This window comes from Strongylocentrotus purpuratus, unplaced genomic scaffold, assembly GCF_000002235.5.
Source record: "Strongylocentrotus purpuratus isolate Spur 01 unplaced genomic scaffold, Spur_5.0 spur5_contig_861, whole genome shotgun sequence".
In the NCBI taxonomy this organism is placed as follows: Eukaryota; Metazoa; Echinodermata; class Echinoidea; order Camarodonta; family Strongylocentrotidae; genus Strongylocentrotus; species Strongylocentrotus purpuratus.
Window position 1 is genome coordinate 4,605,649 of NW_022145570.1, and position 71,690 is coordinate 4,677,338.

Below are 71,690 nucleotides of genomic sequence, written 5' to 3' on the forward strand. Positions count from 1 at the left end.
AAAAGGTCAAGTGTGTGGCAAATATGGGGTACTGCACAGAGAAGGCAGCCACCTCTTCATATGAGTCATCAATGAATCTTGCTTTGTTTTAAAGGGAAATCCAACCCAAATAGACATCTACTCTAAGCGAAAGCAGAAAAATCAGAGAAGCAAACTGATGAAAGTTTCAATTACATCTGACTAAATATAAGAAAGTTATGAACTTTTCAAAGCTTATCTGCCATAGTTTACAGGAGGGGTTAGACTGCCCTGCAAGGTCACTGGACAGGTGGTTATCTCATCAACTCAGCTCTCAGTTAACATAAGAAAAAGAGGATCATGGGGGACCAATGGTCACCAATTAGGCATTGTTTGTTATATAGAGGGCGCAAGTAGCTACAAGTAGTGCAGTGGGCCTTTAAAGTTGTAATCACTACACGTATGGGCACTACAAATTGGCTGAAGCGGTAATGTTAATGTAATGTAGTGCCGGACTACTTTCTTGTCTGTTCCAACATATAAAATGACTAAACTTTAAATTTGTCAAAAATTCATTGCTCAGGAGGGTCTATTCTTCTTTGAGGACCTATAATAATATGCTATATATAATATATTTTGAGTAGTGCCCCAAGGGAGAAGAAACTTATACGAGAAAAACAGATATTAGTGATATTTTTGTACACAGCAAATAGGAGAGTTATATGTCACAATCCACTAACCAAACTACCAATTGGAGATTCGCATAGACTTAGTGATCTCATATTTCAAACATTCATAACTTCCTTACTATTGGTCCGATTCATTTCAAACTTTTGCCATTCTGTTTCTGTTATTTTCTGCTTTCATGCAAATCTACTTATTACAAGGGTTGGATTGGCCTTTAATGCATGTGCAACCTTTAAATCAGTCTCTTCGTCTGGCCAACAGAAGAGTGCCAATGGATGCATAGGCAAAGGATAAAGTTTTAGACATGATAAAGTATTCTAAAGGCCTGAGTGTTCTCAACTACATCTATGCAACACATTTCATGTAGTACATCATCAGAATTCAACAGTAATAGCTTGTTAATTATAAAAATTATAACAAATTGGAACTAACAAAGTTTCTAAATTATTCTGAATGTTGCTGCCTGTACATACAATTTATTTATGGGAATACCATGTTCGTATTTTTAACTTTATTGAGAGCAAGAGAGGAAAATGGGAAATGTATTGAATACATTTGAGAAAAGACAACAAAAAGACAAAGATACAATGTAAGAATAGCAAGTGGGTTTTAGGTAAGGTTTAGGGTGAAGGGTCATTGTTTGATCCAGGGTTGGAAATTCAGTTCATGTAGAAATATTACCGTAGGAAATGTCGCTGAAGCATGTTTTTGTGCACCCCAGTTTTGAGCTATGCTGCTCATGAATCGATCTTTCTGATTGTTTATGTTTTGTACAATTGTAGCATGTACATGTATTTAACTCGTGTTTGCTCACATAGGTGATTCAGTACTACGTTCATCCATTGATGATGATTGCAGATTACAGAAAATGAATAGAGAGGTGTCAAGATCATATAATAATAATAATAATGATAATAATAATGGTGGCTTCTTATAAAGTGCACCAGGTCCGTCAGGCATGACGCTCATGGTGCTATGTTGTTTGTTTTATGGGAATTTTGCTGGTATCTTATCATATCAAGCATGATTTATTTCAATCATGAATGTTTCTGTCTGCTAGAAACATATGATGTAATTGCCTACTCTTGGTGGTTCCTTCATATATTTCTTATTGAGCTACCAGCAGTTTTACTTCCTTCTTATTTTTTATATTGATAATTGAAATGTGCATATTTTCCAGTGTGATATCATCTTTTTTAAATGTTCTGAATATTCTTGGCAAGAGTGAAGATGGGGAAACAGGGCTGGTCCCTTCTTACTTTTGTTTTACAGTTGGAGTCATGTATGTGGCCTTGAAAATGGTTTTGAAATGTTTTTGGTTACCGGTAATGATTAAAGATCTTGGTTCATTATTTTTTTAGGGGGGGGGGGGCAGAGGTAATATTTTTTGTTTTTTTAAATCTTAAAAAAGAACTATAAAGGCAGAGAAAATTACCCAGGGATGATAACTTGTTCATGTCTATTTGGAGTATGCACAACTTTGGTTTTAAAGCTGGCACAGGCAAGTTGTACCCCCCCCCCCCCCATATCCTACCATTTAATACATGTGCATATGTAACACTTTCTTTTTGTATTGTTGCTATTGTAGAGTATATATCTCTAGTAAAATATTTACATGTAATCTTATAAGTTTTCTGTATTTTCTTTGCTCTTTCATATGATATTATGAATCTGATTTATTTAGGGACCCCTGGTTGTTACTAATTTCTTGCTCTTAAAGAGTATGAGTAATTTTTTATCATACAGTTATTCTGTAAGGTTTTTTTCCTTTCAATGAGTATTGTGCTCCAAGATTTTAACAAATGAGGATAATCCTGTAAGTATTTATAATATCTGTATTTCCTCTGTATATATTGCTTTCTCATATATGGAAAAGAGACTGATGTAGAAGTGTTGTAGTCGAGTGGTTAAAGCACTTGACTTGAAATTCAAAGGTCATGGTTTGATCCTCGACATGGCACTAATGTCCTTTGGCAAGGCATTAATCTACATTTGCCACTCAATACCCAAAAGAGAAATGGGGACCCAATAGGATGACAAAAGCATTTGTGTTACCCGGTAATAATTACCTATGCCCTCACGGTGACCATATGGTAAAAATACTCCCCAGGGAGTGGAGAGGGTGCACATTGAGCGTGAAGGAATCCATTGAGTGGGGTAATAATATCTGTAAAGCGCTTAGAGACAGTATTCCGTATTAAGCGCTATATAAATCTGGGTTATTATTATTATTATTGATTTCCTTCTAATCGGGTGAGAGAGTGAAACTACTATCGAGCAAGGGAAATGATGATCATGTGACTCAGAATAATTTGTTTAGTATTATACATGTCAGAACCTTGAGCATTACGTCCAGATCGAAATGGGAGCCAAATAATAATAATAACAAAGACATTGAAATATTACATGCTTGGTACCTCATAAACAATTACACATCAGTTGAATGCCAGGCACTGAAAAATGTCGACAAAGATATTTTATGGTTAATCAAAATATTGTTTTTGAAAATGAAATGTTATGTTATGGAGACTGGTATGAAAGAAGTATTATATATTTAAAGGATATCCTTAAAATCGAAGTTTTGTTTCAGTAAGTGAGTTATATATCTGTCTTAAAACTACTGATACGAAGTAAACAACTTTAGATTTTTGACTATACTAAGCTGCTACAAAAATCAATTCCAAAAATGGATAAATGATAAGCATATGATACCTTTAGGATTCAAAAATCATAATTTCATTTCCCCCCACATTGTATTTGGGAAAGCAGTTAAGCCTGTTAGCTATTTGAGTATTAAACAGTGCTATAAAATTATAATTTTTAAACAAATTAAAATTGATAAATGTTGTTTGTATTGGGAAAATATTGTGCAGAAAGACGTGAACTGGTCCTCTGATTGATTGGGATTAAAGAATTTAATTTACGTGAATTTAATTTAAAGCTTTTATATGATATGCTACCAGTTCGGAAAAATCTGTTCAAGTGGGGTCTTCTATACAACGACCTTTGTTTAAAATGCAAAGTAACTGAAGATATTTGTCATGCTTTTATTTCATGTAAGGCACACAAAACCTCCTTTGAGAGTATTTGAAGGACTCAGTTTTACATGCTTTTAATCTTGAAATAAAGATAGATATCATTGTCTTACTCAAAATGAATTTGCAAACCAAAATTGATTAAATAATGACGATTGTAATTTGGTCTATTATAATATGATTATTTTTCCTAGTATGGGTATAATGAAAGGTATTCGAATTTGATATATTTATTTAGGAAAGAAATGACTCACAGACTAAACATAAATGAACATCTGACAGTACAAAATATAAATTTTCCTGCAAATTTGCTTCATTCATTGCTTCTGGAAAAAAAATGTGCATTATTGATGTTCCATTAGTGTTTTTGCTAAATTGATTGTGAAATTATGTTATTGATGAATATTTAATAAATGCCTCATTAGAGGTGAAGACAGAAACAAACATGACAATGAACATTTTTTGAATCATCATAAGACTAGAAAATCACACCAAAATAATACATGTACTATGGTGATAAGGTACACTGTAAATCGTAGAACCCCAAACTTACAGAATAACATTATTTTGGTGGCTTGTAACCCCTGTTCAGACCAGGGAGTTCCTGCTCCCATAGGCAGTCATTAACATGCATTATATTACATTTTAGTTTTTTGTCTCGCCTGCGTAGCAAAAAGCGAGACATAGGCGCCGCTTTTCCGGTGACGGTGACGGCGACGGCGGCGTCAACATCAAAAACTTAACCTAAGGTTAAGTTTTTGAATTTTTGATATAATTTTTAAAGTATAAGTTCTTAGTCAATGAAACTTTCACTATATGGTAATCAAGTATCCCCAATCATGTGAGTAGAATTTCAGATCACAAAGTCCAGGTCAAAGGTCATTTTAGGTCAACAGACTTGGACTATGTTGTAGCATCATCGAAAACTTAACCTAAGGTTAAGTTTTGAATTTTTGATATAATTTTTAAAGTATAAGTTCTTAGTCAATGAAACTTGGACTAAAGGGTAATCAAGTCTCCCCAATCATGTGAGTAGAATTTCAGGTCACTAAGTTCAGGTCAAATGTCATTTAAGGTCAACAAACTTAGGCTTTGCATCAACATCAAGATTTTCAAAATGCTTCTTCGTTATTTTTCAACCGATTTCGATTCTGATTGTTTCATATGATAGGGCTAGGAGGGGGATTTAAAATTTCTACACAGAATCGTGAAATTCATTTTTGACCAGTTCAAAAGTGTACCACATAAAATTTACGATATTTGTTGTTGCGAGATGCAGATGAGCGCTACGTCATTGACGTTTTGGTTTATCATATTGAATTGCGTTATGCAGGCGAGACCGCCGAGAGCATTTCCCTTGTTTAAGTGTTTTGATGATATGGGTGTATGGAATTTCTATGGTGTCAGGTGACCCTAATTTTCTATATTTTGAAAACCTTTCATTAATTACATGACTGGAAATTTTGGTCGGCCTGTATTCTACTTTATTTAAGCCTACCGTCGCTGGGTCGAAAGTATTTCCGTGGTTTAATGGACATTAAACATGGATAAACATATTTAACTCATCTTAACAAGCCCTTTGATCTCGAAGTTACTCATGCAAGGTATAACATCGAGAAAAGGGGATTTATTCACCAACTATATTTGATAAATTATGATGATTTTATTTCATCATAATTATTTAATGACTGTTTTTCTGTAAATGCAAGAAAGATGGACCAATTAAAAATTAAATAATTTGAACAACTGGTTAATGATGAATAGTTTTTTTAGGTAAACGTGTCAGCTCATGCATGTCGTTAGGCCCACTTTAAACATCGTGAAAGAAAAAGGTCAATTGTTTGTTTCAAACTAAAGCCACACATCCTTCTAAATTTCCTGAGGCCCAATGTCTAGCTGTGTAAATTATTGTAATAATTTTGTTTTTCGGAGAGAAAAAGACAATTAAGATATGGCACCCAATGTGACTATATTTTGTTGTTATCAAGAATACAATTATTTATTGGGTCTGACGGCAGGAAAACGCTATTCATCAGCAATTAGCGTACACATATAGATATTGCCTAACTTTGTGAACAGAAAGTACACGCTGCCATAACAAAAATCATATAAACCGTCAATAAAGTATAATGAATAAAAAATATATATCAAATTAAAGAAAAATGTTATACTCTATTAGGATTGGGAGTCGGTCCAATTACCGATGAGCTTCGTCAAAGCACCCAAAATGTTAAATAAGCAAATAAAGATCGAGTTAGATGTATGATGAAAATGACTAGAGAAGGGAATAGAGGATTGAAAACCAATACAAGAGAATATGCATAAGATTACGAAAAGACCGGATTAATATTATTGTAGATTCGATGATAGGATCGTGTATGTTTTTTTTTTTTTTAAGCTTTTTTGCCTTTATTCAGATCTTCATAATTATACAAAATGATGGATAGGAACACAATTGTTCTTATAGTATAAACATACTAGTACATTGTCTCATATATACATTATAAACACAGACATATTAAAAAAAATATTTTCCATAGGTATCCAAACTAATATAGTACACATTCAACCAAGTGTACAGAATGTGCTCCAATTCCTTTAAAAAGGGAAAAGGTGGCGGTAATACTTCATATTAGTATTTTTGGATACAACATTATAAAAAGGAACAATTTTTACAACATAATATCAAATTAATTAGTTTAATATAAATTAAGCAATCTGAACAAAGATTTTCTCATATAAACAAAAAGTAAAAGGTGAAGGTGCTGCTTCATAACCCATGATAACAAAATTTGTTATATTTACATATGGTGCATTTTTCATTATAACTATATGAGGGTCTTGTATCAGTGGAGGTCTGTAACTAAACTATTATTTAAAAAAATACATATATAACATATAAAAAAAACAAGCAAACACGATAGCAGATAAGTGTCCGAATCGATGAGAAAGTGAGGGAGTGAACAGGAATTACAATATATATATACAATCAGTTCCCCTGCCTTATATAAGGGATAAAATTTTCCCATTTTTGGTAATGTATTGGCAGTTTGTCCTTTAATTTTGCTTTTTCATGTTCAAAGTTTTTTTAGTTCTCTACAGTCTTTCATATTTCTTTACTAGTTGGGACATTTCCATTTTTACGATTACTGTAAATCATATATTTAACCAAAATCAATACATGATTTAACAATATATTATCTTTCATATTTTTTCTGAAACCAAGCAACACATCAATCCATTGCATATTAAAAAACTGAAACATCTTTAAACTGTTTCCCATCTCATTCCATATTCCGGACCCTTCAGAACATTCAAAGAAGATATGACGATAGGTTTCTACTTCTTTTCTACAAAAGGAACATAAATTTGACTGTGTTAATCCAAAAAGATACAATTTATCATTACAAAATATGATGTTATGTAAAAGTTTATACTGAAATTCCTTTAACTTCCCATCTAGAGAAGAAATATGGGGATTGAGAAACATGTTTCCGACTTATCTAGATTTAAAGCTATTACCTCTGGATGTTTAAAAGCAAATGCATGTTGTATTATAGCAATACAAATGTTATAGAGCATTTCAGGCGCGGATCCAGGATTTCTTAGGGGGGGGGGGCCCAAATTTGAAATTATGCGAGCCAAATATTGGTACGTTATGGTGATCAACAGTGACGTAATGCGGGGGGGGGGGATCGGTGCAGGGGGGGGGGGCGAGTTTTCCCCTCCCAGGCTTTGACGTTTCATTATATTATTAGAGAAAGAAGACGATTCGTTGTACCGTTCTCGAAAATAATTCTCGTATGAATTTAGTTTTCCCCTCCCGCGCGAAGCGCGGAAAGTTTTACGACTTATTAAATTATTAGAGAAAGAAGACGATTCGTTGTACAGTTCTCGACTCTTAATCCTTGTCTAAATTCAGTCCCCCCCCCCTCTCCCCCTCCTGCGCGAAGCGCGGAAGCTTTGACGTTTTATTAAACTATTGAAGAAAGAAGACGATTCGTTGTACCGTTCTCGAAAATAATTCTCGTCTGAATTTAGTTTTTCCCCTCCCGCGCGAAGCGCGGAAAATTTTACGATTTATTAAATTATTAGAGAAAGAAGACGATTCGTTGTACAGTTCTCGACTCTTAATCCTCGTCTGAATTCAGGTTCCCCCCTCCCGCGCAAAGCGCGGAAGCTTTTAATCTTCATTTAATCATTAGAGAAGAAGACGATTCATTGTACCGTTCTCGAAAATAATCCTCATCGGAATTTAGTTCCCCCTCCATCCCGCGCGAAGCGCATAAGCTTTTACGTTTCATTAAATAATTAAAGATTCGTATTACCGTTCTCGCCTCTGAATCCTCGTCTCAATTCAGTCCCCCCCCCCCCCCCCCCCCTCCTCCCCTCCTGCGCGAGGCTTTGACGTTTTATTATTAGAGAAAGAAAACGATGCGTTGTACCGTTCTCTATACTCTTAATCCTTGTCTGAATTTCAAAGAGGTGGGGTCGAGGCGGCGGAGCCGGCCCCGGAAGCTCAGGGGTTTTAGGCGTTTAATTAAGATCAGATGAGCATATTTTTGTGTATACCTTATTATTTTGTGACACTGGCAAGTCACTATTTGACGTGGGGTCCAGGGGGCGGAGCCCCAAAAAATCAGGGGTTTTAGGCATTAAATTACCGTCAGATGATCATCTAAGGGCCCGCCGTAGGGCCCTAGATGGAATCCAGGGGCAAAACCCCCGGAAGCTTAGGGGTTTTAGGCATTTAATCACGGTCAGATGAGCATATTTTGATGCCTCGAGGCTCTTGATCCCCGCCGTACCTCGGGCCCTGACATGTAGGAATCTCAAGAATCATATTTTTTGCCTGGTTGTAAATTTAGGAATTTTTTTATTTTCCAACAAACACATACAAACGTATAATTTACTAAAAAGTGAGGAAAAATTTCGGAAATTATGTCATTTCAGCATTATTTGTAATACACCGTTGTGGAATCAGAAATAAACCACGTTTGAATTTGATTTCCCCCAAGCCCCCCCCCCCCCCCCTCTATCAGTACGCCAGTATCTCCTCTTTTCCTTTTTTTTTTCTTTCCCTTTCCTTCCTTCTCTCTTATTTTTTTTTGATTGGGGGGGGGGGGGGGGTTAACAGCCTGGGAGGCAAGGCCCTTTCGGCCCCCCTTCTTCTTCCCCCTTTACTTTTCTTCTTCCTCTTCTTTCTTTCCCTTTTTCTCCTTTTTCCCTTTCTCCCTTCTTTTCCTTCTTCTCTCTTTTTTTTTTTTTTTTTTTTGCGGGGGGGGGGCCAAGGCCCGCTCGGCCCCCCCCCCCCCTGGATCCGCGCCTGGAGCATTTTGGAAGAGACAGACTCAAAAGAATACACTGTTTTGTTAGTGATAAAGTTAATGTTGGAAAGATCAACAGTGTCATTTAGAGTATCATCTCTCCCTCTGCAAATTCTCTTAATCTTCCAGGCAACTGGCAATTTGGTGTATAGATCATTAAGAAAAAACAGATCGTCTACATTAAGACCTTTCTTTATGAAATAGTCCCCTGATCTCATATCACCTTCTGCGTCCGTCAAAATGTTTAACTTGAAAAATGTTCACATGAAATAATTTTGCATTAAAAGGAATTATCGTACCTTCAATAAAAGTATTGTTAAAGATAATTTGATTTTCATTATGTGTTTCTTTTACAATATATTCCTTCTCCTTTAGATAATTCCAGATAGTATAGATTGGGTGCCTAAATATTGATTGTTTTGGGATTATTGCAAAGAAATATTAACTTTCCTCCTACCGTTCTGAATATATATTCGAAAAATTGTTTCCATTTCATGTCATTACTGCCACCAAGCAGTTTCTTAATCCACATTACATGCTGTGCATAGATCATGTACTTGAAATTCAACATTTTCAAACCCCCTTTATCATAGTTCAAAAATAAAATATTCCTTTTTATCTTATCATGTTGGCTATATGGATTAAACATAGAGATAGTGTTTAGTAGTATATATCTCTATGGGATTAAACTTATTGCGCCCTCTCTCAGTGATCCATGACACGGTTCATTCAAATCACGTGACCTTTGCTGATTTCACGTTCATTTTTTGGTACACAAAATTGCCCATGCTCGGTACGTGAATGCGATTTCTCGAATCACTTACGTGCGTTATGAATGAGGCGCAGTTTACAACGCACGGTTTACAATCCCATTGAATGGAAATTACGTCCTCACTATTTTTGTCGTGTCAACTTGGCCAAAAATTAGATGTTTTAGGTTACTACTTGATGTATGCGTTTTTTGATAACTTTCAGTTACCGAAACTAGATTACTAGCTGCATTTCGGCCATTTAACCTTTACATTTTGGGTAAGTATTTTCATATTTTTAGTCTTTTTTTTGTTTTTGTTTTTGTCATCATCATGCATGTCTCTCATCCATCAATCATGTTCATTGTGTTTATTTCACTTCGCTTGAAGTTGATGATTGTTTTGTTGATTTTCGGTTTACTCGGTTGTGATAGTGACCATTTATTTATTAAGGTAAGAAATACCTCTTCTGATTTTATTATAATCAAATGCAAAATTGTTTGTGAAGGACATGATTTCAATAAAAATGAATAAAATAAATTATTGACAGGCAATATACAAATAACGCACGTCCCAGAGTGCAATAGCGGTGAATGCAGTACGCGCGAGGTTTCTTTAGATTGGTGCCGCTCTGTGCAACGAGCCGCTTGCGGCGAGTTGACAGTGCGAACCATCTGAAGAAACCGAGCGTTTACTGCATTTACGTTTTGCACAATGCAGGGTCAAGTGCGTTATTTGTTTTATAAAATAGCGACACAAATAGCAAAAACGAAACTTTAGATCTAATAAGTTAGAGTCTACGAGAGTTCGATCTAGATCTAGATCTAGAGTTATGTTGGTTCTACTTCTAATTAGACTAAGACCTTGCAGGCTTACCAAAAAGTCAATGGGATTCATTGCCTTGATTAAAAATAAAATCCATACCGTGGGTCTAGAGACGAGTCTACATCAGACAGCTGAAATTCCTGGCTTCATTATAAAATCCAAAAGTCAAAACAGGCCTAAATCCAAGGCAAAAGTAAAATAAAAATTTGCTTTTTAATAATACCCCGCTGGCCGCTCTAGTTAGCTAGCTAGAGCTAGCTAACTAGAGCGGCCAGCTAGAGCTAGCTACGCGTACGTTGCGCTGGGGATCATGGTGGAGCGTACAATATTAGCTACGCGAAGCCTACAATAATTGCAATGCAACTCGAGGGAGCGCGTACTACACGTACGCGCGCGCACTGGATCTCCATGGTCACGCGTACGCACCGTGCAATATAACTTTTTACTGCGCTTTTTCTGCACTCATTTCTGCAAAATCGTGCTTGCATCAAAATTTGTTCAATGCCATGTGACGCGTATTGACCAATCACGATGCTTAAAATACTAGAGCCATTTTATAACAATGAATAACAACTGACTCGGTGACTGTCATGTCTCATGCACGACTGTCAAAATTTTAAGGGCTAGATCTATGCAAAGGCTTAAGTTTAACTTATTTAGATAGAGCGAACCGTGCAGATGGATCACCGGTGGAAGTATGGGGCGCTGCATGGTCCGAGAATAAGGATCGTCCCCATAAAACGAGGATATCCTTGTAAACGCGGACAAATTGCGTCTGAACAAAATGACGATCGTCTGCATTTTTGCGAATCATCTCTATCAACGATCCGTGCATTGGCGATGCAAAACACATATTCCGCGATGATGCTTCATCCATGATGCATTTCTCAGTGACGCAGCTCAGTGCAGAGACTTTCACTTTATGAACAATAAAATAATAAATCCTCGGGAAGACAGAAGTAGACTGTGAATTGGGGGTATCTTATTACACGGAATCTTTTTTTTCGCATTAACAGCGCGCGGATCGGGAACCCTACACCCGCAGAGCGCACCCTAAAAAACGACCGCATACGATTCTTATTTTTTAGGAATCCAATCCAATCCAATCCAAAAGATATTTGATATACTGTAGCGCCTTTTCCTTGCAGCTACAAAGTGATGTGTCCAGGTGTACTACAAGGAAATCCTCGTTTGTGCGGGCGATCCATATTCTCGGAACAGAGCCCCAACTGATCACCATCTGATTGTGACGTTTGCGACGACAAAGAATCATTGCACACTGGCTTCGTAGTTCACTAGACACTAGAACTTGGAAGAAAAAATAGTATTACGGTAGTATTAGAAGTGATACTGATAATACTAGACAGTGCCAGTGGACTCTTGTTCTTTCTCCCACAAAGTCTTTTAAGTTTTAACCAGAACTGAAGTGTGAGATTATGAGATTGATTCGGATCAATCGCAACTCTTTATAATTATAAGAGAGAGCCCAGACCAGTCAACCAGATTGTGAAACCATTGAAGTTTGATTTTTCTTCACTTATTTTTTTTGTTTCTCCTAGTCAGTCATAGCTGTTACAGAGAAGTGGGAGAGCCAGAAAAGAAGACTACAGAAGATTATAAATCAGCAACATGTCGGGTATCGCGATCACACGACTTTCTGAGGAGCGAAAAGCATGGAGAAAAGACCATCCTTTTGTAAGTATAGCAAGGAAATGGGTTTATGGTTGTCACTTTCTTAAGTTCTCACTTGTAGCGGTGCTGCACTAAACATACAAAGGTAGTGTAAAAATGTAAGAGGAACACAAAATCAATGAAAGCAGGATTTAATTTACTTACATGTACAATGTACATTGCTAGATTATCTGATTAAATGACTCCTTTAATCTATTACTCTGCTACAACTTTTAAGTTTCCAAGATGGAAATGAAGCATTAAAATAATTAATTCCCCATTTGGTAATGGGAAACAAAACAAATGAGAAAGTTCTCTTTATTGTGATTCATGACTGCTATTCCAATAGTAGATTTTTATGCCTCCGCCACCGAAGGTGGTGCCGGAGGCATCATGTTTTCGGGTTGTCCGTCCGTACGTCCGTACGTCCGTACGTCCGTACGTCCGTCCGTACGTCCGTACGTCCGTCCCATTTGACCGTTATCACAATATCTCAAGAACCATTTAAGATATAAACTTAAGACTCGGGAATAGTATTTATCACCATAGGAAGACGATCTGATTAGATTTTGGAGTACGTAGGTCAAAGGTCACAGGTCACAGAGGTCAACTTATGAAATTCTTTGTATTGAGTTTGTTAGCGCGATATCTCAAGAACCATTTGAGATTTAAACTTCAAACTTAAGGATAGTATGTATCACCATAGGAAGACGATCTGATTAGATTTTGGAGCACGTATGTCAAAGGTCAAGGGTCACAGAGGTCAACTTATGAAATTCCATACATTGAGATTGTTATCATGATATCTCAAGAACCACTGGAGATTTAAACTTCAAACTTAGTGATAGTGTGTATCACTATAGGAAAAAAATCTGATTACATTTTGGAGCACGTAGGTCAAAGGTCAAGGGTCATAGAGGTCAACTTATGAAATTCCATACATTGAGATTGTTATCATGATATCTCAAGAACCACTGGAGATGTAAAAACTTCAAACTTAAGGATAGTATGTATCACCATAGGAAGACGATCTGATTAGATTTTGGAGCACGTAGGTCAAAGGTCAAGGGTCACAGAGGTCAACTTATGAAATTCCATACATTGAGATTGTTATCATAATATCTCAAGAACCACTGGAGATTTAAACTTCAAACTTAATGATAGTGTGTATCACCATAGGAAGACAATCTGATTAGATTTTGGAGCACGTAGGTCAAAGGTCAAGGGTCACAGAGGTCAACTTATGAAATTCCATACATTGAGATCGTTATCGCGATATCTCAAGAACCACTGGAGAATTTTCACTTCAAACTTAATGATAGTATGTATCACCATATCATAATATCTCAAGAACCACTGGAGATTTAAACTTCAAACTTAATGATAGTGTGTATCACCATAGGAAGACAATCTGATTAGATTTTGGAGCACGTAGGTCAAAGTTCAAGGGTCACAGAGGTCAACTTATGAAATTCCATACATTGAGATTGTTATCATGATATCTCAAGAGCCACTGGAGATTTAAACTCCAAACTTGTTTAAATTGCTCTATGGCGGAGGCATCATTTTCGACTGCGCGCAGTCAAAATTCCATCTAGTTCCTTTATATGTTAATAGTAATCTTGACTTTCAATGATTCATAATGTTTGTTTTTCTTCAAAATATAGCCAAATAGCTACATTCAAGTACATTGTATGTCAATTTATTACAACCAATATGGAATTGCCCACAGGAGAGGTAATGATGATGGCACAGATTTACATTCCATTATATTTGTGTGATTTATTTCCACAGGGTTTTGTAGCAAAGCCAACTAAGAATGCTGATGGTACATTAAACCTCATGAACTGGGAGTGTGGTAAGTAATGGGTGTTTCTATGTGAGATCCGTACTACGCTCTCAAGTAGCTCGGTCACACTGATGACTGAGGTGTTGTGCCTCAGTCACACCTGTGCGTATTTGGCTTGCGTATTGCTGCATATTTATGGCAAGCCGTTATAACATTTATTCCTATTTCTTGATATGTAGAAATGATTTCTTGATATCAAGAATTGAAATTTTGATATCAAGGATTCAATTTCTTGATATCAAGAAATAGGAATAAAAATGTTTTAAAAGCAATGGTAATTCTTGATATCAAGAAATAGTAATAAATGTTAAAACGGCTTGCCATATATACGCAGCAATACGCAAGCCAAATACGCCAAGGTGTGACTGACGCATAGGATTAATACTCTAGATAGGGGCCTACAGTCTGTACTGATGAGGTATGCTTGTACTCAGGCGCGTACGCAGGGGGGGGGTTTGGGGGGTTAAACCCCCCCCCTTTGGAAATTTTTTGTGTGTAAACCCCCCTAAAAAAAACCTAAAACCCCCCCCTTTTGGATTTTTTTTTTTTTTTTTTTTTTTTTTTTTTAATTATTAAAAAAAAAAAAAAAAAAAAAAAAATTATTCCCATGGCCGACCTAAAAAAGGTGACCTTACCCCCCCCCCCAACGGAGCAAAATGTCAAATTTCCAAATTTCGAGACCAAAAAAAAAAAAAAAAAGTGTCCTCTTACCCCCCCCCCCCCCGCTTATTCAGCGGTCGGCTGAGTCGTTGCGATTTTTTTGGGACCAAAAAAAAAAAAAATGTGTCCTCTTACCCCCCCCCCCCCCCCCCCCCGCTTATTCAGCGGTCGGCTGAGCCGTTGCGATTTTTTTGGGACCAAAAAAAAAAAAAATGTGTCCTCTTACCCCCCCCCCCCCCCCCCCCCCCCCCCCCCCCGCTTATTCAGCAGCTGGCTGAGTCGTTGCGAAATTTTCGGACCGATTTATAAATGTTAAAACCCCCCCCTTGAAAAAATCCTGCGTACGCGCCTGCTTGTACTGCTATGTAAAGCTCGAATCCCAAAGTACAGTAAGAGTTTTAAGTATTAAACATTTAATTGAGCAGTGGCTCTCACCAGTTTTGGGCTCATGTCCCAATCAGTGTACTAGTTTGTACTTTGAGTATCAAAATTGAATTGTTTACCGGTAAGCAGCATGATTTTTGGAAATGTTATCACTCGATATGTACACAATCAGTTTAGAATTATAAATATGAATCTGAAAAAGATTTTGACGTTTCATGACCCTGAAAAAACCTGCAAATGACCAGCAAGGGAGATTGGTTAGAAACCTCTTGGCAGACTTGGCTTATAGAGCAATTGTATCAGATGGTCACATGACTCCTAGCGAGTCCTAGGCTATAATTAGAAAACCATATATATCGGATATGATATTACAAATCATAGGTTAGAAAGAGATACAGGTTGAACTATGCAAGGCAAGGCTTTGTTTAAATAAAGATCACATCGTTTGTCAAAATTTTGATCCGGCTTTAGCTCTGTGATCTTAAATCTGGTGAAATAACAAAGGAAAATTATCTGTAACTTCTTTGCTGGTAATTGATCTAATTTTCCTTATTCTCTTTTTCTTCCACCCTTTTCACCCCTCCCCCCCCCCCCCCTTCACGTTCAAACACACATCCGTCAACTAACAGCAATTCCAGGGAAGCACTCCGTAAGTATCAATTATCAAGTATCAATTTAAAAATGATTTATGATATTAAAGGGCAATCCAACCTTTGCAATTGGTACATTTTTAGGAAAGAAAAAAAAACTGAAACAAGAATTGCGAAACCTTGAAGTTAAAATCAAAACAATTCTAAGAGAGTTTGAATATTTAAAATATGAGGTCCCAAAATATTAATTTTCAAATTGGTAATTTGGTCAGTGGATTGCGAAGTACATGTAGTCACACACACACAAAAAAACTCTCCTGTTGTGTAAATAAATATCATCAATTAATGTTTTAGTGATTAGAACTTTCAAATATTCATTAAGCTTTTTGTCTGATTAAAGGTATTACAAAGTTTTGGTATGGGGTCATGAATTTGGTTCAAATTAATATATTGAGAGCGTATGCGTTCCTACAATATTCATTGATCGTTGTCGCGGTTGAAATCGCGTCTAAAATTATGAAATTGTAAATAATAAAGTTCTTATGTCGTATAGCTCCCTCTCAAGGTCAAGATATTAATTAAGCTATAAAACAATGTTTTTTAACTAAAATCGACCAATTAGCTATTCCCATTTGGAAATTATATATCACAACTACATATTCTGAGATTTTCATGGTCGCAGCTACCATTGTACAGCCATAGGCGCTATTTGAAATTTATCAAAATTTCCTGGGAGCACTGGTAAATTTTTATATTCAATTTTTCTCGAAAACAGAAGTGTTGTAGGGGCTAATTTTTTTAGTGCTTATAATACATCCACAGGGGCACCCAAGTATATAAAAATGGTAAAGATTCACTATCCACCCAATTTTCAAAATTTCCCGAAACTTTGTATTACCTTTAAGTTCAAACGTTCACCAGTCTGTAACTATGATCTTTCTAATTTCTCTCAGTAATTTGCTATTAAGGTTGGATTACCCTTTTTAATGTACTATTGATAGGTGATAAAAAAAATACTATTGGTGAAATGAAATATGGTCAAACAGGATGTCTACCATAGAACGACCCTCTACATGGAATATTCTACTTATACATTTATAAATAGCTATGAATATGTGGCTTTCATGGTGAAAGGAAAGGATACATAGAGTTGCTATTTCCAAAGAAATAGATACCAAGAAATAATCAGGTGGATGATATATTCAATGAAGAGTTATTAAAAAAAATAGTTTTGGAAGAGCATGGGAAACAAATGTAATCCACAGCTTCACACGTAAATTTGTTTGATAGAATATGGAGTCATTGCAACTTAAAGAGGAGTTTTGCACTGTAATTTTATTCAGTTCTTGATTTAAGTCAGTATTTTACTGAGAACTTAGTCAGTAAAATGACTCGACTCACTCAAGTCTAATTCAGTTGAGGCAAAATGCATACTGATAGCTATTGTAACATAAAAGAAAGCCAACTTCTAATTGCAAAATACTTGATGATAGCCAGTATGACCTCATAAAGCTAATCCGTTCATTTAATTTCTGTTTGATTTTGCAAAAATTTAGCTGTAAAGTGATTGAATGCCAGTTGACACAACACTTAAGATTTGTACTTAAAGGTTATTGTCTTAAAAATGTTCATCCTTAACAATTTATGACAGTTTTATGTTGCTGCTGTTTGTAATTCCACAGTTTGACACCAGTTTTCCAAGCTAAGAAATGATTTTTCATTTGTCACTTTACAGACACCATGGGAAGAGGGATTGTACAGGCTGAGAATGATTTTCAAGGATGATTACCCGACATCACCTCCCAAATGTAAGTAGAACCAAATCACTCATGTCTGGCTCACACACACATGCATTTGTAAATTAACCTGTTGACTACTGATTTCTCTCATTCCCCATAGGCTTAAAGAGAAGGTTGAGTTCTGGGAAGAGGTGAAAAATAATTTGTTAACGTTATCATTCTTATTATGCAAGTGTGGAAGAACATCAGATAAGACATGTTCCCTGAAAAGCATGGCTCTTCAAATGCCTTCATATTCTAAATATGCATGTAACATCGTAAAAATCGGGGGGCCGGCTTTTTACGCCACGTGTACATGTAGTCCCATATACATCTTTCTGTGCAAGTGTTTGTAATTTTACCAAGACTTGGCCACATTTCTCATCATTTTGATGATTCCAGAACCTTGCAATACACACAAATTCTTATATGCTAGATGATCAACCTTTTCTGGTCGGTTCCACACCGTTTCTTTCACAATGCAATCGCATGACGAGAACTCAACTTCATCTTTAATACAGCAACCACTGGTTCCCATAGGCAATGGGTTAAAGACCTTGACTGAAATAGATGAATTATATATCAATGGAAAGCAATGGATAACAAGAATATCAATTATATGTTATTTGATACCTGTCAGAGGAGCAAGAGCTCTCAGAATTCTCAAAATCTAAAGCTTTGAATATCAGAAGTTTTTACCTAAAAAAATTGATGACACCATCTACATAGAGTATGCATATTCACAATGACTTTGCATCAATTAAGCATGGTTTATGCTACATGTATATACATGTAGGCCAGCTGAATGGGTCCACATGTTATGTTGTCACTGTAACTGCAGCAAATTTGACCCCTGTTGACCCTTAATTTTGAGGGGTGCAGAAAATAAGATCTTGATTTGCTTTTGTGCAATACCGAAAGGGAAAATATTGCTATTCCTTTATATTTGTATTCTACATTCATTCAGCTTTCCATTGATATAAAAGTTGTATTTTCATCAGATTGGGCCTTTAACCCCCGCCCCCCCCCCCCCCCCCTATACAGTACATTTTCCCTGGTAATTTTTCAACGCGAAAGAATCTTGCGTTGAAATCGTATTACTTTTTTTCTTTCCAGTCTTGCGCATCTTTCGAAACATATTTTTTGAAAATCAGACCTACCCTTACAAAGTCATGCAACCTTTTGTCTTTGCATGTGGGAAAAAAAACCCTGAAAGTGTGAACAAGCTGTATTAATCCACTTGTAGCTGTGATTAATGTCATCCTTCTGAAGTTCAATAATTCACCCTAGGTAGTACCCCATAGTTTGTCCTTGAGCAGTCAATTTAAAAGGCCAGAATTCTAAGAATTATTAGTCATTCATGCGAGTAAAATGTAAATGATGAAGGGAAAAGGAAATAGTCCTTGTCTCTTTTTTTTGCATCGAAAAGGCTCATTCTACACATTAAAGTGTTGAAAAAATAGTAAAGGCCTGTGTTATGTCTTATTTTCATGGAAAAACGGTTGGGGAAAATTCAAAAATTGGTTTGGGAGAATTAACTGTTAGAGGGTGTCGTACAGTGACACTTTCAAAGAAAATTATAAATATCTGTATGGTTTGAGAATTTTGTCAGGATTTTTAGCATGTTCGAGGGTTGGTACAGTAGAAGGAATATAATAAGTAACATTTTATACAAAAAAATATAAAAATTACAAAAAGTCTTTTCATCACCCTTGAACAATGTTACTTTAAAGAAGCTGGCCACTTTCGCATTTTCTAAGTGTATAACACCGGAAAATTGAAATCTGGCAACATGTATAATGAGAGATGGAGATCCTATAAATAACATCATCCAACTTTCCCACATCAGTTTTGATTTTGAACTCTCAAAATATCTTGGTAATATCTTGTACACTATTTCATAATTTAGGAGAAGGTGGGGATTTTGACATCTCAAATTAAGACAGAGAAATGCCATTCTCTACCAATCTTGCTTGACTGCTGTTAAAATGTCAAAGTACCAAATTATACTGACAAAAATCCCCACTTTAACCCATTAAAGGTTCTTAAGCTCTTTAATGGATGTTACTAAAAATGTCCACAATGAAAATAAAGTTACATTGGCTATTTCTAGAGTTTGGCACCGTGCCTAATACTATCATTGACTGCTTTCATATCCTGCTCATTATATACTAGTAGATGTTTAAAGGTGATTTAAAGATGGTTTGTTTCTTTTACAGACCTAAAAACCTGAAGTTCCAAGTATCAAGTGGTTCAATGAAGAGGTCTATTATTAGGAACCTACCATCAAATTAAAAAAACAAATGGAAACTAACTTTCAGTTAATGAATTTTAAATTGTTTAATTCCAGCTACAGGTATTTATTATTCTAGACTCGGAAAATAGAGGAAGGTTTGAAGTTACATACATGTAGTCCCACCCTATCTGTATATCTGTTGATTTGAGAATGGCTCCCTCTACGGCAGTACGCAGACAGAGCTAATTTACAGGACCTTTGACTCAAAAACGTCTCACATGATTGTTATGTGAAGGATATATTTGAAACATCTTGGAGTTCACACAATTCTGCAAAAAGCAATGACTGCCTTTAACCCTTACTGTACTGGGCTATTTCGAGCACTCTCTGACTGGGGGGGGGGGGGGGGGGGGCCTGGGAGGCCCCCCCCCCCTATGATCTCGGCCGTCAAATGTCCGATGAACGCGAAAATTTGCATGTTTGTAGATATTTATTTAAGGAACAAGATGGTATAATTAGTTTTTTCGTAATATGCAAATTTTTGTCGTTATAGCCTAATTAATTATGCAAAATGCTAATTTTATGCATTTTACAGAAAACTCTACATATTTGTCCGTAGACTTGTGAAGAATCGTGAAAATGTATTGAATAAATGTTTCCTTCATCTCAAATTCATTAGGTTTCATTATTTTTATGATATTTGAAAATGCATAGGTTAATTTGCATAAATTATGAATATGCAAATTATGCATTCATGAATATCTAATCTGGAAATATACAGGGAACTAGAATCATTACAAAAATTGTCAGACTCCACTTTTGTTATGTTGAAACTCATTATTCATATGAAACTTCTTTTCTAACACAAAATAGTTATTTGATGTAATTAATAATGATAATTTATGCAAATTTGATGCGATTTTCAACTTCTTATTTTCTTATGTATTTCATTGGTTTTTATTTGTTATTATATCTATTGTTTTATTTCTAATGTATTCTTTTGTGATGAAATACATCAAGTTACTTTGAGAAACATATAAAAGCAATTTGATATCAATTCATATCTTCACATTTCTGCTTGTACATGATTATATGCAATTATAGCACTTTTTTTATGACATGCGCATACTAATTGTTATGTAACACCTTACAGGTATATCCGATTTCGACGAAAATGGTATCAAAATGTGCGTAAGACTTGAAGGAAAAAAGTCATGAAACGACAATTCGAAATTCCGAGCGGTTGCGGCGCAATCTCCGAAAATGTCGAGGGGGGGGGCCTCCCAGGCCCCCCCCCCCCCCCCCAGTACAGTAAGGGTTAAAGAGAAGGTCGAGTTCTGGTAAATTGAATCCAATTGACATTTATTTCAATCATCATGACAATATATACAATGATAAAAGATGGTATATCATAACAGATAATAATATCAAAATTACATTCAAGTTGACAAAATAACATTCAAAATATAAAGATGATGAGCTTCCTCATTAATTCTCTGTCAGTGTGGGAGAATATGAAAATGGATTGCTCTTCAAATTCCCTCATATTTGATATATGATGAGAAATAACTCATCAAAAAAATATTAAAGAAAATGGCCATACTTTCATCCTACATTTAGTGAAAATATTATTATTATGTACAGTATAATGCAGATATAATTGTTAATTTATGTATATGAATATGTACCATTTTGAAAATGCAAAAATAAAAACAAAATGAAATCTGTTTTGTTCTCCGCCTGTAGGTAAATTTGACCCTCCATTGTTCCATCCGAATGTGTACCCATCAGGCACAGTGTGCCTCTCTCTACTGGACGAGGATAAAGATTGGAGACCAGCTGTAACGATTAAACAGGTAAAATTCAATGTTGGGTCTCCCTACAGTAACTCCTTCATGTAAAACCTAACCGTGAGTGCCACACAGGCAGGCCCAATTTGATGCTGTGAGCACCCTTTAGGAGCCACACAGCTGACGTAGAGCAGATATGTAGCCATGTACTTGTGTGTATCGGAAGTTATTTTACCTGACTGCTAAGAAAGCATAAATGCTTGTCAGTAAGCAACCAGAGGACCGACAGCTTTAGGTCCTCTCCGAAAGGCCTGGTAATGAGGATTAAAATGCCTTACCAAAGGGCACTAGTGCATCGAACCCGGGTCGCCGGATTTACGAGACCTCTGCTTTGCCAACTGAGCTATAGCGCCTCCCATTGACCCGTTGACCTTTCTAAAGAAAAATGGCTGTTTCTCCCTCATAAGGCTTTGCTAGTTTTGCTAGTAGTAGAACTTATGAAAAAGCCAAACCTGAAAGGGTTAAGAAATCTTTGCTTATTAATATCACTTATTCAGAAATGCTTTGTGTTCACTTTTTTCTTCTGTTTTTTGGTTGTTGCATGAATGATTTTTACCTTCCTAGTATTGTTGTCACAGTGATTTTCATACTTTTTGGTTGCCCTTTCTTTTCAGATTTTGATTGGCATCCAGGATTTACTCAACGACCCTAACATCAATGACCCAGCCCAGGCAGAAGCATACACAATATATTCGTAAGTACAGTACTTTGTTGTCTTCTTGCTCCTGACATGCCAGTATTTCATGAAGCAAATTTCTGTTATTACTTCTCTAATATCTTACTATTATTTCTTTATGCTGCCACAATTTAATGAAAATGAAAATTTGGACTGCTTAACCCTTTAGCAACTAAAGCGCCTAAAACCGCCCTTCTTATACTCACTGAACCACCCAAAAACCTCAGGCTGCTTTCGTCCGTTTTCAACGAGCTGTAGTATCCCTCTATGTGAACAATGTCAAATTGAGAGCAATTTTGCATCATTTTCCAGTGAGTAATTGGCCATTTTTACAAAATCTCTTGTTGCTAATGGGTTAAGTAATCCAATGGCAAGTTGGGATTTAAAAAAGTAGTTACATGCATCAAAGCTCTTATGAATGCCCACATGTCTGTGTGGGGTAGAATGCAAGAAGTAACGCGCATTACGCCTTCCTCATTTTGAAAAAGGATACACTGGTCTATCGGATCATAATATGATTGAGCTTTATTGTTTTCCTCTCCTGTTATCTACAGACAAAACAGGATGCAATATGAGAAGAAAGTGAAGGAGCAGGCCAGGAGATGTGCTCCTACAAAGGAAAACCACCACCAGTCAAACAGCAAGGCGTAGGCCCGGCCACACCCCCTCGGCCTCCGCCCAACAATAGGGAGCAACCAGCTAATGAGCAAGATGAACTATCCCTACTGTCACACACAGAGATAGAGAAAAGCCAAATCACGAGTATATGGACTTCTTTTTACAATTTTGAGGATGGCTGCTGCAAATTGAGCTTGTTTGAGCGTTTAGTGAATGAACTACTACAGATGGAAGCGAGGAGAAATTCATACGTGAGAATCTAGCTGCACTGTGAATGTGAAACCCTAATGTTTTCTTCAGTTTCAGCCCTTTAATAGTTGATGTCATTGAGTGTAGTGTATTTAAGTAGAGATTGTTCCCATTGCTGCTGCAGTTCACCTGCTACGCTCGTTGCCTTTGATGATGTACAAATAATTAATGTTTGCATGTGCATTAGTGAGCATACACTGCACGTAGGTCGAGTTACAATCAACAACTCTCGTTCATTAATCCTGCTCATTGTGACTTTACAGAGTGCAGTGCATATCACTAATGCACAAGGATTCTTTTATAAAAATGGGGGGCAATTTGAATATAGAGTCAAGAAATAAGCAACAAACCTGATCAGAATGCCAAGTGTCGCACAGTCATCGAGGCGGCCGATTGCTTTTATTGAATGACCATCACATAAGTGCAGCTCAACGGTCAAATGCACGTCTCAGTGTGCACATCTTTGTCCTTGCCATTTGAAACTCTGTGCATCTCATTGTTTCTTAATTTTTTACGTGCCAAAGATACGCATATGCGCATCTCAGCCATGCACTTTCACTTCCATGGGTTATCACTTTTTGACGAGAACTTTTTTGCATGGCAGGCTTGGTAGGAGAGAATGATGTACATTCACTTCGTTTCATTTAACCAAGGATATTACCTACATTCTGGAACCTGTATTATAATGCGTAATTTAAGCCTTTACAATCAATATCATCATGCATTCTGTAGATACCAGAGTCAATTGCATTGGATTGTGATAAGCTTAGAAGAATATGAGCTTGGCATCTAGTTCATTCTGTCACTGTTATCATTGGTAGGACACAGAGGCTCTTTGCTTAGTAGTCAAATCAGTTTGCCCTAAAGAAAACAAAAGTATGAATATACCCCGTTGGACCAGTTGATTTACCTAAAAGCTCTTTAAAAGTAATTGGCTAGTATACCAGTATTCTCATTTAGTGAGGTTCTACTGTAAGAACAATATATTTGGATAGAAATATTTAAACAAGATCTGCATGAAAACTGAATATTGGTTTTGGGGAAGAACACAGCTTTATGCATCTTCGATGTGATAATATGATATATCTTAATAAGCTTCATTTTGATGGACTCTTATTCATGAATGGATCATAAATCAATCAATTCTGAAATTCAAAGTTCAATTTGCTTCTTTCTTAATGAGTTGGCATGCTCTGTATCTCGTCTGCTGAGAGTAAGAAGAGCATTAACTCTGTACACAATGATATGAGATAAAGTCCTTCTGGCCCTAAGCACCGGACCAAAGTACAGTCACTTATCAACATTAAAATGCAATTGTCAAACATATCGTGTTTTTGCAGTAGAAGGCTTTATAATTTGAATAAGTTTGCAGACTTACGGTCGACTTGGGGTCGACTTGCGCAGATACCGCCCCTCAACGAAAAATGGCGAGTCACAGTATCTTAGTATCTTTCTATGTTTGTTTGTTATTTTTTTCCACTTGAAAAATATTTTCATTATTTTTTTTTATTTTGAGGCATCGTCAATGATAAAGGAAAATTAACTTGTCCCTGCAATGCATATGTGTAACTTTTGTAAGTATACATTGCATAATTCTGAACCGTGTTGCCAATTTGAGCTGTTGATCACTGCACTCACCCCTTTAAAGGTCTGTCTGTTTTTGGCGTTACCGTTAGGCTGCCAAGTGTCTGTATTTTTATCTATTAGTCGATAGTACATGATGTACATATACCCGTAATGATGTACATACATGTATGGTGCACATGCTGCAGGTTTGTGTTCTAACCGACAATCCGTAACGTTTCCGCACCTCACATGTCGAAGCGTTAAACTGCAGAAGGGCAATGTTTTGATTAAGCTTTTGAAATCTATATTACAGAGGACAGCACAGTTGATGAAGATTGTATTTTGTGTGCCATGCCAGATGTACATATATGTTGAAAGAAAGGCATTCTTTTTCTAGGAAGCTAATACCTCTTTGTATGCAACTACAGAACACTTTGCCCAGAGACTCAGTGTACATTGTAAGTGAGTGTAACGAATGAACGAGTTGAGTAAAGTAAATCAAAACAGCTCTATCAGATATATTCTTATACAGTGTTCGATTTGTGCGCACCGGGAAATGTTTATCATGATGTGTTAGATACTATAGTGTTGACATGTATCAATTAAGGTTTTTGTATATGTCATCTTCTGAGTGCTTAAAGGGAGTTGTCTCGTTTCATTTCACGCAGAGCTAATGTCCTCCTGGCTGTCAGCAGGTAATATATTCACAGAAATATTTATGAGGCAGCTTTTGTAGACAGAGAGCTGTGAATTTCTTGAAACATGCTAACATATTTTTCTCTCTTTTTGACTGTATTCCATTTATTACAGTATTTTGTTCAGCATACCACACAAAGGATTGTGTGTAGGCATTTTCACACAAGGTATTCTAACCCTTTCTGTCACATTAGGAACATGTACACGTATATTGTGTCTCTCACACATAGGGTATGCACCATTGGTGTTTTTCTTATATTTTATATTACAAGAGGTGCATTACATTCTCTCTCACAGGTATGTCTTCTTTATCACACATGGTATACATTCTCCCCCTTCCTCCCTCCCCATATCTGTCTCTCTGTCTCTCTCTTTTTCTTTCTCTTCTTTCTTTCTCTCTCTATCTCTTCTCTTTCTCTCTCTCTCTCTTCTCTCTCTCTCTCTCTCTCTCTCTCTCTCTCTCTCTCTCGCACTCTCTTTCTCATCATCATCATAATTGATTAAAGTTATCAGTTTCCCTCTTCATTTGAACTAACCTTACAGCTTTCTTTCTTCACCATATCTTTCCATGAAATCTTCTCTTTCTTCATCTCTTTGTCTCTCCCACACAATCATGATGCATTTTCTCCCATATGAAGATCTTCTCTTTTTGTCATTTAAAGTTGATCCCTTTTCTCCCGTAGAGTATTTTATATTCTCTCTTTCTACATGTGTACATGAATTGTTATATCCCCCCCCCCCCCCCTGAAGACTGAAGAGGCATATCGCTCGTCTAAACCTACTTATTGATTGATTTTATTAACCTAAATTTACGTTTGTGTTCGTGTCATTCTTTAAAGTTGTCATAGGTTATAAAGCACCCTGTGTATCCTCTTAGCTGTTTCTTCTTTCTCACTGACCACAGGAATGTACAGCTAGGTCAAAGGTCATGAAATCATTTTCACATCAGAGCAACTGAAGAAGACGTCGATGTAAATACCATTCAATAGCAGTTGTTTTGAGCTATTTTACATGATTGTAAATATCCTAGACATACTAGAACTTTTAGATTTAGGATAATGTTAATAGTTGTAGGCTCTATAACGGGTAGAATTGATATGATTACGTGAATATGAAAGTCGGTTGTTTGACACTTCAATTTTTTTTTTTTGTAGGAAATGTTTTTCTCTATGTACTCCCTCCCATTTTTTTTTGCCAAGGATTTCTTTGAGGTCTAGACTATGTGCTGCAATGAAGCCAAATGTTAGAATTCAATCAATTATGGCAAAATTAATAATGTAGGATTTGGTTTAGTCCAATCAGATGTGTTAAACAAGTTCAATTGAACTTGATCACAAATATGTTTTTAGTATGTTGTATGTGTAAACAGAATACTAGCCTTTTATGCACAGGAGCAGAATAGGGCTTTTGAAATCCAAGATAAGATATGTGTATTCCCTGCACTACCTAACAAGAATTAATAGGACAACTTATGGTTGATATATGAACTGACGAATCCATACGTTAAAATATATGACAGATTCGCTGGCTCATAGAAACAATGATGAATTACTTAAATATATCTTTGTTAAGCGATTTAGCAGGAGTGCATGAAAGGAGTGGTATTCCATATACACCATATAAGAAGGGATGAAAGCACAGTTGATTGAATTTTTTTGTTATATAATCTACGGAAGGGAAAAAATGTATGATAATGTGCATAATTTTCTTCATTAGGCAGCTTATGAAAGACCTGATTTTGTCTGATATTAAGTATTTTTTGGCACAAAATCTGTCAGATCAATATATCAGATAAGGATGTAAGGTTATGCTTCACATCGTTACCACAGACAGAAATACAAATATCATTTTATTAGATACAAGTATTTAAAGGTATTGTTTTGTACTGTGATTGAACATGTATGTTCTAGTATATACCTGAAGCCTCTGCAGAGATACCAACCCTCCCTGAAAATTTTCTTTTTTTACGTCACTCAACACAAATGTTAAAATTAAAGCCTCCCTGATTTGTGGAAAGATTATTCCTATTATGCTGTATGCAGTTGATAGAAACCTCCCTAAAAGCTGAATATAAAGGTTGGCATATCTGATGTATGTATCAATACTCATTCGATGACACTCTATCCCTTCCTATCAATGTTTGGTGGATTTCTGTGTGGGATGTTTTAAGTGTTTCATCACACACCTCTGGGCATGCATTCTGACTGACCTTCCTCATTTGCACCTATCAACAATTATTGATATTGGTTTATGTTATTACAAAAAATGTTTGATGAAATCAATTATGTTTTTGTCTGTGGATTTGTGATATTTTTTGGTTTTTGTAATAAATTGCTGTAAAGAGCAACCAATATGTAAAATATCAACAAGAAAGGGGTGTGTTTGATGTTGTCCTGTAATAGCTTTGATTTTCTCTTTGATCCCCTGCTCATTTCTGTCACGTTTGAACTTACATTTTGAGAGTTTTCTTGAATGTTTGATTAGAATTTATTTCCGTATTAAAAGGAAGAACTATCATAGGCGGCCCTCCCAAGGGAGGAGGAGGGGGTGGGGCACAGTGCACCCGAAAAGTGCCCCTTTAACTTTTTAAGAACTGCCCCTTTTACTTTGACAAGTGCCCCTATTAATTTGTTAAAGTGCCCCTTCCCCTTTTCATTTCTGATAAGTGCCCCTTTTCCTTCAACAGGTTCCCATTTTCCATTCTCATAAGTGCCCCTAGTTGGGTACGAGAAGTGCCCCCTTCACCTCTGAGAGGTACGTGCTTCTTTTAATTTGACAAGTGCCCCTTATCCTTTGTTAGAAGTGCCCCTTCCCCTTTTAATAACTACCTCCATTTTAACTCGGATAAGCGCACCTTATATTTTCACATGTGCCTTTTTAAATTTCTAATAAGTGCCCCTTTTCCTAATGATAAGTGCTCCATTAAAAAAGAGCCCTTTCCCCTTCTCATAAGTGCCCCTTCTCTGGTAAATGACCCTTTTCAGGTAGGAGAAGTTACTCCTTTTCACGTCAGATAAGTGCCCCCTTCACCTCCGATAAATGCCCCTTTAAAATCTGATCGGTTCCCATTTCCTTTTAACTAATGTACATTTTTCTTTATTACAAGTGCCCCTTTTTCATTCACATAAGTGCCCCTTTTCATATCTGGTCATTTCCCCTTTTCAGGTGCGATAAGTGCCCCTTTTCACTTCTGATAATTTCCCTTTTAACAATATATAATAATATCTTATAAATGCCCCTATCAAAATTGACGGGGGCCCCTTTTCCGTCAAAAAATGCCCGTTCCCTATTTTCATGACTGACTTTTTTCATCCCTGGTGAGTGCCTCTTTTTGAGGGTGTAAGAAGTGCCCCATTGTTACCTTTGATAATTGCTCTTTGTATTTTGGCACATGCTCCTTTTATTTCCTGATATGTGTTCCCTTTTCCTCTCATCATTAAACGCGCCCTAGCTAATTTCAAGCGACTAAAAGCAATTTCCCCCCAAAGCCCGCTCGCTACGCTTGCACACATCAAGGCGCGTACGCAGGATTTTTTCGAAAGGGGGGGGGGGGTTTAAAATTTGAAAATTGCGCCGAAAATTTTGCAACGACTCAGCCAGCCGCTGAATAATCGGGGGGGGGGGGGGTTTAGAGCACATAGTTTGTTTTTGTCCAGAAATGTAAAAATGTGTACGATCGATATTTTGTTCCGATGGGGGGGGGGGGGGGGGGGGGGGGGGGGGTTAAGGTCACCTTTTTTTTGGTCACCCATTAGCACAATGTTTTTGTTTTTTTGTTAATTAAAACAAATATTGAGGGGGGGGGGGGGGAGTTTTCCTTCCCGTTATGAGAATGTGCTTATAACCTCATTAGGATTGGGTTTTTCCTCTTTATAAAATGTAATTTTTCGCACTGCGACCTTACATATTTTAAAAATTTTCCTCGCTCGCAAACAATTTTTTAGACAATAAAACCCAACTGCAAAACATGATGTTCAATTAAGCAATATCTTGTATGGTTTATAAAGTGAAACTATATTGAAATCATCCCTGATAATTGTAATCACAGTATAAGGGTATATACCAAAATCTAAATAATTGTATATTTTCGCTTTGAGATTTCCCTTTATAGGTGCCCTTTTTTCCAGAAAGTTCCCTTTTTCTTGGTGCCCCCCCCCCCCACACACACACATACTTTGGAAGTCGCTCGGCCGCCCCCGAGAAACAACAATGAGCCCTACAAATGACAGCATCCACCAACATGGTGGCGCTGTTCCACCGAGCGGTCCAAAATTTGATACAAATGTTTGTTTTTTTAATTAAAAAAAATAGTTCTCACGACCCCCCCCCCCCCCCTGAATGACACTTTTATACTGAAGAAAATGAGGATTGTTTTAGGTCTATATCTGATCTAAGGGGAAGGTGCTGGAAATCAATTCTCTCTTTCTCTCTCTCTCTTTCTCTCTCTCTCTCTCTCTCTCTCTCTCTCTCGATATTTTTGTGTGTGTATTTCATTGAGTATCAAAGCAATACAAGTAATTCTTCAAAATACATTTCTCTATAATCATTAACGGTATATGATAATTCTATCAACTTTAATGCATAACAAGTCATAACTTACGAACGAAAAGAAACAAACGAAATCAGTTATAATGTAAAACAAATAATACCCCTTATAGTCCTTATCCCACACCACCGTATGCAACCCACTCAACCTCACAGTATGGTGTGAATAACCCAAAGTGCACAATAGTGTATGGACGAAAGCTTGCCTTCATGTGGGGCTTGAACTTCATAAAACACACACTCTCTCCTAAAGACAATATTTGTACGGATGGGGTCCAAGGGCCCAGGCTTTGCTGGGGTTGAGGGGTCGGAGCCCCCGGAAGTTCTTGAATTCTTAACAATTAAAATAAAATGGCCGTCACGAGCGATAGAAATTGTTTTTTTCTTCCTTGAAAGTCACAAATCACTTATCATTTCATTTAGAAATCTTCTCTTTTTCTCAGTTTTACAGAACCTGGTGTGTTTTTTCGTACTGTTGAAATTTTGTCCGCAATCTTCGTAGGCAAATCGAGCCAACTCATCAAAATGTAATCTGTATGTGTAAATACAAGTTTCATGTTCCTCCTTTTGGGGGAGGGAGTTCTCTCTCTTGTGTTAGGGAGGGGGCGCACGTTTTAACCACTGTAACTGTTCAAATCCAATCCAATCCAAAAGATATTTGATATAGCGCCTTTTCAATGTGGTTACAAAGCGCTGCACACACATCGCTCCACATCGCTCCACTTTTCCATGGGGGAAAGGGGGGGGGGGGAGTCGATATTGGCCAAAAATGGATTTAGGGCCTTTCGGAATCGAGCTACTCCTCTATTGATGTTTTGTTTTTACCTGACTGCTAAGAAAGCATTACTGGTATGTATGCTTGTATAAAGTAAGCTACATGGCAGGTCAGAGTACCACCCCTCCTCCTCAAATACACACCTTTCTAAAGGCACCATGAAGATTTCCCCACTTGTGGGCAGAGTACCACCCCTCCTCCTCAAAAACACACCTTTCTAAAGGCACCATGAAGATTACCCCCTTATGGGCAGAGTACCACCCATCCTCCTCAAATACACATCTTTCTCAAAGGACCATGGGGATTTGCCCCTTGTGAGCAGAGTACCACCCCTCCTCCTTAAATACACCCCTTTCTAAAGGCACCATGAGGATTTCCCCACTTGTGGGCAGATACTACCCCTCCTCCTCACATACATATATATTTATCAAGGGAAATAAGCTTCTCCCAAGTGGCATATACGTAAATCAAAAGTGTCCAAGAAGCGATGCAACCCAGTCCTTAGCGCATGTACTAGGGTATCATCGGCAACCAATGATCGTGGCGCTTTCGACTTCCTTGCCATTTTCGTTTTCAAAGCTTTCACGCAGGAGATTATCTTTGGCGATGACTTCAGGAACATAAAACCCTGCGTTTGATTCTCCCCGCTTTGGATCCACATGTCGCACTGGTTATACTTCTGCCATATTAGAGGTATGGGATCTTTTAACCAAACGTAATCGGTTGCAGTATTCAGTACGTCTCTACCCGAACCGAGAATGTCCAGTACGACGTCACAATCAGATAGTGTCAAACTCATGACTCGCGTCCCGTTTTGCCGCTCCCGTCTTGGTTTTAAACGCGTCTTGTATAACTTTTTCGCACTGTTTTTCCTTTTTGACAGTATTCTATACGCAGGTTGGTCTTCTACGATTAATGTGACGTCATAATCTAAATTCAATATCTTCAAACTCTCTAACCATTTTAATGTGAGGGCGAGTAATTCAAACCGCGTCGTTCCGACGATACTGACATTTCGTTTTGAGTCTGGACGAAAGTTCGATAACTGCCCACTATCATTGCTGAAAACAGGTGTCCCCTCATGCTGAATGTCTCCCAGAAGATCAGTCGTGATGTTGCTTTTGTTGCCATGGTGGTGATGATGATGATTGATGTCGTCTCGGTGAGAATCATTACTCATTGATCGGAGCCGAGGATTCGAATCGATAGGATAAACGATGATGACGCGCTGATCTGAAAAAAAAGGTGGACAAAATAATACGAGAAGTATAATTAATAATGATGATGATGATGACGATGATGTTGATTATTGTGGTGTTATTATCATAATTATTTTACTTTTTACAGTTAACACCCAAAGTCAGGAATGGAAGGTGAACTCATCTGGTTGAATCAGAACGTTTCTCGAATATATTTTGGATGTAAGCTTTGAAATGTGACATTATCAGGAAACATAAATTGGGACATATCAATTTGTCATATACTTTTTCAATAGCAACTATCCTTATCAACTATATTGATATCAGTCAATTAAAAAACAAATGTCTAATCAGTGTTGAATATAATCAGGAGCTTCTTTTTTTAATTGATATTTCAATAATTCACTTGATAAAATGAAATCACTGTGACTCACATCGAGTATAACAAGTTTGGACAGTCCAGATGAAAAACAGAGACAGCAATCCGACCTGAGCAACAGTGAGCGCACACAGTAAGAAATATGTTTGGGGACACTTCCCCGACGTATTCACTGACAAAGTCGACGACGACGACGACGGCGACGACGAGGGCGAGGAGGAGGAGGAGGCCGGTGAATGATCACGGGCTGCATATGATTCTCTATGTCCTGCCATGATGAAAAGAACTGCCTATAACATAAAGATTCATGAGATTGGTTGAGCTCTGGTTTCGACAAATGATTTATGACAGGAAAGAATGGAAGAGCTACGTGCACATTTACCATTAGCTAACACACAAACCACACGAACACACTCACAAACTCATACGAAAAGATCGTATGAACAGATTTTCATATTATCGAGTGATCACAAAGCAATGAATTGGCTCTTGATACCATTCCGGAAATTTTAAATGATGAAATATTTTTAAAAGCCTGTCTTTTTTCTTTCTTTTTTTCAAGGAAAAACGGTTGGGAAAATTCAAAATGGCTGGGAGAATTTACTGTCAGAAGGTGTTGCACAGTGACGCCTTCAAAGAAAACCACACCTTTGTTTTAAGGATTTGTTGCATGTTAGAGGGTAAGAACGTTAGAAGGAATATAATAAGTCACATTTCATACAAAATTACGCAGGTTTTCATCAACCTTCAACAATGTTATCGAGTCACTTTAAGAATTTTCTTTAGTAGCCGCCATCCTAGTAAAGCGTTGCTTGACTAGGTCTCCTGCACTTTTCCACAGATATAGTTCGGATAATACTTTAAATCTATAATAATATGTTAAAGAAATATTTAGTTCTTTATTATATGTATATACTTAAATAATATCTTGACATGAAGTTATTATGTTTGTTTATTTTATACCCTACGTTACATGTTCTTTGTTATTCAGTTATTGTATTTGGAAAAATGCAGAAAGAAAATCAAATAAAAAGAAAAATGAAATCTCTAAGGTATTCAACGACGGAATATGACCCATATCAATTCCTTTTTTAATTTCCTTTAAAAGTAACACACAAATATTATGTTTTCATAAATTTGATTTGGATATAATTGTGGCCTACACTTTTAACACTGGAGCCCCCCGATATCAGATCGTCAGACCCTTTCAATTTATATAGACTTATATTCATATATATTTATTGATACAATGCATACATGAAAAAGAATTTCGTAATCGGGTAAGTCCCGTCAGAGCGATTTACCCGGGCAGAAAGGAATTCGCTTAACACACATACGTACTTCACTTTACGAGTAACCTCAGTGATATGCTTGTCGAAGACGGTGGGAAATATACTAATAGCATTATAAACATAAACATGCTTAGAAAAGAGACTGCCATATTATTTTTTGATCAATGAGTAGACTTATACGTACTCAAGACTAAATCTAATTAAGCATAAAGTTAAAACGTGTGCGGACATCTATCGAAAATTACTTAGCAATACTTACTTTTTTACCGGTATACTGATAGTTGGGTCCAGTCGCCTATACCATTCCCGTGTTCATGTCATGACGATGTGAATGTTAAAAGCATGAAAGAGCTCGGACGCCTCAATTACAAATAGCTCAGGATATAGTGATAATTTCCTCGTTCCGTTTTATAATTGTAAGCTAACAATAATGTTTATAGGTTACTGCTGTTCAGTGGTATTGTAATTAGACCACCGAGAGTCTGTTTTATGCTTGTTTATTCCACAAAAGACAAAGAGCATCAGGCGGAAATAAGGCATATTAATTATTATATCGACTGACGGAGCGTCGTCACGTGATAACTATATACATGTATTATAAAGGCTAAAACATGGAGATCATAATTTTCATCCATACAAACATGAGACGACTGGGTATTATAATAAGAGAAAACATACATGCAGCCATAAAAGTAGTTGTATGTTTTCGCTTTCATGTGATTATGATAATTAGTGACGTATGTCTTCGGATATAGCACAGAATTTCACTGAGGTTTATTAACTTATATTTCTGTTCTTATACTCTCTAGTTAATTTTGTAGTGAGCGAATCAATGAGAACTTGTGTTTAAAAGTCTAAAATTCACTGAGGTGTATTAATCATATTTCTGTTCTTACTCTCTAGTTAATTTGTAGTGAGCGAATTAATGAGAACTTTTGTCTAAAAATCTCGAGCAAATAATGTTTTTCATTATTACAATTTCTTGACATTCTCTTTATCTTTCTCCACCCCCCCCCCCTTGTATCGTCTGCTTCCCTTACCCTGTTGATTAATTATTATTCTTCAATCAAAGGCAAAGTATAAAGTTGACTTCTGGTCACTTATTATTGCATGAGAGAATTTACCAAAATGTTAATGGACAATTAAGGCTGGTTATGCAGTACATAAGCATAATCATCGTATATTATGAGGATTTTTTCGAGGGTATTTTGATTTTCAAAAAAAATCATCTAAACGTTAATATATTTAATAATTATTGCTACAAATCACAAACACCGAATTTAAAGGAGACATAATCTATCACCATTGACCAACATCATGAAACGGCCTTAATTTAATCTTACCAACATTAAACGATATATTAGATCACATTGTTTTGTCTTTCTTTAACCCAAAACTGTATTATAATTTGCCTTATACCTTAAAGAAAAATCCATCCCGGTATCATCTTGGTTTTGAGAGAAGCAAATGTGGTGAAAGCTTCGTGAAAGTTTGAGATAAGAAAGTTATGATTTTTCGAAGTTGTCATCAGTGAAACACTGTGAAACACAGTGGCTATATATACACTGTGACGTATCTTGCGGGTTCCTCTCGAATTCGCTCTGTATATACAGAAAATTTCATATACTTTCATTTCCTGTTTCATACAGGGATTTTATATAAACAAATTATGTTCGATAATTATAATATTTAAGGGGAATGTATGATTGCAAATTTTCTGAAAGGAAAATACAAGTCTTTAAATATGTTTAGTAAAAGGCAAATGGGAGAAGACCTCGCAATTAGATACGTCACAAAGTTGTCAATATATGTTAATTGATCGCACCTTCAAAAATGCATAACTTTTATTTGGTAGCGAAACCCCCATAAACATGCTCAGGCCCCGCAACCACCCCCACCCCCCATCCCCCCAAATTATTATTTTTTTTTTGTACTTATGCACTAAAAGTATGCTTCTTGGATTAAAAAACGGGCGCACAACCCCGCATGTGCAATATGAAGTATGTGAAGTATTTTCGAAAAATTTAACTTCGATATAGCCTATTGATGACATGTATAGATCGTCCTTTGATTTAATTAATTTGTTTTTCTTTTCAACACGACCTACTAATTCTATACATCATACTTTTTCACTCACTTAAACAAAGGTGACAACTCCCTCATTCCCCAGGGGCGGAGCTAGCTTTTTGCTAAGGGGGGGGGTGACCCAATGACGATGACGTTGACCCAATGGCGATGCAAAAACGGGAAATATTTATTAATTGTGGAAAATGTGCTTGAAGTATGCAATATAGAAGGTAATTTTGTTGACTAACGCCTCGCATTGGCTGTCAATACAAAGTGACACCATCGCCCCCGAATACTCAATGTAATTATGTAAACTGATAATGGTTATTGAGTTTAGAAATGATATTCGCAACCAGAAATGGGAGTATATAAATCAGTGCAATTCAATTGATGAAGCTGTTGAATTATGGCAAAATCTGTTGTTACAAGTTGTTGACAAACACATGCCATATCGTTCAAAAAGAATAAGTACTAGGGGCTCTCCGTGGATGAATGCAGGTATTTATAAACTCATGAAAAAGCGTGACAAACTGAAACGGAGAGCGTGTAAACTTAAAGATGAAAAACTCATGTGTGAATATAGAGTACTACGTAATAAAGTTACTACTGATGTAAGAAAAGCAAAGAGAAAATACTACTCTGATAAATTCTCACTTTCTAGTGCTAATCCAAAACAGACTTGGAAGACATTAAAATCTATCATTCCAAATAAGAAACGTGACACGCCAATAGTTGCGCTTAATTCAGAAAGTAATGTTGATACTGCTAATCTTTTCAATACCTTCTTTGCTGAAGTAGGAAGTAATTTAGCAAAAGAAATTCCTGATACGCCTCTCCCTATAGAAAACAATATACCATTAATCAAGAGTTTTGAGTTTACCCTTGTAACCGAAAATGATGTGTTGGGAGTTATAAACAAATTGAAAAATACTAAATCTGTAGGTGTAGATAAAATATCAGTTTTTGTTTTAAAAGCATGTGCTACCGAGATTTCACAGAGTATTGCTAACCTGATCAACCGCTCTTTGTTGAGCGGTAAATTTCCTCAACAATGGAAAAGGTCCAAGATTATCCCAATTCACAAAAGTGGCGATAAGAGCTCTCCTTCAAATTATCGGCCCATCTCAATTTTGCCCTGCGTATCTAAAATACTGGAACGGGTTGTCCAAAGACAAGTTTTGGAGTTTCTACATGAGAACAATATCTTGTCAGCCGCCCAATCTGGTTTCAGGCCACGTCACTCAACTATTACCACTCTCCTAAAAGTAACTGATGACTGGCTTCACGCAACTGATAAGAAAGAGTATACGGGGGTTGTATTTGTGGACTTAAGAAAGGCCTTCGATACCGTGAATTGTGATATTCTTATTAAGAAACTCAATAACATAGGAATTTCTGGCACTCCATGTACATGGTTTAAAAGCTACATGTCAGGCAGAGTCAGTAGGACACTTATTAATGCAGAGCTTTCTTTCGAATCAGTGATTGAGTGTGGTGTGCCCCAAGGTTCCCTTCTAGGGCCACTGCTCTTCATCGTATATATAAATGATTTAGTAAAATGTATAAAAACCTGTCAAGTTCAGTTGTATGCTGATGATACTGTTTTATACTTCTCACATCCTTCTATAGATAGAATTGAATTAGCTTTGAACTCAGACCTAGAAAATATGTATTACTGGATGTGCCAAAACAAATTAAGTGTCAACTGTCAAAAAACAGTTTGTATGCTCATTGGAAGCAACCACATGATATCTAAAAAGAATGTCCTCCGAGTTTCATTGAATGACATCTTTATAGATCAAGTTCATCATGTCAAGTACCTTGGCGTCTTAGTTGATGAAAAGTTAAACTGGAATTTACATATAGACAATATGTTGAAGAAAATTGGTCAAATGGTAGGCTTTCTAGGAAGACTAAGGCGATTCCTAAGTGAATCGGTACTGAAATTAATATATAGCTCACTGATCCTTCCGTATTTTGATTATGGTGATGTTATTTACAGTGCAGCTTTCAGGAAATATACAGATCGCCTTCAAAAATTGCAAAATAGGGCAGGCCGGATTATACTTAAAATAAAACTTGAATCTCATGTCTCTGTTTTGGAAATGCATAACGCTCTTAATTGGCAACTCTTGGACAAAAGAAGAAATCATCATTCCCTTGTTCTTATGTATAAAATAATGAATAATCTAACCCCCGAGTATTTAAGAAATGAATTTGAGTTGAGAACCCATTCCTACCTTTCCCGAATTGGAGCTCAAATAAAATTACCCAAACCGAGAACAAATTACCTCAAAAGATCATTCAAGTATAGAAACGCAAAGGCCTACAACACACTTCCTCCTCATATCAAATCTTCCCCTAGTGTTAATACATTCAAATCTAAGATTGCAGAACTGTTACAGTAGCACATGGTCCCCCTCCTTATTTTGTTATGATTACTTGTTTTTTATGAAATGTTTTTTTTTTTTTTATTTTTTTTTTTTTTATCCCTTTATTTTATATTACTTATTTTTGTTTTCTTTCTTCAAAATGTATTTACTGTTGTTCATATAATGTATTTATGTTTTGTTTTGTTTATGTAATTGTTCCGGACCCCACGGAAGACCAGCTTTCCCATGTCGGGTTAGCTGAATGTGGGCTATCCATCGTATTTTATGCATTTTTACTATGTTTTTTATACGAAAATAAATACTACTACTACTACTACTACATTCCCTTTAAACAAGTGACTTACTGAACAGGAATCTATTGCGAATAGCAAAGTTTAGAAATACAGTGCAAACTAAAATGTGTTCATTGGTTACATTTTATTTTTAGTAATAATAATAATAATAATAGCTCACATTGATAATGCGCCTAATACTTTGTTTCTAGGCGCAGTACTTAATTATTATTACTCCGGTCATCGGATTCAGGCTTACCCGCACACAGTGCATGCACATTCTCCACTCCCTAGGGAGCATTACTGTCCAAAGTTATGCGCATTTCGGGTTTCTTAATATTTTCTGACATTTTCTCTTTTTTCACATACTGGCATTCTTCCATCATAGGCCTACTTTGTTAAATAGATTAAAGAACTGCATCTCTCTATTAAAAGCTAAACTATAAGAGAACAAGAAGATTTAATGTTTATCACATTAAGTCCTTTTGCATTTTTTTTTCATTCAGTGATGAGTGTTATTTCCCTTTTTGTCTTTTTCAAGGTACCAGAGTTTTTTCCACTTAAATACAAACTTCTTCTTGGCGTATCCGCCTACCTTGTTGGCATGCACCACGTATATTTCATTTTTGTGGGCGGCGTACCACCCCTTCTTCAAGAACATTGACTGTCCCGTAGGAAATGCTGTCATGTCCAGCTTTTTAACGCGTAACCTCTTGTACCGGATGTGATTATGCATGACCCAGTCCAAGGCACCCTGGTCGTTTTCTGGAGACGTTGTATTGAGCTGATCCTCGATCCTTGATTGCCAAGCTTTGACCATCTCCACGGCTCTAGGAGTTGGCTTCAGGTACATGAAACAAGGGCAAGGGATTTGCCCACCTTCACCTAGAGCCACCCATACGTCGTATCTTGAGTAGACATCGGCGATAAGAGGAATTGGGTCTCTCAGCCAGACGGCATCGGCATCGGCGAATAGGACACCAACCCCTGAGCGCAGTATGTCCAGGATGTAATGCGGACGCTTCCCAACGAGTTGAATGTACTCCTTGGTGTAAAAGCCAAGAGCTGCAGAATGGCTCACGTTCATGTCCGTGAATCTCAGGTTGATCTGTAGCCTTGAGGACTCCATGATGTCCTTGCGATCCTTGAGGTATTGGAATGCACCGTAGTCCTCTGCGATGAGGGTAACGTTGTAGGGACGATCCAACCGGCGTAAGCTCTCCAACCAATTCTCAGTCAAATCGCTGAAGGCAGTGTTGGTTGTCGTGAGGATGGTGAAGGGTCCGGGAATCCTGAAGCTCTGTTCTGCCTCCGTCATAGGTTCTTCTACGTGGTCCGACATGTTCAATTTGTCACCGATGTTTTCAAACCGGGACTTCTCTAGATGATTTTCAGCAGCATCCCCTTTGGTTTCGTTCAAATTCCTTGGACTGGGTATCGCTTTCTTGGGACTTATGAGGATTTCTCTGGGATGCTTTTCATCTGAATTGAAATGCAATGAGGAGACAAGAGTAAAAATAAAAAAACGTGATAACAGTAAGACAATAATTGTAATTATTGCAGTTCACTTTAAATCCCTACTGTACTAATTGTAGCTACTTGCTCCCTTTATATATATATATATATAGAAAACAATGCCCAAGTCGTGCCTGTTGGTCCCCCATGATCCTCTTTTTCTTATGTTATTTGAGAGCTGATTTGATGAGATTTGACCACAATCTGTCAGTGACCATCAGGGTTGTCTAATCCCTCTTGGCCTAACTAGTGCAGACGGCCTTTAATATTTGAGATCTGAATTGGTAACGAAAATAAATTTCCATCACTTGTGTTTGAAGACTGGACTGGAGTGTCATGTACAAATAAATACATAACATTAATGTCACTGATTTATCATCACTTAATTATTATTCAACCATTTTTTCAACTAGGAAGGAATTGGTTCCTTAGTTACTTATCAGAGCAATGCCCTAAACTTCCCTTTTCCTCTTCGGAGCAAGTTTAATTGTTTACCAATTTGAAGAAAAAAATATTTATTTTAACATCCTGTTTTTTGTCGTGGGAGGGGGGGGGGGTAGTTCTGGTATTTTGATTATCAAATACTTTTGAATTACATTTTCTAAGTACATGTACGTAGTAAGATCGAAATTTTATCGTACCTTCAAATATATGACGCCTTGCGATATCTGTTGAAAAGTCAGCTATACTTCGAGCTATTAAGAGAAAAAGATGGTGAAGAAATGAATTTGGTCACTGAATAAATATTGTTGAGCGTGGAACTACATCGTTCGAAGATGTTCTTATAAAACAAATCATTAAACCCCCACCCAGCTTGCCTAGCAAATCCTCCTCCACTAACCCCTAAAAGGGGGAATGCTACAAATTGCCCCATTCATTATAAGATTTGGAACCGCGTGCTCCCCCCCCCCCCCCCCCCCTCCCATCCACCCCCGTAACAAAAATCCTTCCTGGATCCACCCCTGAGATGAACCATTTATGATGACTACAGATAATGAAAAGGGTTACGAAAGTGATACCTTAGTATGCAGATGCATGGTAGGGCTCACAAATATCGCTGTTTATGCCAGTGTTTATGAAGCGACATCACGAACGACTTATATTTGTTTCATTTTAAGCCTTTGTATAAACACTAAAACACTTACCTGCTTTCGCCTTGTTCATCTCGAGTTCGGGGCGCCACTGGCAGTGGCAGTCACAGGGGGGCGCTGTCCGCATAAGAAACACCCCAGTGAGGAGGATTTGACCACCAATAAAAGCTGCCAGCATCGAATAAAGGGTTGTGTGGGTCTTTGCCGTGGACCAGGGGGACATCGAGGAAGAGTTTAGACCCGGGAAGAGTTTTCGTCTCGCCCCGCGTTTACTCGATGAAACCATGGTTGATGACGAGCCAGATACCTTTGAAAAGATTTAATGTAGCAAAGAAAGGCGAATAAAATGAATCCGATTGTAAAATTTTAAGTAACGATAATAAAAGTAAAGAGAATCAGATTCCGGGAAAATATAATGAATATGGTCAAATCAATGATGATGTGGAAAATGATGATAATGATGACGCCGAAGAAAATTCCTTTCTCAAAACAGTCACCCTATTTCAACAATAAGATTTGGCTACTCAAAGTTAATTAGACCATGTAAGCATGGGTGTCGATCCCGGGGGGGGGGGGGGGGGATGGGGGGATATATCCCCCCCCCCCCAATATTTCAGGTGGGGGGGGGGATGGCCTGTACAATCATCCCCCCCCCCCCAATAATTCACCATAAAAATTAAAAAAAATGAAGAGAAAAATTAATGAGAGCCCGATGAGAATAGTTAATGGTTATTACTCGCAAGATGACCATCAATATACACATTTTGCTATCTCATTTTCATAATACATATGTTTTGTATAGTCACTAATGGGCCTAATTAGTGGCCGTTAACACTAACAGTAGTATACAATTCCTTTCCAGAAGCTATTGCGACAAGCATTGCCGGGAGATAACATGCTACCCACCACTCGGGCTGTGCATGCGAAGATTTGAGAACGAAGGTTCCATACGTACATCATGTGGGGAAACTGAATTCTGACAAGGATTAATATAGAGAACAGTACAACGAATCGTTTTCTTTCTCTAATAATTAAGTAAAACGGCAAAGCTTCCGCGCTTTGCACGGGAGGGGGGCAACTGAATTCAGACTAGGATTAAGAGTTATAATTAAATGAAAAGTAAAATTAAACGATACAACGAATCGTCTTCTTTTTCTAATAATTTAATGAAACGTGGAAGCTTCCGCGCTTCGCGCGGGATGGGCGAATATGATTTCAGGCGTGGGTTAAGAGTAATAATCAAATGAAACGTCAAAGCTTCCGCGCTTTGCGCGGGAGGGAGGAAACTGAATTCACACAAGGACACGATACAACGAATCGTCTTCCTTCTCTAATAATTTAATGAAACGTGAAAGCTTCCGCGCTACGCGCGGGATGGGCGAAAATGATTTCAGACGTGGATTAAGAGTAAAAATCAAATGAAATGTCAAAGCTTCCCCGCTTCGCGAGGGAGGGGGGGGGGGAACTGAATTCAGTCAAGAATTAAGAGTCGAGAAAGGTACATCGAATCGTCTTCTTAAATTCTTTAATGATCTAATGAAACGTCAGAGCTTTTCCGCGCTACGCCCGGAGGAAGGGGAACTTGATTCAAATTCAGACAAGGATTAAGAGTCGAGAATGGTACATCGTATCGTCTTCTTTCTTTAATAATCTAATAAAACGTCAGAGCTTCCGCGCTACGCGCGGAGGGAGGGGAACCTGATTCAAACATTAAGGATTAAGAGTCGAGAATGGTACATCGAATCGTCTTCTTTCTTTAATAATCTAATAAAACGTCAGAGCTTTTCCGCGCTACGCCCGGAGGAAGGGGATTCAAACAAGGATTAAGAGTCGAGAACGGTCCAACGAATCGTCTTCTTTCTCTAATAATTTAATGAAACGTCAAAGCTTCCGCGCTTCGCGTGGGAAGGGGAAACTCCTCCCTCCCTGCACCCAACCCCCTAGGGAGCGCGCTTCGCGTGACCACTACCCCCCCCCCCTAAAATGAAAGCCTGGCTACGCGCTTGGGGATGGGGTGCAACCTGCCACACGCTTCTATCTCTTGGTTGCTTTGATCCATTGCCGAAAATATTTTGGCACCTATCTTCCCCCCCCCCCCCAACCACGGACACAAATCGACACCCTTGCATGTAAGTCACCGAAAAAAAGGTTGTCAGCTTGACCGAATGGCGTCGGGTTTAGCCCCTAGAGCCCGCGAAATAGGCATCGATGTCAGGTCAATTTTATCACATCTTAGACACCAACATTTTACAATAGGAAGTACAGTGTGAATGAACATTACGAGAAGAAAAAAATTACCAACATTTCCCGTCGAAATATGGAACGTTATCATAAAAATGTACCAAGAAAGATTAGAAATGCAAATTAATGGTGATGGTAACCTTTGGGTGTAACCCTTTACACCCCCCCCCCACATTGTACACTTATAAAGCTGCATATACAAACTTACTAATCGAATAAATAATCACCATGAGGTAAGGGAGACGTCTGATGGAAAAAATCAATGTTATTGAAATCGAATCCACAATCTTGCGATTTGCTTTAATATACAAGCACCACATACAAAATTATCAGAATATGTTTAACGAATGAATCAATGAAATTCATCTATTGCCATAATAATCAACTTTATTGATAGTGGCTATCAATGGAAAGTCAGGACAAGATGCAAATAATTAATATTCACTTTAAAAAGTGGATACAGACCGAAAAAGGAGAATTAAGCTAATACAAATTAAAAATTCATCAATATTAACAAAAACATCTATATTGTTACAAACGGAGAAGTGAATACATAGTTTTGGAATAATCATCAATCTACTAGTAACTACAAAAGAATAAACGAAACAGGTTAAAGTGAATATTTACATCCAATATCATTGTTGAAGCAATTGAAAGAAATTCAAAAACACGATAGCAGGAAGTATAGAAGTATCCTTACCGAATGTTGCTTGATGCCAAACCGGTTAATGTACCGATGCAGGTGTGAAACAGTCCTATCTACCACGTCAACACGATGGTCGAAAAATATGCATAATCTTCTACGTCATACTGGTGCTACTTCTGTCACGTGACCCTACGTTATGATGATATCCATGAATGGCCTTCAGCTTTATTATTACCGTCAATGTGTTACCATACAGCTTACAATTGGCGCTGTAACGATGACAAATATGGATAGACCGCAACGCCACATGTACAGTTCGACTATGAAAAGTAGGTAAGACGCAGTTTTATATGAAAATGCAATGGCTTGATGAATAATCTGCTGGTACCATATTCCCGCCTGTAAAATCAGTCAATTGTCTCTCATGAAAAACATTATTGTGTTCTGGATTAAAGGCGGGTATCCAAGTTTCAGATTGAAGCATTCGGGAGAAAACGAAACAATTCAGATTCCGCGCTTCGGATTTCCTGATGTTCCTTTTATTTGGAGATAAAGTGAAAATATACTTTGGAGATAGAGTAAAACACGGTGGCCTGCGTAGATGCAGTGGAACATACAGTACCCTATCATGTCGCGCTCGGTTCTAAAGAAGTAAAACAATATGTTTGCACTTGTCTTACCGCCTTTTATAAAATGAATATATTATAGTCAATGAGTTTGCGAAAGGAGAGTTCAACTATTACGCAACGGTGTACATACTGGGACAAAGGGCCATTATTTCATGTATTTATATATTCGGGCTCCAACGTGGACAGGAGTACTTTCGGTTGTGTGGACTTTCATTGTCATTCCGGGATGGCGTGTAGCTAGGCTATATTTACCATCGTTAAAGGTAACCCATTTATATTGAACAATTCATCCGATTTTACAGAAGAAAGAGATATGGCATGTTTTAATTTTCACACCAATGAATGACTTTCTTTTTTTCATGATGGGTTACATATTTGAAACATATTCAATTTCCAATTGCTGTATTTTTTGAAGGAGGTAAGAATCATTCGTCCTTCATACAAAATGCACGTGGAAGTTCACTAACTCGTAATTTGATCTTTCAGAAACGTTTTGTGACAAGTCTGGTTTACATAAAAAAATCCTTCAATGTTCGTTTGTTTGCTTGTTTCATTTTTTTATCAGAGCTGAAGATTTAATCTTTTCATGATTAATAATGAAGTAATTTTGAGAACATGATTTATTAATCGATGAATTAAGTTCTAAGACTCTTTCTATCAAGTCTAATATATCATCCTCTCACAATCATTTCGTTAAAAGGGTTCTAGGGCAATTACCGCCCCCCCCCTCCCCGGAAAGATCAACCACGCAAAAGGACAAAGAAGGACATCTACCCCTGAGGTCAATTACCCCACCCCTCCCCAAGAAAAACACATTGAAAACATGTTGAATTGTGTATTTCAAGCATTTCACTATTTGCTAACGGTGTCGTTTATTGTAATGATAGAATTAAAATAGCATTGTAGAGACGATGAACAAATAAGTATAATATACAACATCGTTGACCGTGGGACGGTTCACTTCTATCTCTCTCTGTTAAAGATACTATGTCCCTTTTGCAGCCAACATCAAATTCTGTAGAACTTTGCAGAAATTATGAATATGTCATGTACATGTATTTCCTATCTGTGAAATTTAAACGTTAACAGTGTCCTAATATTCAAACTATGCAAGGAAACTCGTTTACTTGCTAGATTTCACCGTCAGACACTATTGAGTGAGTGACTGGCTTGTTTCTTCTTTGGTTAATATAGCATACATAAAATGAGCTGTAAAGAGTACATGAGCATTTTGTCTAGATCAATCAGGGGCGTAAATCCCGGGGGGTGGGGGGATGCATCTCCCCTCGCTTGAAGGAGGGGGGCCTGTACAAATATCCCCCCTGAGATTACAAAATAAAGAGAAAAAAAAGGAAGAAGAAGAAGGGAAAAAAATGTGATTGTTTCAATTTCATCATAATGCATGAGAAATGAGTTATTTTTGTTTATGTATGTATAACTGTATAGCCTACACGTATACAGTATGTTACGATCATTTAGAGTATTTGCGCGACGTGCGCGAACAAGAATTTCATAAACTTCAGTATAATTTTTCGTTATTTTGCAAGGTATTATTATAGCCCAGACGTAAAGTGCGCCAGCGCGCGAGCGCTTAAAAATTGCAATCATGTACAGTAGATGCCCGGCCCCTCACCCACTCAGTGTTATTTAGGGTACGCGTATGCTCGTTCCCTCCCTTTGAAAGCACCCCCCCCCCCCCCTATCTCAGGATTGCCAACATTTCTTAATCCTCCTTTTGCTGGCTTTTCCTGCCTTGGAGACCCCCCCCCCCCCCCCAAAAAAAAAAAAAAAAAAAAAAAAAAAATCCAGAACACTGCTTAATGTCCCACCCCCCCCCCCCCCTCCCCCGCCCCCAATTTCAGGTGATCGAGGGGGACTGGGGGGGCCAATATTTTTACTTTTCAAAATGAAATAATCCTGAATGAGCTTTCAAAGCTAGCAGGAATTTCAGGCATTTGATCCCGGGATTTGATCAATTTTTTTATGATATTCAAGATATTTTATAACCCCCTCTTTACATTTCTCAGGTGTCCAAAGAGAGAGAGAGAAAAAAACCACCCCCTTTTTAGAGAAATCTCCGGATGAAAAGTCAAATACACCCCCTTTTTTTACAATTCTCGGGCCGGATTATGTCGCACGAAAAAGTACCCCTTTCCTGGAGATTTTAGGAACGCACATGCGGTCCCTCCGACCCCGGAGTGTGTGTGTGTGTGTGGGGGGGGGGGGGGGATTTGAAGACTGAAGTTCCAGGACTGGCGTGTTCAAGACTTACAGTGGCCGTTTGTCTCTTCAGTTATTTCAAGGTAAGCCTGTACACATTATTATTATTTTTATATTTGAGAAAGGATTTGGTTGAGGAAATTAAAGAATTCATTAGATTTAATTAATAAACACAGTACATGTATCATTATATGAATTGCAGAAACATTTTTTAAGAGGTGTGAAAACTGTGAACGCATCTGATTGAGAGTGATAAATAATACGGTAACTGTTGCATTGCCCAAGTCCTACTCGGTGGTTGTCATTTGTTCACACCTAAAACTTAAGGGACGAGAGGAAGATAGTTAAGGGCTGCAATGCATGTGATGTTTGTGTAGGTCTATGAATGAATTAATTTGTTGTTTATATTGAATGAATTGAATTGGATTAATATAAATAGGGCTTAATAAGAGTCGAAAACGGTGTAACGAATTGTCTTCTTTCTATAATAATTAAATCAAACGTCTAAGCTTTTCGCGCTTCGCGCGGGAAGGGGGAAACTGAATTCAGACAAGGATTAAGAGTCGAGAACAGTACACCCAATCGTCTGCTTTCTCTAACAATTGAAGGAAACGTCAAGGCTTCCGCGCTTCGCGCGAGAGGGGGGAAACTGAATTCAGATAAATAGTGCTTATTAAGAGTCGAAAACGGTACATCGAATCGTCTGCTTTCTCTAATAATTTAAGGAAACGTCAAAGCATTCGCGCTTCGCGCGAGAGGGGGAAACTTAATTCACATAAATAGGGCTTATTAAGACTCGAAAACGGTGCAACGAATTGTCTTCTTTCTATAATAGGCTAAAAGGAACTCGCTAATGTTACCCATACAATATCATGATAATCAGAGAGGATCCGATTTAGCATACAATATTAGTTATTGAGTGGCCGGCGTAGTGAGCCCACACATTAATATGAGGCACTAGAACTTGGGGTGGCTGGGGGAGGGGGCACTGTATGCATGGTCTTACTCGATCGGAAAAAAATAAATGCGAATAATAGGGCCTACTACTGTTAAGGGGCCTGTTAGGGACCAGGGTATCGATGTCCGTTTCCTCTTCTTAATTCTTCGGTTAACTCCAATATTTATCGGGCCGATTGAAAAATTGAAAAATGTTAACCCCCCCCCCCCCCCCCCACTTGAAAAAATCCTGCGTACGCCACTGCCTGGATGTTTATATTTTTATGCATTCTTATTGATATACAAGTTATTAATTAATTGCTTCGTTGGTGATTCGAGCAATCAGTGTCAGTTTTGTTGTTAAATATTTATTTCCAAAAAGGGTCACTATATCTCTGCATGGTAACGTTAACTGTTCATGCACTTTTTAGTTATCCGAATCCGTCCTTGATAGCCACTACCGTCTTTTCTGGACCCCCCCCCCCCCCTCAGTCTTTCTCTCTCTCTCTCTCTCTCACACACACACCCACACACACCACACACACACACACACACTCTATGCATCTCTTTCTCTCTCTCTCTCCCTGTACCCCGGCCTCACTCTCTCTTTCTCTCTCCAACGGGATCACTCTCTCTCTCTCTCTCGCGCTCTCTCTCTCTCTCTCTCTCTATATATATATGTGTGTGTGTGTGTGTATAAATGTCTCTCTTCCCCCTCTCCCTTTACCTCTGGCGCTTCGCCTCCCCCCCCCCCCCCCCGCCTTGCGATATCCCACTCTCTCTCTCTCTCTCTCTCTATATATATATAATATACATACTGTGTGTATAAATGTCTCTCTTCCCCCTCTCCCTTAATTTACCTCTGGCGCTTCGCCTCCACCCCCCCCCCCCCCCCCGGCCCCCCTCCCGGCGTGCGATATCCCACTCTCTCTCTCTCTCTCTCTCTCAACTACTTCTCCCCCACAGTCACACGACCTATTTTCCCTCTATTCCCCACTTCCCCAGCCCGCCTCCTACCTCCCGAGAACTCCTCTACTCTCTACCACCCTAAAATTCTCTCTCTTTTTTTTTCTCGATTTTTCTATCTTCCATTTTTTCACCACTACATAATATGTGGGTGGGGGAGGTGCCCCCACTCTTTTTATGTGTTTGGGCTACGTACCCAATTGCATGATATGCCAATCGTAAAATATACCGATTGTTAATAACAACCGGTATAATTATGTACAAGCGCATATCTTCTAATTAACAATTCCTATTTTGAGAATGAAAAAAATACGGATAAAATAGAGCTCCGCGACAATATAATCGAGTCTTCAATGCATTCTTGAAGGTTGACGTAACCGACTCAAACCAACTCCTTGCTCAAACTGAAATTGCATATCACCCCTAATATGTACCCAACGTCTGATCGCGTAGCCTAGCGAGCAAAACACCCCTTTCCTCTGACAAAAAATTACGTGACCTTTTGAAACAACGCAAAAACCGGTACGTGAATATTTTATGTGCGTGCCTGATTTTTGTATACACACAGCCGTATCGTGCATTCATAATGCGACGTGTACATGCACGAGGCTTCGTCATGCATTGAGTTCGTTTAGAAATAGGCGGTATTTGCAGCTTTGCATGAGACTCGACCAAATTTCACTTCTCCCTACGGCTTGAATTGTACGTTTATTGCTATATTTCATCCATGTTATTTCTATTTAGCTGATCTCGATTTTAAGAGGGAAAACAAAGACTGACATGCACGAGAGAGAGCTATTCTAAAACTCTATTTTTGTCATTGAACCTGGATTCTTCAAGCACACGAAACCGTTTCTGGTGAGTTTGTACACTCCATGTATTATACACACACATGTGTAGGTTCTATGCGTACATGGCATATTATGAAACCGCATGGTTAAGTTATATGCGTGGTATGTTTGATCTCAATAAATGCCATGCGCTCGCGATCAGTCATGCGCAGTGCCTTGATAATAGATGGTGGTGTGTAAGCTGTTTTTATGGGATTTAGGAAAATAAGGTTGTATATACATGTATATATATATATATATATCACATGTGCACTTCTTCACCGAGTCAGCTAGGTAAACAAAATCGGCTACGTGCGTGACGATTATAATTAATTAATTCTGCATGAATTAATCAAGGTACCTTAGATCCTTAATTTTGTATGGGAACTAGAAGTTAGCACAAGTGCTAGTCGAGCCTAGTTCCATTCTTTGGCAAGATTTTGTTCTGTTAATTTGTTTATACATAATTACATATGAATGTAAAACTTTGTTTTGTATTACATTATATACAACAAAATAATATAGTATCATGTTACTGTTATAGCAAGTCCCTGGTTTTACATACTAAAATGAAAAAAAAAGTTAAACTAAGTGTTAAAGTATTATAATAAAAGAAGACAAATCTATGAACAAATAAAATCATCAATGTGTTCATAAAAATTAAAAGGATGTATTAATAAAAATAATCATACAGATGTGCGTACAAGCACAAATCCTGTAAATGCTTAAGGTAGCTATAATCGTTAACAAGCAAGGATTATATATACAAGCAGGCGCGTACGCAGGGGGTGGTTTTGGGGTTAACCCCCCCCCCCCCTCGAGTTTTTTTTATGTGTATGTTTTATGTATGTTTTTTTTTGGAAAACCCCCCCTTTTGATTTTAAACCCCCCCCCCCTGTGAAAAAAATCCTGCGTACGCCACTGTATACAAGGAAGACAAGTAAGATAAAAGGAAAAACGAAGGGGTGGGATTGAGCCCACGTCATTTACATAGAAAGTAGGTGGAAAGATGTCTCCGAAAGGATAACCTCGATGTTTTAAATCTAATTTCATCTGGGAGATCATTCCACAGTGTTTAAAATAGTGAGAATTGCTTCAAAATCGGTTTGTCAATCATGTATCGCAATTCACCTGGATGTTTATATTTTTATGCATATACAAGTTATGATCTTGACGACTAACAACGAATAATAAAAACGAATTCTCATGATGATGGGCCAGCTTAATTAATTAATTGCTTCTTTGACTTTGGTGATTCAAGCAATCGTTGTCAGTTTTGTTAAATATGTATTTCCAAAAAGGGTCACTCTCTGCATGGTAAAGTTAACTGTTCGTACGTGCACTTTTTAGGGGGTCCAGACAACTCGCCACAAAGACAACCCGCCCCAAGACAACCCGCCACAATACCCTGGACATCTCGCCACAATACCCTGGTCAACTCGCCACAGGCGAGTTGTCCAGGGTGGGATGCCTTTTCGGACAACTCGCCACACTTTTTTCCCCTCATGATTTTTAGATCTGAAATGATATGAAATTGTAATTTTTCATGATTTTCTATAAACACAGTCATTACAAAGAATAAAGAATAAAGCTGATTTCCCTTGCAACAATAACATACTTTTGACAAACCAAAGGGCGTACGATCGCCAGATCATTGGGATAATTAACTTCTCGGTATTTAGATCGAGGTCTATAACAGCTGCATTTTTCTGTCCCAGAAATTTTTTAATGGTATAGCTTGGAAAAGCTGCTTCAGGGATTACCTCATCAAGTATCAAATGGTAGGATACTGGAAGCACTGGCGTACTGATAGGGGGGGGGGGCAGTTGACCCGCGAAATAAAATTGGAATGTAGTTTATTTTTATATATTTCTGGGTTAGTTTCGTCAGAGGCGGCATTCTTCGTTGGGGGGGGGGACACTGTGCCCCCACTTTTCCAGGTTCCCCTAAAGTGCCCCCTTATCCTTTGTACATGTCCTTTTCCTTTCTGATAATTTTTAATGGTAGGAATTCATGGAAGGATAGGCCTACTGGAAGCACTGGCGTACTTATGGGAGAGGGGGCAGTTGACCCGCGAAATAAAATTGAAATGTGAATTATTTCTAGATTTTTTGGGTTAGTTTCGCACTTTTGCCCACAGTCACAGGCGGCATTCTTGGTTGGGGGGGGGGCACTGTGCCTCCACTTTTTCAGGTTCCCCTAAAGTCATTTGTACATGTCCTTTTCCCTGCTGATAAGTGCCTACTTTTCTTTCTCAAATGTTTTAATTATAATGTTACTCATAATTACATAAAAGAACTTTTCTGTCTTTCTTCATTAGATTGTCCTTAATATTCATCATGTAATTTTTCAAATGGGACCATAAACTTTTTCCTTGCTTGCTCGAAAATCGATATTCAATCCATCACACCAAATTGCGGAGTACGTTGCTTAAACAATATGTTGTTCCACGTAAAGAAATAAACAAATATTGATGTCATTCGTGGTAGTGTATTCACAATCTTGACGAAGGCGTAGGCCTATAAACAAATATCTAAAAATGGTTTTTATTATTGTTGATGTGTCCCTTTGTAGGTGCCCCTTTTTTAAGAAATCCAGCAATTCTTGCAATCATAGGCGCCAGAAGTGGGGGCAGGGGACTCGCCCTCCTCCCAACGAAAAAGTGTGTGTGTGTGGGGGGGGGGGGTCAAAACGAATTTCCACCCCCCCCCTAAAAAAAATCAGCAGTATTATTGATTTCTATTTAGTAACCAAAAAGATCTAAATCTAGAAATCATGAGGGAAAAAAAGTGTGGCGAGTTGTCCGAAAAGGCACCCCACCCTGGACAACTCGCCTGTGGCGAGTTGTCCAGGGTATTGTGGCGAGATGTCCAGGGTATTGTGGCGGGTTGTCTTGGGGCGGGTTGTCTTTGTGGCGAGTTGTCTGGTAATCCTTTTTAGTTACCCGAATCCGTCGCTGATAGCAACTACCGTCTTTTCTGGAACCCCCCCCCCCCCGTTCTTACTTGCTCTATCTCCCCCCCCCCCCTCTCTCTCTCTCTCTCGCTCTATGCATCTCTATCTCGATCTTGATCCGTCTATAATTATGTATCTCCCTGTAGGCTACGTATATTCCCCCCCCCCCCTCTCTCTCTTTCTCTCTCTCTCTCTCTCTCTCCCTGTACCCCGGCCTCGATCACTCTCTCTTTCTCTCTCCAACGGGATCACTCTCTCTCTCTCTCTCTCTATCTCTCTATATATACGTGTACAAATGTCTCTCTTCCCCTCTCCCTTTACCTGGCTCTGGCGCTCCCCCCCCCCCCGCCTTTCGATATCACTCTCTATCTCTCTCTAGCTCTCTCTCCCTCTCTCTCTCGATCTCTCTCTCTCTCTCTCAACTACTTCTCCCCCACTGTACGTCACACGACCTATTTTTCCTCTATTCCCTCAGTTCCCCAGCCCTCCTCCTACCACCCCGCCTCCTCTATACTCTGCCACCCCATCCATCCATCCCTACATACCCCTTTACTCATGCTTTCTTAATTTCCCCCTTTTAGTCTCCGGGTTTATAAAGTGTGAAATAATTTGTAAAATTACTGATCGAGCCAGAAACAACCGGAAGTTTTAACAGGATCACTTCTCACTTCCGTATGCACTGTTGCTGATTCTGATACGATTTTGTTTAACTCAGAGCCCCGTGAATGACCGGTATTTTTGTTTTTTAGTGTATCTGTGTATTCCCTTTGTAATGTGCAGCCTGTTTCGTTTCCGATGTACGTATTTTTTAAAGATCTGGATAGAGATGTGAAATAGACAAATAGATAGGTAAATCGATCGATCAGTAATAAAACATCTGTGATACTTACATAATGTATGAATGCAAGAATAAACGAATACATGAATAAGTAAGTAAAAAATCTCGTTCTTTGGGCGATCGTCGCACTTTATATTCATTTCATTGTCCTGACAGGCCGAACCTTGTTGCAGGGCATTATTGCTTATACTCCTTATATTGCTTACTCCGTGATTTTGCTGCTCTCTTGCATGGCACCTATACACCGCCGTCACGATAAGTCAATCGTAAATAACAAATTCTGGCAACAACTTTTCATATCTTACTTTTTTCTCTTTATTCAAGATGTCGCCGAGCATTTAGAGGAAAGAACTAAACCAGATGTAGGCGTAAAGAAAGCTTAGTAGTAGGCCTACGTGGTACTGGTTATCATTTGCCCAATATGTTTTTATTCATCTTCAGACAGGCCTATTATATTCAACACTTTATTTTACCATTGCCATTGTTTGTTCAGATATCGCGAAGATGCCGAAAACAGGGAGGTTCACTATAGAAGAACGAATGGCGGTACTGGAGCTTATCAAACCCAAAGTGATTTTGTTGGACGCAATAACGAGTGATGCCCATTCCAGCGATTGTAAGAAGGAAGCATGGGAATCCATCACCAAGGAGTTCATCAAGGACCGTCCCGGTCGGCAGGACCTGACCTCCAAAGAGATCCGGGAACTTTGGCGACGGATGAAACACAGAGCCCGGATGGATGTCCGCCAGAGCATCCAGAGCGCCAAGGTTGGACACGTCCGCACCATATCAGAAGCGGACAACAATGGTTGGCTTCCAGACCACACGGGTCACAAGGTCATCGACATCAATGACCTCGGCTTGGACATGGATACCAAGTTCATCACCGATTTTGTGCCGTTACTCGAAGAAGAAGCGACCGTGCTTGAGACTCGGAATGGTGTTCTGCTTGATAAGGAAAAGCCTGGTATGGTGGAAAAACGACGGGCGTCCAACTCTATGCTTCCGAACGAAACGCCAAAGATTGTTAGAACAGATTTGGGCGCTGCTCCGGCCAGGAATGCCGGTGGCGATTTCTTTGAGGTTGATATCGTAGAAGTCCTGGAGACGAGTACGTCAGGAGTGAATGCAGTTCTAAGTGATCGATCTAGCCCAAAGTTGGAAGCCCCAAGCCTCCTTGCAAAGTAGGTGTACATGCGAATGTTGTGTATGTCAATATCTTTGATGATTCAGACCAAATATAGAGCCAAGCCGAATAATTGGCCAACATTCAGAATGATTTTCGACCGATCAGTAAAAAAAACAGTATTTACATTGTAGGTAACATTAACAATTGAAAGCATTTTGGGAGCACAAAGAATAATGTAATTATTTTTAAGTTTCCGGATTTTGGTGTACGGTACTGTTTTTGTACTTAATTACATTTCATAAACGTATCCTGAGCCATTATTGACAAGCAGAAGGGCGTTAATTCCGTATTTAATGATATAAGTTACTGCCCTTCTGGCTCTCAGCACACGTTCTATTTTTGACCTATTTCGGTTGTTTCATCTTTACTTTTACCTCCATTACCGTAGACCAGATGACAACACATGTTGGGTCATGTAATTGATTGTTGACATTCGGTGACTACTTTTCATCAGGTTTTCATCAGGTATTGGGCAGGAGAGAAGTTGACCCTCAGTGGTATTCAAAGCTCATCCTCATCTCCCTCTCCCCTCTCCCCTCCCCCTTCCACAACCCTTGTAAGCTTACATTCCGTCCCATTTGTGGTACGTCTTTTCACATTCATTTTTTTCTTGTATGTTTTTTTTACAGAGTTAATATCCCGTGTGGTATTCAGATCACTTCCGTTGTGAGTCAACAGCCGCAATTCCAACCAGAAAATACGAGCCAGAGTGTACCCCTCAAGTTCGACCAGCGGATGAAAACAACCACGAACTCGGCTATGAAACCTACAATGAAACCTACAATGAAATCGACAATGAAATCAGCTGTGAGCTCGAAATTGAGCTTGAATAAGCACTCAAGTATAACCTCAAATATTAACTCGAAAATGCACTCGAGCAGGAACCCAACGATGAGCTCAAACAAGCATCCGAATATGAACTCAACGATGAGCTCAAAAATGAATGCGACCACGCCCACGGCCAAAGGCAGTAGCAAGGACCTGACAGATCTGTCCATCCAGTTCTTAAAGCAGGAGCACGAAGCTAAGATGGAGCTGATTCGATTGAAACAAGCAGCGGCCAAGGCCAAGAATGATACTGCCAGAGCGAAGAGATCTGCTTACGACGAGAAGCGAATGTTTTACTTTGAGAAAAGAAAGAAATTACACGATGGGGTTTGACGTTGATGTAAACAACTTTTTACTAATACAGTCATGTTTGATACTATTAACGGGAGAACAGCTTGTTGTAAGGATGTCCTGCCCCAAGTTTGTCATGAAGAAACAAAAACATGTACTCCGATAGTCTTGTTTCATTTTGTCAAACAAGTGAAGTTATCGCCCTGAAGATGATTATGAACTACATGGAGCCGAGTAGAAAGGAGAATTGTAGAGAGTAAACACCTCGGTCGAGGACGAAACAATGGATCTTCGTTCAATATTTAAAAAAAGTGCAAATTTGTGCCATTTTAAATTCACCCAGGCAAATATTTTTTGTTTGGACAATAGCGAAAGTGCTACCCGTGATGAAAAGTTACGTCTCGTTTATATCAGTAGGATTTCAATAGGTAGAGCCATCGTCTTGAATAAAAATGAGCCTGACAGTATGATTAATCTTTCATAGTTATTTGCTTTATATTACATATGCAATCATAATTGATCATTAAAAAGCTAAAGTTCTTGGTTTACATCGTTTCTTATAATGAGATGATGAAACTCAGAAAGTCTTTCCGAATCAAGTCATGGACTCTTGAAAACCATCGGATATTCATTCCAAAAATCATTTACGACTGTTGAGCGCATATGCTGTACACTATGGTTTTTCTTGAAACGATGGAATGATAAGTGAACGATGGGGGAGATCAAAATTGTAACGCATTTTGTTGCATAATAGAACAAGATCAAATAGAAAATTACATGACAAATAAATCGGTTGAAATTTCAAGTTTAATCACTTCAATTATAAAAGACATTTTTTGTATCTGATCACTATCGTAAGATATAAATATTGCTATCTTAACAAAATAACCTTCCGTACTTACATGTATATTTCCACACAATTATTCAAGAACAATGACTAACATAATTAATAAATAATATTTACAGGCATTTCTATAGCGCCGTCTATCTAGATATTCTATTCCGAGGCGCATTAATAATTACCCCGACTTTAGCCTAGCTACCATTACATCGCTCTAACATGTCAAGTGATTAATTCCTGCCAGGTACCCACTTACCTCACCTGGGTCGAGTGCATGTGGCAAATGAAGATTAATGCGATTGCAATGTCAAATATAAACCTTTGTATTAAAGATAAAGGTGAGTACTGGTAATGCGATTGCATTGTGAAAGAAAAGGTGTGGAATGGATGAGAAAAGTTGATCATATAGTATGTAAGTATTGGTGTGTAATGCAAGGTTCTGGAGTCATCAAAATCATCATAAATTTGGCCCAGTCTTGGTCAAGTAACAATCACTATACACTATAGTACTACCTTGATTTTCTTATCTTTCTATGCTCATTACTCAGCCAGTATACACTTTCTTTCAAAATTGTTTGACACATGACATTTATTTGTAATCTTGAACATTCAGTGTAAGTTTCGTTAGATTCTGTGAGAACTCATTTTTTTTTTTTTTTTTTACCAGAACTCAAGTTTATCTTTAAAACGAAATGAATGATATGCTTTCCTCTTGCACGTTGATAGTGTAATGAAGTACCGACAGTAACGAAAGTTGACTATTAAATGGCCCGTGCTTTGTCCGTGTTGAAAATTCAACTTGACTTCCTACAGATTTGATAAAAATTTACCTGAGATGTTATATTTGTTCTTTGAAACACATGAAGTTGTTGCACAGAATGTGTAGTTCGAAGAAAATAATTGAGTAAATTTTGTTTTTAGGGTAAATTATCCAGTAAGAAAATTCTAGTTCCAAACCCTTTCTTGACCACTGTTCAAACCACTTAAAATGGCGAGTCTTTTTTCTTGACATTTCGTTGCCTAGTATTTTCGTCTTGATATTTATTTTGATATTAAAAGTTACGTTTTTTCTTTCTTATGTATGTCTTTATGTACTAGTATTTCTTAGGCACTAGAACGGCTTATTAAATCGAATACATTGGAATCAATTGGAAAACAATTACGGAGGGGGAAACGAAAGTTTTGGATGAGAAGGTAATAATAATAATAATAACTTTTATTTACCCAGGGTAGCCACTTCAGTTATGAAACTGTTCTTCCAGCGGGCCCTGCATAACATAATATGTTATTACTACCCTTCTCCAATCTAATATGCTGAGCGCCTAGCTAGAAGGCAGAAGGTCCCATTGTTATAAGTCTTTGGTATGACTCGGCCGGGGTTCGAACCCACGACCTCTCGTTCATGAGGCGGGCGCTCTAACGACTGAGCCACCATGCCCGGTTGAGTATACATGAAGTAGTAGAGCATGTCGAGATGGTAAGCGAAGACTGGAAGAGAAGCTAGCCAAAAGAGTCAACTTGGACAGCGTTTTGCAATTTTTTTTCTTTTCTTTTACTTACGGCACCCGTTTAGGAAATAAGTTTTTTTGCGCCTCCCTAATCTCAAATTCATTTACAAAATATCCATCTTGCATCATTCTGACACTCCCCAGAAATTACATTGTTTTTCGATTTGGTAAAAAAATTACTCTAAGCAGCACACTTGATGAAATTTAGAATGAAGTGTGCGGGTACCTCCCTGCCAAATACGGAAATCATATATGAGCGGTCACACACGCACAAATATGAGGATATTCGGGCGTTTCATTGCCCAGAATTATCCTGTTTCTAAATGTTGCGAGCGAGGGAAGCCAACGAGCATGGTAAAATTGATTTTCAGTAGAAAAGATAAAATATAAATTCGGGCACCCAGCCAAGGCCTCACACAACCATATGAAATGAAACGGGTCATTTCCCATCATGTATGCCTACAAGTTAGCCAAACATTGACACAAAAAATAAAAATAAAAGCATATGATTATCAACTGATGTGACTTAAAAAGATCTAACTCAAATTTTTAAAAAAAATCAATCACAATTTATTGCTTTATCTCTTCTAAACCGAGTCCCCCCCCCCCCCCCCCCCCCCCCAAACAAAAAAATAATAATAACACTGAAATACAATGTAATGATTATATCACGAATGAATTGAACAAATAAAATTGATCGACTATATAATGCATATATCGACCAATGACGAATTTTCATCAATTTACAAAACTGGTCAGTAACTCTACGAACATCTATTAATTACCCGAGGTACAAAAATCACGTAACAGTACAACGCAGCAATACAAATAATGATAACAATGAAAGCAAATTGAAACGTTTATAAATAATCCTACATATTCATAGCACATACATGTATCTATTACACAGAGTCCATATCAAGATAAGTTCATTTGGAAGGTTGCTTCCATTGGAAAGGGTACGAGTTGCGATGTGTAGTCCTATAACTCTCTGATTGACCTTACAAATATCTAATTATCTGAAACAACCTTTAATCTCTTGTAGAGAGGGCATAATTATGATTATCGAAAATTCGTTAATGTCTTTTTCCGGTACAGCTTAATGAACTGTGAATGATGCAGCAACTTGAGTTTTTATTCAACCCTTCGGCGATTCTTCTTTAGGTTTTTTCACATCTTCCTTTTGAATCTCTAATATATGTCCTTCGCCGGCAACGACATCTTTCTCTCTAAGAATCTTCTCAAAGAGCTCAGCATCTCGATCGCACACGTGCCACGCAACATTCCAAGGAAGGTCCTGGATGTCGACTCCAATGTTTGTATACAGAGGGTACAGTTGTACACTCGGTGTGCCATAGTAAAGGTTGCTCAAGCCATCAGTTTCCATGCGCTCTTTGTAATGGTTTAGAAGACATACCCTGTGATTGAAAAAATCAATCAATTAATCAATAAAAACATTAAAGCTTAGTATCAATGCATTTGAATATCCCGCAAAGTTGGTGCAATAAGAGTACTTCAACCTCCCCCCCCCCCCCCCCCCCCCGCTAACCGGCCCTGCCCCACCCCCTCCCAGTTTGAATTATGCCCTGACAAAATGTTACCACAGTGTGGCTTTAGAATATTTACAAAATGTTCTAATGTGAACACACTATAATCACACTTTTTATTTATAGAGGTTGACGCAGAGATGTAATCAAAATGTACATTTACCACAGTGTGGCCATATAGTGTGAACCCTCTATTCACACTTATGTACTATATTCTATAGCATGGCATATTGTTTGAGTTGGAAAACATCACAGTGTGTAAACATTGAAATGTAACCACAGTTTAGGTTTAGCTTTCAAAGGAAATATCCACACTGTGAACACACTGTGTGACGCTTTTTGCTTTACGTTAGGATAATCCATGTAAATACGTATTGTTACCTGTCCATATTTTTCTTGGCGCTCTTATGGTGATGTGGAATGACATTGTAGAACCCGACCGGTCCCCAGGGCCTAGTCTTGGACAGCCCCTTGGCTCTTATCCGACCTAAGATGTCGTCATCTTCTCCTCCCCAGCCCCAGTAAGCATTGGGAAACCCGTTAAATTTCTCGATCTGGGTCCTCGTGAAACCCGTCACAGCCCCGAAGAAGGCCCCATACAGTAATCTGTGAAATGAGAATAAAATAAATGAAAACGAATGGATTTATACAGGTTGAGAATCGCATGATATAATTTCTCTTGCATCTGAAAATTGCAGGTCAGAATAAAGAGGCTTCTGCTTTCTTTATGTCGTATATAGACTGTGGTAAAGATTAATTATATAAGGTTTATTTTTAATAAAATGAGTCGAAATAGGATGGGGGGTTTGAAAGAAAAGAAATGCAAATTCTAGACGAAAACAGAAAATCGTAACATTTGTGTTCTTGACATCGAATAGCAAAGTTAGCACGTTTTTAAAAATTCGGCCTGCTCATCAGCCTGCTAATTAAAAAAACATTATGACTGAAAATAGAAATCATGACTTTGTGACCATTTCAAGTGAAATACTGGAAGCTCTTTTTAAAGTCAGTAATGACAAAGATAAACTCAAAATATTTGAGAATTCAAAAAAAGGAAAATATGGTTTGAAAATGAGTAAGGCTTCAGAAAGAGAAGAAAGAGACAAACATGAGTATAAGTAGTACTTGCAACAACAGTGTAGAAGTCGATAATAGTCATCGACTGCGTGAATATTATAAAGCAAAGACATACGCAAAAAAGATGAAGATGTTTTATATAGGCTAGCTACTTACTTGTAGTTCCACCGGTCGACACCAGAGACGAAGTGTCGAGGCATGCCGCTGCAGCCGTAGAGGTTACCGTAGTTGAGAGGTATATGGTCGACATCGTGAAAGATAAAACAGTCGAACATGGTGTAGTTCAAAGCCTCGACGAAACCGACGTTCATTAACATCGCCCTGTTAAAACGGAGATCATTTTCCTATTGAGAGCGAGAGAGAGAGATTGTGAAAGCATAAACCAAATCTTCTTTGATTCTTTGTTTCATATATAGCCATATAGTTCAGCAATGCGAAAGATTCGTATATGTTAACGTATTCTTTGACAGCAATTTGTGTCAAAGCTTTTCGTCTCTTTTCAGTACATGATAAAGCTCATAATTTTTTTTAGATAAAACAATACTTTTAAGGGAAAAATATGATAATAGGACTAATTTGTACTTATTTTGAAATTTGAAGCGCTTCCTTTTCTTATCAAAAGCAATCTCAGCACGCAATTACGATTCATTTAATTGAGGCAAACGAAATTCCTGTTTTAAAAATGTATTGAACATAGAAAATGAGAAATAAAGAGGTTAAAGAGGTAAGAAGGAAATAGTTGAAGTGGAATCTAGAAGGCTAACCTGTTCAATGACAAAGATGGAGAACTCCAGATATTGGCTCTTGAGGAATGGAACAAGATGAAGAAGTAAGATTGGAAGGTGCTGGTGCCTGTCACGAAAAGGTATCACTATGGCTACCTAGATAGAATAATGGAGTAAATCAGTCGAATTACTATTTAGTTAATGTTTGTATTATTTTCAATGTGAACTGCTTCCTTTCTTTCTGTTTGTACTAGCTCCGGTGGGGGAGGGGTCATATTCCCTATTTTAGATGATAATGAAACATTTAAGATTATTTTTGATATTCCCCCCAATCAAGTAGCTCTGTATATGCTCATTTTCCCTCGTTGTATTCGTCTCGCCACCCCCTTTTTTTTCTTCTTATCTATCTCTCTCTCTCACTCTTTCTCTATCTATCTATCTTTCACCTATGCCAGTGCACTCCCACTGTCTATCTTCCTTATCATAGCAGCAATTTTACATCAAAAAGGTTGCTCCTGAAATGCACCGCATGATATAGGCCTATATTATGTAATATAACTCATAATATAGTTTGAATTTTGAACCCCATTCTGAATCCACAATTTCTATGTCATTGTTACAAGTTAAATATTTCGCACTACTTATGTTCAATTATACTCAATGGAGTTCCCAGTTTTAGTTGGTAATGTTCGACGTTATGGTTCTAAACTCTTCAAGCTTTGAGTTCTGTCCAACCTGAACCGGGTATGTATATTTCAATGACCCATTCAAGTATTTTGGAGACGGTTTAATTCTTTCAAATTACAAATATATGTCTTTTGCTCGACAACAATTTTACCTTCCATCTCGGTGAGCACTTGGTTGGAATCCAGTGTCCTCCTGGCAACAAGATGTATTCCTCCGTCTCCAGTCCGTCATTCAGTACATCAGGGATACCAGCTCCAGATGCGGTGTTGATCTTCCTCGCCTGGTAGAGCTTCTGAAGTTTCTCGTTGCTATGTTGGGTAAGCCGACGGGCATCCATGGTATGAGTGTGGAGAACGCGTTCTTCCACGTGGAACATTGTTGTTTCGTTGAGTTCATGAGTTAAATTTTTCTCTGGGTGGAGATATTTTTAAATTCCATTTTTTATTATTCGAAAGAGACACATTTTCACAATTTAGAATCCAATGGCTAACACGAAGAAGTACGTACTGATGTGGAAGGCTAATTAATAAGTACTTATTTGTATGTGTCCTATAAAGAACAGTGTAACATTGTCCCTAGTCCTATTAACGTTTCGATCATTTAAACAAACATGCAAACATATTATCTAAGACGACTCGTTATTTTCAAAACAATTCATTCAAAAATAGAATATTTCAATTTTCAAATATGCCCTCCTAGCACACAAACTAATATCAAACGTATACATATTATGTAATTGAAATTTTTATCATTATTTTGTTCAAAATTTCTAAATCAAGCAGTCACACAATCCGCCCAATAACCTGCTTTTAAACCTTATGTTTAATTATATTCAACTGATCGAGCTCCCAGTTTTAGTTATTACAATGTTCGACATAATTATTCCAAACTCTTCGAGCTTTGAATTCTTTCTTACCTGAACCGGGTATGTCTATTTCTGGGCATACTGGACCATGGATTAATTCTGTGATGATAAAATAATGAAATGTTACTTAAGTGGAACCCAATAGCTCATCTAACAGATTCTGTTAGACCCTTATATATATTGAAGCCGATACACAATCGCTGATAATAAAAATGAATAGATGAATAAAAAAAAACACACAAACAAGTAAATCATAAATGAATAGATTGAAACAAATTTAAATGAATAAAGAAATAAACAATATTTAAGCAACGGGATCGGGAAATTAAAAAGTCTTATTTAGACGTATATCAAACTAGTCACATTAAAACCGAACTTGTCCAAGTGTCTGTATGTTCTCCTCCTGATCTTCTTTCTTACTTATTAACTTGTGAAATGGTAAAGGGTTTCTTACTTCTTGCTTTGACGTCGACTGTTCGTGGTCTTGTGAAAGCTCCATCAATCTGATAAGATAACCTTCTCAGACTATCCATCAAACCCGATCCTTCTTCGGCTTCTCTTGCATAGCGATGTACTACACCAGGATGCCCTGCATGACAGTGCAAATCAATGGCATTTTCTTCATTACTCTCTTCTATCTCAACGGGCAATGAAGTATGTTATATAAAAACAAAATCTGTTCTAGATGTATTACATTTACGTACTGATGAACCGTTACATGTTTGAATGTTCTAGTAACAAATTTTGAATGTTCGCAACAGTTGCTGACAAAATAACCTCCGATCGAAGTTGTCCCTGTCACAGTATTTTTAAATGCTTTTACGGATTCAAAACTGAAATAACTCCGTATTCTAATTTGGAAATAGACAGAATGGCATATAAGTTTTACGAAGGTTGCATTTATTTTCTTTAAAATGTTCTACATGACATGTAGACAGTGTCCAACAGTGATGACATGCCTATCTAGCTCAATAATTAATCGATTCTCGAGTTATTTAAAAAATTAATTGGAAAACGATGATGTTGAGTAATGACACCTTACCATAACTGGCATCCAGCGATGCCCAGAGGGCCAGCGTTGAAACGGTTGCCATGACAACCATGATCCAGATATACCAGAAGAAAGCTCTGCCGACGACACGCCCATCACTCATCGTATCCCAGATATGAGACATTACTAACCAAAATTGTGACGTCATTTCAGCGGCACGAGACCGCATTACTGCAGGTATTTGCAGCTTCATAATTGTCTTTTACAAGCTATGAGCGTGTCACAAGATTTGACGTTGTAAAAACCTGACGCTGATTTCGAAAGTCCCCTTGTTTTTCGTTTTCTTGCTACTTTTCCTGTGAACAGAAGAGTCGAGATGAAACAGCGTGTAAGATTTCACATGACTGCTTTAACGATATAATCTTTTTTGTATAACTTTTCGCGGCATAAATACCTGACACAGATTTTTTTAAAAATTCAAATGTAAAGATTCGTTCATGAATTAGAATACATATACCAGCTCTATTTTCATCAGTAGACAAACATGATAAGACAAATTTACTAACATATCCAAATGTTATGCGTACATTTTTTAACAAATATTGTTCTTGACAACCTGGAGGCTTGTCCGAGGAGTTCCCGACATAGCAGCAAATAATGGATGTTATATGGATTCCAAGTATTGCAGTTCATCTAGGGCTTGTATGTCGAGAGAACATCGCTAATTATTCATTTCAGATTGTTTATCCTGCAGTGATTGTTTGAACCAGTAATTAAAAAATAATCACAAAACGCTGGAAGTCATCTTCAATAAAAATCATAAATATCATTTGCACATAGTGACCTGGTGTCGGCCCTACTTACCTTGATTTCCTTATCTTTCTATGCTCATAACTCAGCCCTTATACATTTTCTACCAAAATCGTTCGGCACATGTCATTTATTTGTAATTTTAAACATTCAGTGTATGACTATTTGGATTCAATGAGAATGCATTGTTTATCATTATACCAGAACTCAAGGTTACCTTTAATAACAGGTTAATGGAATACCTCGTTATTAAGGTACCCAGGAGATATAAACATCCATGAATCTGAATATGTTTGATAGCTGTCCCGATTCTAATATAATGATCTTGTTTACCTAGCTGACATCAAATAACTATTCTATTTCATCACATGCAGGAGCACCAGTCTAATGAAACAAAAAAACAGAGATCCTTCGTGCTCATCGTGTTAAAACAAACAAAAAAATGTAATACAAATGTTAATCATAATAATTATAATAATAATAATAATAATAACCATGTCTTCTATGTCCGGCAGCCCATGCATGCAGACGCTCACGTCGCCTGATCCATAATATCTACAAAATACACTCATTGGGCAGGGGCGGATCCAGGGGGCGTGGAGGTGCACGCCCCCTCTTTTTACCTTTAAAAAACACATATATTTACCGGCCTTCCCCCTTCTTGAAACGCCCTTCTGGTTCCAAATAGATGGATATTAAAAGATATATATGTATTTCTGTCTTGGTTGCCACAATGAAGATTGTAAATGTAATAACCATAACCAGATCAGTGGGTTCGTATACTGACTGGAAGAAAAGAAACTAGGCCTACACAATACAATATGAATTACCTTTATTTGTCCACATATTCTTTCCCTATATGTCGAATTTTGCAGAGATGTCATCATTATACAAGAACCTACGTCCATATCAAATCAGCTGTTATATCAACTCCTCTTGGCTAGAAGATCTCCTAAGATGGCAGAATAGAGCAAATGTTCATGTATCTCTCGTCCCGTGTAAAACGCCAAATAATATAGATAGGTTATTGACAACGTACTGCGCCAAAGCAGTTAACTGTGGTTATTTCGTGGTGTTGTGCTACATGTGTAAACAAAAGCAGGACTCGGTCGATCGGTCTGTCTTCTTCAAGACGAGATAAGCCACGTTGTAAAGTGTTTGCACTGGACAATCATCCCTCGTCATTGGGTTTCCCTGATTTATAAAGCCTTAATTCCAGAGGAAAACACACAATTGCATGCTGGAATGCATAACAATAGATCTCAGACCATCTAAATTACGTGTGTTGGTGTAAGTCCCGGGGGTCTCAGTCATATAAAAATACTGTAAGCATGCGTTGTTGTTGTTTTTATTTCCGTATAAAAAATAATCAGATACAAATACAAATATACGGCTGGTTGCCCATATTCAGCTGCAACGATAATTGTTGCTGCTGGTCTTCCATGGGGCCAGTTTACAATATACAAAATATACATGACAACAGGTATTCTAGACACCCCCTAAAACAGGATTTCTTCTGAAGCCAAAATTCATCCTAAATGAGGATTTCGCGTATTTTTTTTTTAACGGGTATTTCAAAATTGTGTACTCGATCTTAAACAAGTATTGTAGTGTTTTAATTCCTTGAGCATTTTAATTCGCGATAGGGATTACCATTTAAGTTGTTGACAATGTAAAATAAATCAAATTGTGCTTCTGATGTAAAATTCACAATGTAAACATTATTTCAAAGAGAAGCCACAACATCAACCTGATGCACAAAGCCATCATAAGTCCGTTGCGGCTGTCCTCCCTTTTGAGAATTGTTGCAAAATTATCCGCTGGAAAGAAACCCGGATCACTATAGATGGTTTAGACCGCCATATGCACGCCTACTCTCTCGTAAAATTAATTTCTCACAATATAATATTGTGCATGCAGACAGAAATAGGGGCTCTTCAAATTGGCCGAATCAGTAATACAATGTGATGTAGTGGCGGACAACTTTCCCTTATGATCTAACTAACACACAAATTGACTTTTTTTTTAATTCCCCCTTTTCGATATATTTGGCCGGGGAGGGTCTATATTCTCTTTAGGTGACCTATAATATATTTTTAGTAATGCCCCAAAGGGATAACTCGGCACCAAAGAGAAAAACCTAAATTAATGATGTTTGGGTACACGACAAACATTATCCACGACTTCGTCACTGCATGACCAGACTACCTATTTGAGATTTAAATAGACGTAGTGATCTCATAATTCAAACATTCATAACTTTCTTTTTATTGGTCCGATTTACTATTTCAAAATTTTCACCATTCTTTTTCTCTGATTTTTCTGTTTTTATACAAATAAACTTATTACACGGGTTGGATTGCCGTCTTTTGAATAGAATCGACTTCAAGGTTGTTGTCTCCACACCATGAAATACACTGCCAATGCATGGCCTCAAATAATCATCGTATATCAAACATGATACATTTTCCCTTGCTTTATATATTAGCTCCAAACATCGAGAGGCCTAATCGAGAACAGTCTGAATAAATCAAATGTTTGATCCAACCGCGCATAGTAATATTCACAGGCTTATATGTTATTTGCGTTAACTATTTTTATATTTCAAAATTGGTTTCATTTCATTATATTTATCTGATTTGAGCTCGGGGACCTGCCTTCAATGAGCCTGAGGACTGTTCTTCCGTAGGACCGCGCTTATCAAAAAACAAATCATCAATAAGATTGCATTATGCAAAATAATAATGATGAATGAATATTTAGAAGAAAAAACATGTAGGTAAAAAAGAAAATATATCTTAATTGTTTTGTTTCCTCGATATTTGCACGTCAATCAATATGCCTACATCAATGTATTTGTACTTACCTCATACTGCCGAAGATTGTAACTGTTTATAATTATACTGTACGATATATTGCAAATATCCAACTATTACACGTCTATGACTTTGATGGTATTCTTTTTAAAAACTCAAGTGATCAAGTGATCATTGTTTGGTCATGAAGACGATATCAGGAGGTCCTTATGAGGTTCAAAGTACCTAGAAAGAAGCAATGCAAATATTTGCTCTCACTACGCTATCGCCACTAATTAATAATCACCCTTAGCAACTTGCATGCATCCAGTTAGTTTTCTATCTCTATCACACCCGCTCAATGCTACGTGCAAGTGCATGTATCTATGTGGTTCATCATTCATGTTACGTACGTGTCTCTTTGCCCCCCCCCCCCCCCATGCTAACCCTATAAGGGCATGCCCTGATTGACTAGAACAAGTGATTCCAGTTGAAATATAAGTGGTTTCAACTATTTCATTTCAATTCATTTCATTTATTTCCACTTCTCATTAAAAAAAAAATATAGCAATTAACATAATAATTATATCTGATTAAAACAACAAAACAAGAAAATAGCACAACAATATTTAAAGAATTGAGAGAACCTAGAATTAATACTTGAGAATGTGGTAGAGCCAGCAGAGGCAATCGACCTATCAAGGGCTGGTCTCCAGAAGAAAAAAAAAGTATATACAGTGGCGGATCCAGGGGATTCAAGTGCTCACTACGCCCCCCCCCCCCCCTCCCCACTGAGCGAAATATTGGCCGGCTTGATTTTCAAATTTTTATTCAAAAAAAGACATGAATTTATCAGATAAAGTGGAAGGATAAATTAAAATTACTAACAATTTGGAAAAGACGTTCTTTGCTATCTTATTTATGTTTATGTCATGGTTTGATCTATAATCTTTAGGAAATAGACTCTATGCTCATCCAAGGCTCAACAGGGTTGTTACCAGAGAACTGAAGAAAAAAATGATTTAAATTTTGTGGTTGTGAGTTTGCTAGCAGGTATTTTTCTCACGTATACCTTCTCCGTACGCGTTACGTTTAGTGTTTCCCTTTATCATTTGCTTTATTTATGATACCGCACCCTGATCTGACTGACTGGAGCTGGAACTCATGAATCCACCATGATTTTACCACGGATCTCTTGGTTATTGGGAGCCGGAAAAGCACTATGTAGTAAGTAAAGCTAGGCGAATAATTTGTACACGTTGCTTTATATGTTAGAATTATCTGGTATTTGTTTAATTGCCATAATTAATGAATGCCGCTTGTGAAAGATGGAGCTCGTATTTCATGCATTGTCCTACGCATTCACATTCATGCAGTGTAAAATAATTGGTAATCAGTGACTTGAGCTTGAGTTTGTGTGTATCATATGCGTGTGTTATCTACTATCGAAAATATAGTTTCATTCTCAACTTTCATGTTACAACTTACATCAATCACTTTATGTCACCCATACTGTACATAGAGATCTACACAAGTTATTAAGGAAAACCTAGGGCACCTGGGGTTCGTTTCACAAAAGTAAATTAAAAACCATGATTTCAATACTAGCCTAATTACTATCCACTCCAGCAAAGCATTGCCATTAGAGAGTCAATGCTAATGCGTATTGATCTCTAGGCTCTAGCACTGCACTACTTGTTAATAGGCAGAATTGCACACACGAATAGTCCATGCACGCAATAAAGACGATGTGGCTGATCGGCAAGTTTGACAGTAGACTCACGATTTGAATTTTTAAATTTTTCTTTCCAATATCGGCAAGTTAAAAAAATAGCATTTTACTGCTATTTATTTAGGTGTCATCAATTGTCACTAAAGTACCAATTATTAGTGAAATCAGTTGAGTTTGGTACAGTGGTGTTTGAAATGTTGAGAATCAATAGCACAGCTTTTAAAAGTTTTAATACACAGCCAGTATGCAGCTAAGTGTGATACTATCAAGTATCGGCTAAAAAAAAGATTAATATGAATGATTTATGATGTATGTCTTTATTTCATTCAAACTTTTTCATAACTTCTTCATAAGGCAAAATATTTGTTTCATTTTACCAATTATCTGGAATAATTTCCTGGCTGAAATTTGCACAGCACCGCCTGTAGATGATTCTGTGATTGGGATCGACAGTCACGTTGTAAAGGTATTTATGAAAAGGCTTGAAAGTGTGAAAAAAGAGGTGTGTTAATTATTGTTTGCTATAATACATTTTCTTTCCCCTTGCTCTAGATCCGCCACAGTTCTTGAATCCATACCTGGCTTCGACGACCAGCTGCATACGTTGGGCTTCAAAGAAAGCCAGTAGCTCAAAGAGGAATACTGGCGGGAGGAGTCCAGGAAAAAGACTTGGCCCAAAGAAGACCCATGGTAATTGAAGATCAGTTTTTATCTGCAACTTTAGATTGTTCCCTAGGTATAGTTGATTATGTGCATCATAAGTTCTTTGTCAATTTATTTTGTTTAAAATGAAAAACGTCTTCATGTTATGTTTGTTAAGTCATGGTCATATGAGGTTTTCATTTTTTGATCAAACAAAATGAATGAAAGACCAGTTGTAAAGCCCCACTGCACAGAATAGAGAAATTGAAAATATCAACGCATCCTCATTTGAATTCAGTTTAGGGTATGATAAGGAACTGTTCAGATTATATTAAGTCAAGACAGTAAGATCAACTACATGTACAAAACAAAATGTACATGTACCGTATGTATTTGTTTTTTGTTTTGTCGCTATTGTTCAGATACATTGTAAGTACCGGTAGTTTATTCTGCAATTTTAATCATGATTCATGTCATAATTCAGATACATGTAATACCAGACTATTCCCATAATCCATTTTCTTTTTGTGCATATTTCAGGTCAATACGCGTATGAAAACCAGATACTGGTCCGGCAGAAGATGAACTTTAGATTCTACCCTGGTCAATTTGTAAGTGGTTGTGAAATAGTTTTATTTTATAATGGATCCCTTAGTTCACCAAGGTCCAAAATCCTTACCATTGTACTAATGTCATTTGGCAAGATAGAAATCTGCATTCTTGACTCTTGACTGAGAGTGTAAGTTTCAACTCCTAAGTACATGTATGTGGTAGAGAAACTAACCTGTGAATGATCTAAAGCCTTTCTGTACTAGTTTGGTAAGGGGGATTAGACCACCCTGCAAGGCCACTGACAGGTGGTTATCTCATATCAGCTCTCAATTAACATAAGAGAAAGGGGATCATGGGGGACAAACGGTCACTGCTTAGGCATTGCTTGTTAAATATAGAGGGCGTAAGTAGCTATAAGTGGTGCAGTGGGGCTTTAAACGGACTTGGTAGCATTGTTCAGATGAGAGAAAATGGTGCTAAGGTAGTGACCTCAATGCTAGATGTACAATTAAAGATAATCTGGAAGTTTGAGTGAAAACAGACCATTATTAATGATAACAATTGGGAAAAACTGATCTGATCTGTTTCTTAATTCTCCCAACTATATTATTACACTTTAATTACATTTTAGGTGAATGTAAAAAAACAAAGCAATGAATTGGCTCTATATACCATTCCACACATTCAAGTGTTGAAATATTTTTTAAAGCCTTTCTTATTTACATGGAAAAATGGTTGGGAGAATTTTTATAGTACCTTTAACATACAGATCAAAATATATCTTTGCGAATCGCCCCCTATAATGACCTTTGACCTCTGACCCCTCTATAGGTGAAGACAGGCAGAGACAAGACACTAGTAGCCCAAGTGGCTGGGACGATTCGCTTCTCTAAAGAAAGATGGCACCCCAACCATAAGACCCAGTTTGGAAGGGAGATCGCACCACAGATGTCTGACGAGGAGATGGAGAGGACTTTTGTGCATGTCATTCCAGAGAAGGAGGTTGGCAATTTCACACTGGTAGAACAGGTGTAGGAATCCCTCTTTTTGGCCATGTATTGCATTTTGGATGTCAGATGTGGTGATTTAGGGAACATTTGTGCGTACATGGGATTCCAGAGGAGGAGGTTGGCAATTTTACACCGGTATGACAGGTGAAAGAGGTGGGAGGTTGCACCCCTGATATCAAATGATGGTGCGGCAGAGAGGAACAATCAAGCTAAACGTGTGAGAACCCATTCTGTTGGGATACTCCACTTCTGTTGAAATGATGAGAAGAGGAGTCATGAGTGTGATACTGGAAGAGAAGGTTGGATCGTTCAAAATGCTGCCATTGGAATGAGCAGTTACAAACATTGGAGGATTATTAAAGGAACTATCCATTTGCATGAGAATACAAATCACCATTGATGAACAA

At 37.7% G+C, this 71,690-nt stretch overlaps 6 protein-coding genes across 8 annotated transcripts in view; 3 read left to right on the plus strand and 3 right to left on the minus strand.

Moving 5' to 3' along the window:
• Positions 1–9,819: 9,819 nt before the first annotated feature.
• On the plus strand, positions 9,820–24,064 carry LOC115919095 (SUMO-conjugating enzyme UBC9-like). Of its 2 annotated transcripts, none has more exons than XM_030999628.1 (8): positions 9,820–10,036; positions 12,141–12,276; positions 14,047–14,110; positions 15,775–15,794; positions 17,471–17,543; positions 21,496–21,605; positions 22,214–22,293; positions 22,830–24,064. In XM_030999628.1, exons 2-8 carry the CDS (start codon positions 12,211–12,213, stop codon positions 22,924–22,926), a joined length of 510 nt encoding a protein of 169 aa, XP_030855488.1. In that variant the 5' UTR covers positions 9,820–10,036; positions 12,141–12,210; the 3' UTR covers positions 22,927–24,064. The 2 variants fall into 2 exon arrangements, with proteins under 2 accessions (XP_030855488.1, XP_030855493.1); XM_030999633.1 differs by having other exon boundaries at positions 12,145–12,276.
• A 5,895-nt stretch (positions 24,065–29,959) lies between these two features.
• LOC115917933 lies at positions 29,960–33,921 on the minus strand. Of its 2 annotated transcripts, XM_030999647.1 has the most exons (3): positions 33,854–33,921; positions 32,358–32,592; positions 29,960–31,957 (listed from the first exon to the last, which is right to left on the minus strand). In XM_030999647.1, exons 2-3 carry the CDS (start codon positions 32,575–32,577, stop codon positions 31,152–31,154), a joined length of 1,026 nt encoding a protein of 341 aa, XP_030855507.1. In that variant the 5' UTR covers positions 32,578–32,592; positions 33,854–33,921; the 3' UTR covers positions 29,960–31,151. The 2 variants fall into 2 exon arrangements, with proteins under 2 accessions (XP_030855507.1, XP_030855502.1); XM_030999642.1 differs by lacking the exon at positions 33,854–33,921 and having other exon boundaries at positions 32,358–32,823.
• Positions 33,922–38,566: 4,645 nt separating this feature from the next.
• LOC100892399 (UDP-D-xylose:L-fucose alpha-1,3-D-xylosyltransferase MGP4) lies at positions 38,567–44,493 on the minus strand. Its single transcript, XM_030999657.1, has 4 exons — positions 43,874–44,493; positions 40,987–41,239; positions 40,483–40,536; positions 38,567–39,808 (listed from the first exon to the last, which is right to left on the minus strand). The coding sequence occupies exons 2-4, from the start codon at positions 41,216–41,218 to the stop codon at positions 38,829–38,831; spliced, it is 1,266 nt and encodes a 421-aa protein (XP_030855517.1). The 5' UTR covers positions 41,219–41,239; positions 43,874–44,493; the 3' UTR covers positions 38,567–38,828.
• A 4,620-nt stretch (positions 44,494–49,113) lies between these two features.
• On the plus strand, positions 49,114–56,699 carry LOC115919099. Its single transcript, XM_030999663.1, has 3 exons — positions 49,114–49,428; positions 53,687–54,377; positions 55,012–56,699. Exons 2-3 carry the CDS (start codon positions 53,698–53,700, stop codon positions 55,541–55,543), a joined length of 1,212 nt encoding a protein of 403 aa, XP_030855523.1. The 5' UTR covers positions 49,114–49,428; positions 53,687–53,697; the 3' UTR covers positions 55,544–56,699.
• A 1,759-nt stretch (positions 56,700–58,458) lies between these two features.
• On the minus strand, positions 58,459–65,670 carry LOC576438 (beta-1,4-galactosyltransferase 5). The gene is made up of 9 exons (XM_776746.4): positions 65,383–65,670; positions 63,794–64,098; positions 63,206–63,340; positions 62,803–62,850; positions 62,038–62,297; positions 61,239–61,355; positions 60,631–60,818; positions 59,779–60,003; positions 58,459–59,268 (listed from the first exon to the last, which is right to left on the minus strand). Exons 2-9 carry the CDS (start codon positions 63,993–63,995, stop codon positions 58,989–58,991), a joined length of 1,455 nt encoding a protein of 484 aa, XP_781839.2. The 5' UTR covers positions 63,996–64,098; positions 65,383–65,670; the 3' UTR covers positions 58,459–58,988.
• A 2,783-nt stretch (positions 65,671–68,453) lies between these two features.
• LOC115929739 (39S ribosomal protein L27, mitochondrial-like) overlaps positions 68,454–71,690 on the plus strand; it is a 3,982-nt gene continuing 745 nt past the window's right edge. The window contains exons 1-4 of the mRNA XM_030999674.1: positions 68,454–68,574; positions 69,632–69,769; positions 70,262–70,332; positions 71,105–71,690. The exon at positions 71,105–71,690 is cut by the window's right edge and continues 745 nt beyond it. Coding sequence (XP_030855534.1) covers positions 68,523–68,574; positions 69,632–69,769; positions 70,262–70,332; positions 71,105–71,308 — 465 coding nt within the window. The 5' untranslated portion in view covers positions 68,454–68,522 and the 3' untranslated portion in view covers positions 71,309–71,690. The remainder of the gene's footprint in view (positions 68,575–69,631; positions 69,770–70,261; positions 70,333–71,104) is intronic.

Coding starts and splice junctions, on each gene's coding strand:
- LOC115919095 (XM_030999628.1), top strand. CDS start 12,211: ATGTCGGGTATCGCGATCACACGACTTTCTGAGGAGCGAAAAGCATGG. Junction 12,277..14,046: donor GGAGAAAAGACCATCCTTTT/GTAAGTATAGCA, acceptor TTATTTCCACAG/GGTTTTGTAGCAAAGCCAAC. Junction 15,795..17,470: donor CAATTCCAGGGAAGCACTCC/GTAAGTATCAAT, acceptor GTCACTTTACAG/ACACCATGGGAAGAGGGATT.
- LOC115917933 (XM_030999647.1), bottom strand. CDS start 32,577: ATGGCAGGACATAGAGAATCATATGCAGCCCGTGATCATTCACCGGCC. Junction 31,958..32,357: donor CCAAACTTGTTATACTCGAT/GTGAGTCACAGT, acceptor CTTTTTTTTCAG/ATCAGCGCGTCATCATCGTT.
- LOC100892399 (XM_030999657.1), bottom strand. CDS start 41,218: ATGGTTTCATCGAGTAAACGCGGGGCGAGACGAAAACTCTTCCCGGGT. Junction 40,537..40,986: donor GATGAACAAGGCGAAAGCAG/GTAAGTGTTTTA, acceptor TTCTCTTAATAG/CTCGAAGTATAGCTGACTTT. Junction 39,809..40,482: donor AAGGCGTCATATATTTGAAG/GTACGATAAAAT, acceptor ATTTCAATTCAG/ATGAAAAGCATCCCAGAGAA.
- LOC115919099 (XM_030999663.1), top strand. CDS start 53,698: ATGCCGAAAACAGGGAGGTTCACTATAGAAGAACGAATGGCGGTACTG. Junction 54,378..55,011: donor GCCCCAAGCCTCCTTGCAAA/GTAGGTGTACAT, acceptor TTTTTTTTACAG/AGTTAATATCCCGTGTGGTA.
- LOC576438 (XM_776746.4), bottom strand. CDS start 63,995: ATGAAGCTGCAAATACCTGCAGTAATGCGGTCTCGTGCCGCTGAAATG. Junction 62,298..62,802: donor AATAGACATACCCGGTTCAG/GTAAGAAAGAAT, acceptor ATCTCCACCCAG/AGAAAAATTTAACTCATGAA. Junction 60,004..60,630: donor GTCGACCGGTGGAACTACAA/GTAAGTAGCTAG, acceptor CTCATTTCACAG/ATTACTGTATGGGGCCTTCT.